Source organism: Zea mays, chromosome 4 (genome assembly GCF_902167145.1).
Source record: "Zea mays cultivar B73 chromosome 4, Zm-B73-REFERENCE-NAM-5.0, whole genome shotgun sequence".
Taxonomy (NCBI): Eukaryota; Viridiplantae; Streptophyta; class Magnoliopsida; order Poales; family Poaceae; genus Zea; species Zea mays.
In genome coordinates, this window is record NC_050099.1 from 239,674,074 (window position 1) to 239,746,162 (window position 72,089).

At 42.6% G+C, this 72,089-nt stretch overlaps 3 protein-coding genes across 4 annotated transcripts; 2 read left to right on the forward strand and 1 right to left on the reverse strand.

The window, feature by feature from the left end:
• Positions 1-5,613: 5,613 nt before the first annotated feature.
• Positions 5,614-15,758, forward strand: LOC103654814 (coatomer subunit beta'-2-like). 2 transcript variants are annotated; one of them, XR_566349.2, is made up of 26 exons: positions 5,614-5,914; positions 6,167-6,187; positions 6,311-6,372; positions 6,469-6,523; positions 7,125-7,161; positions 7,237-7,562; positions 7,672-7,803; positions 7,880-8,028; positions 8,824-8,892; positions 9,173-9,323; positions 9,413-9,478; positions 10,033-10,221; positions 10,292-10,432; positions 10,554-10,628; positions 10,782-10,958; positions 11,068-11,159; positions 11,239-11,355; positions 11,429-11,543; positions 11,625-11,696; positions 12,318-12,514; positions 12,593-12,686; positions 13,098-13,204; positions 13,396-13,528; positions 14,560-14,770; positions 15,255-15,318; positions 15,408-15,758. XR_566349.2 is itself a non-coding variant. In NM_001347108.1 (26 exons), the coding sequence occupies exons 1-25, from the start codon at positions 5,912-5,914 to the stop codon at positions 15,269-15,271; spliced, it is 2,760 nt and encodes a 919-aa protein (NP_001334037.1). In that variant the 5' UTR covers positions 5,790-5,911; the 3' UTR covers positions 15,272-15,318; positions 15,408-15,745. The 2 variants fall into 2 exon arrangements, 1 of the variants encoding a protein (NP_001334037.1); NM_001347108.1 differs by having other exon boundaries at positions 5,790-5,914; positions 14,560-14,722; positions 15,408-15,745.
• Positions 15,759-31,785: 16,027 nt separating this feature from the next.
• On the reverse strand, positions 31,786-38,253 carry LOC100280000 (uncharacterized). Its single transcript, NM_001152948.2, is given in 14 exon segments — positions 31,786-32,272; positions 33,315-33,387; positions 33,469-33,589; positions 33,704-33,844; positions 33,931-34,035; positions 34,549-34,719; positions 34,806-35,264; positions 35,386-35,907; positions 36,018-36,111; positions 36,194-36,255; positions 36,343-36,430; positions 36,592-36,653; positions 37,833-37,958; positions 38,079-38,253. Coding segments are annotated over 13 exon segments (2,079 nt in total). The 5' UTR covers positions 37,932-37,958; positions 38,079-38,253; the 3' UTR covers positions 31,786-32,190.
• A 28,505-nt stretch (positions 38,254-66,758) lies between these two features.
• On the forward strand, positions 66,759-68,213 carry LOC103655987 (uncharacterized). Its single transcript, XM_008682644.3, has one exon. The coding sequence runs from the start codon at positions 66,759-66,761 to the stop codon at positions 67,665-67,667; it is 909 nt and encodes a 302-aa protein (XP_008680866.1). The 3' UTR covers positions 67,668-68,213.
• The last annotated feature ends 3,876 nt before the right edge of the window (positions 68,214-72,089 follow it).

Here is a 72,089-nt window from a genome sequence, read left to right on the forward strand (position 1 = left end):
AGATTCTTCATTCCAACATGGGCTAGTCGGCGATGCCAGAGCCAACCCATATTAGTCTTAGCAATTAAGCAAGTATCGAGTTCAGCTTTGTTAAAATCAACTAAGTATAGCTGACCCTCTAATACTCCCTTAAATGCTACTGAATCATCACTTCTTCTAAAGACAGTAACACATATATCCGTAAAAAGACAGTTGTAGCCCATTTTACATAATTGAGAAACAAAAATCAAATTGTAATCTAATGAATCTACAAGAAAACATTGGAAATGGAATGGTCAGGTGATATAGCAATTTTACCAAGTCCTTTGACCAAACCTTGATTTCCATCCCCGAATGTGATAGCTCTTTAGGGATCTTCGTTTTTCTCATAGGAGGAGAACATCCTTTTCTCCCCTGTCATGTGGTTTGTGCATATGTTATCAATGATCCAATTTAAGCCCCCGGATGCATAATCCTGCAAAACAATTTAGGCCTTGTTCTTAGGTACCCAAACGGTCTTGGGTCCTTTCACATCAGAAACAAGCACCTTGGGTACCCAAACACAAGTCTTGGAGCCCTTGTGTTTGTCCCCAACATATTTGGCAACTACTTTGCCTGATTTGTTAGTTAAAACATATGATGCATCAAAAGTTTTAAATGAAATATTAGGCTCATTTGATGTAGTAGGAGTTTTCTTTTTAGGCATTTTAACATGGGTAGAATGCCTAGAGCTAGATGCCTCATTCTTATACATAAGAGTATGATGGGAAACAGAATGAGACTTCCTAGCATGAATTCTCCTAATCTTGTGCTCAGGATAACCAGCAGGATATAAAATGTAACCCTCGTTATCCTGAGCCATGGGAGCCTTGCCCTTAACAAAATGAGACAATCTTTTGGGGCATTAAGCTTGACATTGCTTCCCTGTTGGAAACCAATGCCATCCTTAATGCCAGGACGTCTCCCACTATAGAGCATGCTTCTAGCAAATTTAAATTTTTCATTTTCTATCTCATGCTCATTAATTTTGGCAGTTAGTTAAGCTATGTGATCATTTTGTTGTTTAATTAAAGCTAGGTGATCATGAATAGCATTAACATTAATGTCTTTACATCTAGTACAAATAGTAACATGATCAACACTAGATGTAGAAGGTTTGCAAACATTTAATTCATCAATCTTAGACTTTAGCATGGCATTTTTATCTCTAAGATAGGAAATAGATTCATTGCAAACATTTAAATCTTTAGCCTTAGAAATTAACTTATCATTCTCAGTTTTAAGACTAGCAATTGATTCATTCAATTTATCAATCTTAGCAATTAAACTAGCATTATCATTTTTAAGATTGGTAATTGAATCATCATAAGCATTTAACTTCTCAACCTTAGTAAATAAATTATCGTCCTCAGTTCTAAGGTTGGAAATAGTGTCATGGCAAGTGCTAAGCTCCTTAGTCAAATTTTCATTTTTCTCTACTTCCTGAGCATGAGCATTGTTCACCTTAACATGCTTTTTATTTTCCTTAATAAGGAATTCCTCTTGGATATCCAAGAGTTCATCCTTCTCATGAATGGCTCCTATCAATTCATTTAATTTTTCCTTTTGTTCCATGTTAAGGTTGGCAAAAAGGGTAAGCAAATTATCCTCATCTTCACTAGAGCTACCCTCATCACTAGATGTTGTATATTTAGTGGAGGCTCTAGATTTTACCTTCTTCCTTTTGTCGTCCTTTGCCATGAGACACTTGTGGCCGACGTTGGGGAAGAGAAGACCCTTGTTGACGGCGACGTTGGCAACATCCTCGTCGGAGGAGTCGGTGGAGCTCTCATCGGAGTCCCATTCCCGACAAACGTGGGCTTCGCCGCCCTTCTTCTTATAGTACCTCTTCTTCTCCTTCATCTTTCCCTTCTTGTCGTTGTCCCTGTCACTATCACTAGACATAGAGCATTTAGCGATAAAATGACTGGGCTTACCACATTTGTAGCACACTTTCTTGGAGCGGGGTTTATAATCCTTCCCCCTCCTTTGCTTGAGGATTTGGCAAAAGCTCTTGATGATGAGCGTCATTTCCTCATTGTCGAGCTTGGAGGCGTCGATGGGAAGCCTACTTGATGTAGACTCTTCTTTCTTCTCCTCCGTCGCTTTGAATGCGACGGGTTGCACCTCGGGTGTGGAGGTGCTGCCTTACTCGATGATTTGTTTGGAGCCTTATTTGATCATCAACTCAAAGCTCACAAACTTTCCAATCACTTCCTCGGGAGACATTAGCTTATATCTAGGATCACCACGTATTAATTGAACTTGAGTAGGATTACGAAATACGAGTGATCTAAGAATAACCTTGACCATTTCATGGTCATCCCATTTTGTGCTCCCGAGGTTGCGCACTTGATTCACCAAGGTCTTGAGCCGGTTGTACATAGCTTGTGGCTCCTCTCCTTGGTTGAGGACGAATCGACCGAGCTCCCCCTCGATCGTCTCCCATTTGGTGATCTTGGTCACCTCATCTCCCTCGTGTGTAGTCTTGAGCACGTCCCAAATCTCCTTGGCACTCTTTAACCCTTGCACCTTATTATACTCCTCTCGACATAGAGAGGCGAGGAGTATAGTAGTGGCTTGGGAGTTGAAGTGCTGGATTTGGGCGACCTCGTCCGAATCATATCCTTCATCCCCCACGGATGGTACCTGCGCTTCAAATTCAACAATATCCCATATGCTTGCGTGGAGTGAGGTTAGGTGATGCCTCATTTTATCACTCCACATACAATAATCTTCACCATAAAAAACAGGTGGTTTGCCTAATGGGACGGAAAGTAAAGGAGTGCGTTTGGAAATGCGGGGATAGCGTAGAGGGATCTTACTAAACTTCTTGCGCTCATGGCGCTTAGAAGTGACGGACGGAGCGTCGGAGCCGGAGGTGGAGGGCGATGAAGAATCGGTCTTGTAGTAGACCACTTTCTTCATTTTCTTCTTCTTGTCGCCACTCCGGTGCGACTTGACGCGGTGAGGTGATTCCTCCCTTCCTTTGGCGCCAGACTCCCTTGATGGAGCCTTCTCGTGGCTTGTGCCCGTTTCCATCTCCCTCTTGGCGGATCCTCCCGACATTACTTTGAGTGGTTAGACTTTAATGAAGTATCGGGCTTCGATACCAATTGAAAGTCGCCTAGAAGGAGGGATGGATAGGCGGAAACTGAAATTTACATGCTTTAAGCACACTTCAAGCCAGGGTTAGCGTTAGAATAAAAGTTAAGTCCAGGAGAGGGGAAAACAAATCAACCAAGAAAAATAAAGCGGATGACACGGTGATTTGTTTTACCGAGGTTCGGTTCCAAAGAACCTAGTCCCCGTTGAGGAGGTCACAAAGACCGGGTCTCTTTCAACCCTTTCCCTCTCTCAAACGGTCACTTAGACCGAGTGAGCTTTCTTCCTTGATTTCCCGGGTCACTTAGACCCCGCAAGGACCACCAAACAATTGGTGTCTCTTGCTTCGCTTTCAAGGCTTCAAGAGTAAGAATGAGAGAAAGAAGAAAGCCAACCAAGCAAACAAGAGCAACAAGGAAAACACAAATGATCCTCTCACAAGTCTAAATGCGCTAGAGTTGAATTGTAGACTTTGAGCGGATCGATCACTTGAATTGTGTCTTTGGAGTGGTGTCTATTGCTCTTGTATTGAATGTGTAGTAGCGAATGCTTGGATGGTTGGAGTGGAGGTGGTTGTGGGGTATTTATAGCCCCCAACTACCAATTCAACCGTTGGGGTAGGCTGCTGTCGATGGGCGTACCGGACAATCCGGTGCGCCACCGGACAGTCTCCAGTGTGCTAGCCACATCACCCAATCGTTAGGGTTCTGATAGTTCCGATCGTTGGATCTTTGTCTTCATGTGGCACCGAACAAGTACTGTTCACTGTCCGGTGCGCCTACTGGCGGTTGCTCTGACTTCTGCGCGCACTGTTCTTCACTGTTCACGTTTGCAGGCGACCATTGGAGTCGACCGTTGCGCTGGCTAGCCATTGCTCCGCTGGCACACCGGACAGTCCGGTGGCACACCGGACAGTCCGGTGAATTATAGCGGAACGCGACGTCAAAAACCCGAAGGTGGAGAGTTGGAGTCATTCGACCCTGGTGCACCGGACAGTCCGGTACGCCAGACCATAGTTCTCTTCGATTTTCTTTTGCTCCTTTCTTTTTGAACCCTAACTTGATCTTTTTTATTGGTTTGTGTTGAACCTTTAGCACTTGTAGAATATATAATCTAGAGCAAACTAGTTAGTCCAATTATTTGTGTTGGGCATTCAACCACCAAAATCATTTATAGGAAAAGGTTAAACCCTATTTCCCTTTCAGAAATCCTAGGAAATACTTCAACTCCCCCATCATAGACATCTCGAATTTTTGAATCATAATCCTACTAAACTCTTCACAAGTAGATTTGTTAGTAGACCCAAATATGATATCATCAACATAAATTTGGCATACAAACAAATCTTTTGCAATGGTTTTAGTAAAGAGTGTATGATCGACTTTTTGCTTTGTATTCACTCGTGCGTCACGCTTGGACTTGTATTCACTCGTGCGTCACGCTTGGACTTTTGCCTTCTGTCAAGCCGACGGTACAAATGTAATTCAATATTATTCATGTTTATTCATGATGTTATAGAAAAGATATATTAATGGTGTCATATGATTATTCATGTCATTTCTCATGTTTCATATGCTTCTTCTTTTAATATATACTGCGATGATGAAAGTACGTCCTTCATAACCTTCGTCTGAAGATCATTATATTCTAAGGGAAATAATGCTTCGAAGGACGAAAGACTTTAACCATTAACCTTTTATGTTGCCTTGTTCTTAACTCATAGCATTTGAGAACAAGTCCTCACAACTGCCTCCGTAGAAAGACGGTGCAACTGGATCCAGGTGAACTCCCACACGTCATGCCATGGGATGGCGAGGAGCTTCTACACTATGGAAAGTACCTCAAAAGTTGCCTCCATCGTCGCCGTCCTGACCTCCATTGCCGTCCATCTGCCACAGGAGGATCTTGCCGCCGACGGAGTCCACTTGCCACGAGGTTTGAGATGGAAAATTTGGAGCATCAGTCCTTACGGAGAGCATCTCCCCCACCGCCACCTCCTCGAACACCTGCGCCTCCTCTCCAGCCGTCGTCGCCACTTCTTGCCTCCACCACAACACCTATGTGTGTGGCAAAACAAAAGCGCGAGAGTCTGGATGCGCGTCCGGATGGATTGAGGAGGGATCGATCACACGAAAATATGTGGGAGGGAAGGAGACGGATGCAGGACACGGTTTTTTTAGTGGAGAATGAGAGAGCTGTTAGAGCAAGGGAAATCATTTTTCTTTTCTAATATCTATTTGAATGTTGATTTGTAGTTTCTTTTGGAGTTGCTCTTAAGTTTTTGAAAAAATATATCAACATTTTACATCACCAATACATTTCATTGTGGATTCAATCAAGACAACCTTTTGTTTTAAATTTTGGAACCACCCAAATGTTAGTTGCTCTTGAACTTTACAAGACACCCACCCAGCTTGCTTGATCACTACGTCAGCAGGACAAGTCAATTACAGCCCACGATCCAAAACGGCCAACCAGAAAACACACCACACGGTCTCCACTTCAGATCCAATCCACGCTACCTCGTCGACCCGTTAGCCCGTTTGCTACCTCTACACTCCCGTCTCCACCTCGTTTCCCCCGCAGGCCCGCACTCGCAAATCTCCTCCCCGCGCGGCGCGCCTGCACCTCCCGGTCCGGCGAGAGGCCACCGCCCGCGCGGCCGCGCTCCTCACACTACCACCCGCCCCCTCTACGCAAGGCCTAGAAGCGCCGCCTCCACGGCTGCACCTCCGCCAGTTGCGCTCCTCGCCTCGCCGCTGCCTCCGTAGCCGTCGCGGGCGCCACCATGGTACGTGCACGTGCTTCTCTCCCGTCTTTAGCACCGAACCCCTCTTCCAGCTCCTGCCTTGCTGCTTCGCGGCCGCGTACGCGAGATCGCCCGTTAGGTTGTGGCGCGGCGGCTCGCGAGGTAGCGAGATCCGCGGCGGGGCTGGTTGAAATCCGCGTGGATCTGGTGCTTTCCGGTGTTGTATGCTGAAGTGACTCCTTTTTTTTTCTCTGCCTGTGGTGCTGGTGGCGGGCGACGGGCGTACTCCGGCAGCCGCTCCGGTTGGATATCAAGGTAATCTCAACCCATCTCCCTCGGATCCGTTTTGGTTTCTGCTCCTCGTTTTGTCTCGGCGGTAAATATTTTTGGGTCGTGTCGCACTGTCGCTGATGGTTGTTCTCTGTTTGCTTGGATCAGAGGAAGCTCGCGCAGAGGTCGGAGAGGGTGAAGTCCGTGGATCTGCATCCGACAGAGCCATGGTGAGTGACTGGTTTTGTGTACCGAAATGCTATGCGAATTATGAATGCTTCGTCTGAGCCATGACTAATCACATTATGCTATCTGGCATAATGCAGGATTTTGTCGAGTCTTTACTCAGGAAGCGTTTGTGTATGGAACTACCAGACTCAGGTAGATGATTGTTGATGCATCACAGTAGCTTGTGCCTGTGATTTTCTACTAAATTGGGCAGATGGATGAACATTTTACGTCATAATAATTAACCATTACTCATATACCTTGCATTCAATATAGAGATCAAGGCGTGGGTATTTTGGGTGTACGCAATATTGAACTTAGTAATATGCCAGCAATAGGTAGAGTAAGGGGAAGACTAGTGGTTACATAAAACCATTAGGAACAATTCGGATTTAATTGCATTTGCAAAAAAAATCAAATGGTTAGGGCAAAAGCTACAAGCACCTTCCTGATGGATGCTGAGTTGTATGGGTTTTAGTTGCATATGCTGAGTTTATAGGTAGCTTGACAGACTAGTGGACTACAGATAGGGAATGGAATAGAACATACACAGAATTAGACCCCAGTACTGGAAGGAAGAGAAGGAATAGAATAGAGCAAACACAGAATTAAACCCCAGTACTGGAAGGAAGAAAAACGAAGTGTGCACTCCTTGTGAATCCATAATCTCTCATTACTTTTAAACTCCAGAAATGTTACCTGGTAGGTTTGGTCTTAAACTTTAACTGATGACATTTTATCAACTCATCCCCAGACAATGGTGAAATCATTTGAAGTCACGGATTTACCAGGTATGCACAACCAATTTTCTGCTTGCTTCTCTTCCCTTAGGTTTACATCATGCTGATATTCCATAACAATTTCAGTTCGTTCGGCTAAATTTATTGCACGTAAGCAATGGGTTGTTGCTGGTGCCGACGATATGTTCATCCGTGTGTACAACTATAACACAATGGACAAGGTCAAGGTTTTTGAAGCTCACACTGATTACATTAGATGTGTGGCTGTTCATCCAACCCAGCCCTTTGTGATATCATCATCCGATGACATGCTGATTAAGCTGTGGGATTGGGATAAAGGCTGGGTGTGTACTCAAATATTCGAAGGGCATTCTCACTATGTGATGCAAGTTACATTTAACCCAAAAGATACCAACACCTTTGCTAGTGCTTCCCTGGATCGCACAATAAAGGTTTGTGTAATCTCTGCTTTAAAAGTTCTGGTTGGTCACAATGTTGTATTATTTGTCGTCATTAGCTTTTTCATAGTTTGATGGTGATATCCTAATTTCTGTCTATCAGATATGGAGTCTTGGTTCCCCTGATCCAAATTTCACACTAGATGGCCATTCGAAAGGTGTGAACTGTGTTGATTACTTCACTGGTGGTGACCGACCATACTTAATTACTGGCTCTGATGATCAGACTGCAAAGGTTTGTCATATGATGCACTGAATTGTACTCCTGTGGTCATGCATGCACTCTGTGATGACATTATTGGTCAAATCAGGTTTGGGACTACCAAACAAAGAGCTGCGTTCAAACACTTGAAGGACATGCACATAATGTTTCTGCTGTATGTTTCCACCCAGAGCTACCTATAATAATTACTGGTTCAGAGGATGGGACAGTTCGAATGTGGCATTCTACTACCTACAGGTATTGCTACACATCTATTTTAGTACCCCTGGCATGCATGTCGCTTGCTTATATATGTATGCAAGTGTGCTTTCATTTTAAGGCCAAATCTGGTAGCCACTAAAGTTCATCATCAGTTTCTGTGATAGCCTCTCATGCTATTTGATTCGAGGTTTAACTTGGTTGCGACAATTTTAGAGTTTAATGTTCAATTGTTGGTTAGAGTAGCAGGAGATTTTGTTACTTGGATTAAGTACACATGACTTCCAAAAAAAGTTTGGTGACAGGGTTACAGTAACAGGAAGTTTAACTTGCACTGTTTGTTTTGTATTACAACATACATTGAAAATGAGTCGCACACAGAGAAAACACTGCAACTAATTAGGGGCGAATGAGATACATGTTTGGTTCTAACTCTAAACTGATTGGTATCAGAGCTGGTACTAATCATTGAGCATTAAACCATCATGACATATATGAGTAGAATAGCTTATGTCCATAAGATGTTGAAATGATTAGCTCCTTAAACAATGAAGTGTTGAGAAAAGGGGTTCTGCTATTTTGCCACTCTCAGTTTTGACTCTATTATTATGCCATCCCGTGTCTATGACTGGTGGGACCATCTGTGCCTATGATTTGTGGGCCTGATGGCACACTGGCGAAGCCCACAAATGATAATGACAAAATTACAAATGTCTCCTTTTCGATGCCAGAACTCAGGAATTATGAAAACCTGCTGTTTTGTACCCATGATTTAGATGAATAGTCTCACAGTCCTTTTCCCATGCAACTAATACTTTTTTTTGCTTATTACAGGCTCGAGAACACTCTTAACTATGGCCTTGAGCGAGTTTGGGCTTTAGGGTATATGAAAGGGTCAAGAAGGTAGTCCCTATCTCCATTTTCATATTGAAGTGTCTGACACCGAATGCCATTTCTTGTAATCTGCTATCAAGGGCTCCACAGACCCACAGCCCAGTCATACTGCATACATTGTGTTTTCCACATTTCCTCAACTACTTGGGAGTTGTGACAGTAAAATTGTTTATTTGCCTAACTATTTGTTAAAGATATGTTATCACTGAAACATGTGTGAGATTTTTAATTGGCTTGTTCTTTCCTGCATAAGTCAAGCTAATGGCATGGAAAAACTTATTTTGTGTAGGGTTGTGATTGGATACGATGAAGGGACAATAATGATAAAAATTGGTCGTGAAGTTCCTGTTGCTAGCATGGATAGCAGTGGAAAAATTATATGGGCAAAGCATAATGAAATCCAAACTGTTAATATCAAGAGTGTTGGTGCAGACAATGAGGTTGCCTTTGTTCACCATGCTGCTGCGATGTAAACTTAGTAAGCTTGTTATAAAGTTTCTCTGTGGTCCTTAACTGTTTCATTTTTTAGATCGCAGATGGTGATCGGTTACCGTTGGCCGTGAAGGAGTTGGGAAGCTGTGACCTTTATCCACAAGTAAGTTTACCTGTGATAAAATGGATGCTTCAATTGTGATCTTCATCATGAGTCAACTAAATGTTGTGTGAGATTTTCATTGACTTAATTCTATTTGAGTAGTTGTGGCTTCTGTTGGGTTCCAAGTTCCAACTCTAACCTACCCAACTTGCTTGGGACTAAAAAGCTTTGTTGTTGTTGTCCAAGGGACATAGACATGGTGTCATGATAATACATCAGTTCATCATGTATTTTTGGAAATGCATCTGGATATTTGTGCTTATTTAGCTGCATTTTTCAGTATAATAACGTTAAACTCAAATACCAAAATGAAATGCTTCATGGTCAGTGATAGCTCATTTGTGCAAATAAAGTTCTGTCTGTAACATGGTGGTGGGACCATAAAAATGCCTATGGCAATTTATGGCTAGGGGGTATTGGTTCATTCTTTTGAACAACATTGAATGTTCGAACTATCATGATTTTTTTTAAAACTTGTTTTGTGTCATGCATACCAGCATATCTTATTTGTGCTAGTTTAGGTTAATGATATACTGGTGTGATATTTGTTTCAGAGTTTAAGGCACAATCCGAATGGGAGATTTGTAGTTGTATGTGGAGATGGAGAATACATAATATACACAGCCTTAGCATGGAGAAACAGATCATTTGGGTCTGCACTTGAATTTGTTTGGTCAACTGATGGAGAATATGCCATCAGAGAAAGCACCTCGAGGATAAAGATATACAGTAAAAATTTCCAGGTTTGCCTCGATATAACATATTTCACTTCTTCCTGGAGCATAATCTGTTAACTGGAGCTGATCTTTTCAGGAGAAGAAAAGTATAAGGCCATCCTTTTCCGCTGAACGGATATTTGGTGGAGTGTTACTTGCTATGTGTACAAATGACTTCATTTGCTTCTATGATTGGGCAGAATGCAGATTGATACGTCGAATCGATGTCAATGTGAAGGTAATGACATTTGACATTTGTTGCCTTATAATTTCAAACCTGGTTTTGCATTTCCAATGTGAAGGTAATGGCATTTGACATTTGAAATGTTGTGCCACTGAAGACATGTTTCTTTGTGTAGAATCTTTACTGGGCTGACAGTGGTGATTTAGTAACAATTGCAAGTGATACGTCATTCTACATTTTGAAATATAATGTGAGTTCTGTCATTACCTTATTAATTGCCTATGTTCAGTCGACCTTTCTGTTACATCCACTGATTTGTGTCTTTTATGTCAAATTAAGAAGCAATCATTTTTTCTGGTCAAATGGACATGTACTAACACAAAAGTTTCCTTTTATCTTGTAGAGGGATGTAGTTTCATCTCATTTGGATAGAGGGGGTTCAGCTGGTGAGGAAGGTGTGGAAGATGCCTTTGAACTGCTTCATGAGATCAACGAACGTGTCCGGACTGGGCTATGGGTTGGCGATTGTTTCATCTACAATAATTCTTCATGGCGTCTTAATTACTGTGTAGGAGGAGAGGTGAGTTTTTTCATCACTTAAAAAGACATCCTATATATCTTTCAAGTTAGATCATTTATGGATAGAGTGCTTTCATGTCATAACCATTTCATATTTTCATGTGTTACAGGTCACAACTTTGTTTCACTTGGATCGGCCAATGTATTTATTAGGATATCTTGCAAACCAAAGCCGTGTCTATCTTATTGATAAGCAATTTAAGTGAGTTCATCTTTGTTACTAAATTCCACTTGTAGTTTTTGTACACAAGTTCTGTGGCTAATGTACCTTATTATTGCAGTGTTGTGGGGTATACTTTACTCCTTAGTTTGATCGAATATAAAACACTTGTAATGCGTGGGGATTTCGATCGCGCGAATGATGTTTTATCATCTATACCAAAGGAACAATATGACAGGTGCTCAATGTCATGGTAATTATTGTAGTATCAAGTCAGGTTTAGCATAGAAACATAACCTTTCTTTTTGCAGTGTGGCGCGTTTCTTGGAATCACGGGGAATGTTGGAGGAAGCCCTCGAGATAGCAACTGACACTAATTACAGATTTGACCTGGCTGTGCAACTTGGTCGACTTGAAATTGCGAAGGCATAATCGATTTCTTTTCTTCTCCACATTTTCGAGAAAGTATTTCTTTTTTGAATTTTTCTAATAGTAGTTGTTCTGCAGGCGATTGCTACCGAGGTGCAAAGTGAGTCCAAGTGGAAGATATTAGGGGAGTTAGCTATGTCAAGTGGAAAGGTACAGCTACCGGGTGCATGTGCAATGCTACAATCTATGTTGTCCTTATACAGTGGTTCAGCCATAATGTTTTCTCAATATTACTTTATCTGGTTGCAAATAAGTGTCGTTTTATATTGCGTGAATTTGACCATCAAATGTCTCTAAGAATACTTTGACTGAACTTTTGAAAACTCGCTGTATTTTGCACAGGTTTAGATTCACTAAGAATAACCTTTGGACATTTTGTGTTGCGTGCATTCAACAGTTCCATTGCTAGATTTGTCTTCAAAAGTAGTTTCAACGTGTCAATTTACTATCATTTTGCATACATTTTGGACTAGTAATTAGTGATCAGAGGCTTAAAAGTAATTTCTTGGTGACCATGTCGCTGTCCAAAACATTAGTTATTTGTGACTGGGACAACCAGTGTATGGATCCATATCTATGAAGCCGGAAATTATCTATAACAATATGAGGGTACTTATAAAGAGAAAGGTCATACTGAGAGTTTGATGGTAAGAGGATGCTTATTGTTATTTCCTTAGGTTTAACAAATAGTGATCCATGTAAAACTATGATGCAATCATGCAAACATTTAAGTTGAAATCGCTTACTCACTTGCCATACAACTTTCTGCAGCTTGAGATGGCAGAGGAGTGTCTTCTACATGCTATGGACCTCAGTGGTTTGTTGCTTTTGTATTCTTCCCTTGGGGATGCTGAAGGCATTAACAAATTGGCATCTGTAGCCAAAGAACAAGGAAAGAACAATGTTGCTTTCCTTTGTTTCTTCATGCTAGGAAAGCTGGAAGAGTGTCTTCAATTGCTAATAGAAAGGTAGAGGCATCTGGGCAAGATTGCCATACTTAACCTTAATTTTCTTCTTTCTAGTTTTTGACTCTATCCCTTGTACAGCAATCGTATTCCGGAAGCAGCATTGATGGCAAGATCTTATCTTCCCAGCAAAGTCCCTGAGATTGTAGCATTGTGGAAAAAGGATCTCCAGAAGGTCTTCTGTCATGAGTCTCCTTAGCTTCCGTTCTACTCACTTTTATGATATTTTTTTCTGCAGAACTTAATTAGGTTAACATGGTCTTAGTGCGTATCTCAGGATAAATTGTCACTGTCATAAGTTACAAAATCATGCATGATATTATTATTTCAGTATAACCCTAGTACAGTCCACTGCTGGAATTGATTCTGAATTCTTGTAAAGGATGCGTTAGTTTAGTCCAGCATAATTTACCCAATAATTTTAGTGCATTAAATTTAGGGTGGTTGTGTATTATTGGTTGAGGATTCCAAAAATGAGCTAAAATCATGTGATATTTTGTCTCAAGTTTAGACTTGGCATCGCTGTCTTCAAATTGCACGTCTAAGTTTACGAAATGTGCACTGATCTGTTCCATTTGCTTTTTAGGTAAACTCAAAAGCAGCAGAGTCGCTGGCTGATCCTAATGAGTACCCAAACTTATTTGAAGACTGGCAGATTGCTCTCAACGTAGAAGCTGCTGTTGCCTCTAAAAGGTTTTTTTGTTCTTTTTGTCTTCATCTATAACTGTATCCTTTTGTATTGTCTCTGATTACCTCTTGCATCAGATGATGGCGCTTTAATTGCGTTCATCTGTTGAAAATCGGAAGTGGTGTCAATATTCATATTTTTCCAAACTATCATCATCTTTTGTTGATACTCACAAAAAGAAAATTCGTTTGAAAAGGAGTATCTATCCATCGGCCGAGGAGTACATGATTCATGCTGAAAGGTCAAATGAGAGTTTAGTGGAAGCTTTTAAAAATATGCATGTACATGAAGAGATGGTACCAGATGATAATGAAGATACTGTTCACGAGGTACTGTGACTGCTGAGATGGATTGGTGGAAACTTCATGTCATTAGTCACCTGGTTGATTTATTTAGTAGTTGATTGAATCCTCGAAAAAAATTGGTGATTATCTGATGTTACATCTTATGTACTATGTGAAATGTCCTAGTTTTGATCTTGACAATATGCTAATCTGTACTCCCTCTTGCAAATTATAAGTCACTTCAGTTTTGTCCTAAGTCAAACTTCCCTTTGACCAGTTTTTTTTAGAAAACTTTGTTAACATCTACAGTTTCAACTAAATGCAGATCCATAATTTGGTCAAAGTTAGAGAAAAATTGTGTGGTTCTTTTTCTAAAATTTGGTCAAAGTTAGAGAAAAATTACTTGGGACAAGGCTAAAGCGATCCATAATTTGGATTGGAGTAACTTCTTTGCTTATGAGCATGATGCTATGCACTGTTTCATTTTGTACCTTAAAACTAAAAACTCGGCCAGTAAGGGAAAGACCGCTCCCACGGTATTATATTGAGAAAAAGCTCAATCGGAGCCCCGACCGAGAAAGGTCATGAAACCTGCCCCCTCCCGCATCATGAGGGTCCGACCCCTATAGGCCAGATCTTTACTCGTGCTTTGAGCCCTCCTAGCTAATTCGATATTGTGTGGTTTTTGTTAGAGAAAAATTACTTGGGACAAGGCTAAAGCGATCCATAATTTGGAATGGAGTAACTTCTTTGCTTATGAGCATGATGCTATGCACTGTTTCATTTTGTACCTTAAAACTAATAGGCATGTTTTGAAGTGACCTATAATTTGGAAGGACTGTCTCCTGTTAGTCTCTAGTCTGTTGACCTATTATCTAAATTGAGTTCAGTAGGGTTAGTTGTGTGCACTTCCAAAGTTCCGTGCTTCTGTTCAAGCTTTATACTGTTATCATTTTTTTTCATTTTCTTACATGATTTTTGTTATTTGTACTACATGTGCTTGCTTATATATAGGTATGTATTGCTTCTCTTTCACTGTTCTTGCAGAACTGAGAATTTGGATCATTGTTCAACAGGTTATTGAGGATGGTGGAGTAGAGAGTCAAGAAGATGCTGTTGAGGTCGATGCAGAGGATGACGGAGTAGAAGAAAGTCAAGATGAAGCTGTTGAGGTTGAGGCTGAGGGTTCAAGTGATGGTGCTGTCCTTGTGAATGGAAACAGTAGCGAGGAACAGTGGGGTACGAAAAATGAAGAACCATCAGCATAAAAGCTGTAGTTGAGCAAGTGTACAGTCCTAAATACCTTATTTTCCTGGTCTTACCTCCAAGTACACGATATTAGGAAACTCCTGCTGGGTGATCTATTCTGGATATATCCTTAAGTTGCCCTAATCCTTAGCAGTATGGCAGTTCAGGGAGTTTTGATCAACCTAGGATTCACTAATGTTATTACGAGCTTGGTCAAATGCTTTTTAAAAGTATCCCGTAGAACGTTTTGCTTGAAACCTTCCTGTTTCTGTTACTGATGCCTGCTTTTTTTTTGCACTGTTCCCTTGTTTTGTTATGTTCAGTTTATATATGTGGATATGGTAATGGTCTAGGCCTTGATAGGCAAGCTACATTGAGACATTCTTTTAAACAGTATTATGGCATAGCGGTGAAAATTATTGTATTAACAATTTTTTTTGGATTCCTACCAGTTTTCTCAGTATTTGTGTTTGATGTGCACATTTTCACTGGAATGCTTCTAACAGTTGTCTTTTCTTTGCAGTGCTGACTGAGCAATAGTGGATTAACGGATCAGCAACTTCGCTTCAGCGGTGTAGTTTGTAAAGGTGAAATGCTATTCCAAGTGAACAATGACTCATACACCACCTTTGCAGTCGTATTAAAGCTATAACACAAGTAACCAACCCTATTGCAGGTTGCTGACTGCTATAGAGTACATGATATCCATTTTTTCCCCAACGGTATTAATCAACACTTCCATCTTTGTGCCCGATAGGAAATTTTGTGCTTCCCTTTCTACATGTAGATCAGGCCTTAGGCGTCGAAGACATTTTATAGCCTACCATGAGGTACTCGTTTCACGGAGATGGTATATGATATAGGTGATCGGAGTGATATTTTACATGGTGCATATAGTAGCTTGTCGAACTGAGAATGTTTTACCTGTGATGTACATCGGACTTGGGAGCTTTGTATCATTGTGTTACACCTTTTCAATGGTGGCGAATAAATTTACAGCAGATGTTTTCAATAGCCTTTTAGTAAATGTGTGAACGATTTGCGTTGTGCTATGTTTTGTTGCTGACTTGCTGTGATGGCTAGTCTACTTCTATACTTGACTCCGTTGAGCAGCTATCTGGGCCAAACAGATAAAGAGTCAAGAATGATGGAGGCAAGAAGATATGATTTCTTAGTCAAGCTTGTTGTGGGTGATTTAGTTTTAAACGTAATTAGTGTATGTCCTCTAAATATGACATGATGAGATTGCTAAGCGATTTTTCTACGAAGACTTAGTTCATGTTTAGTTCCATTAGTCCTAGACTAAAGTTTAGTACATCGACTAAACTTTAGTCGCTATCCTATCTGATTGTAGAGACTAAATAGATTCTAAATATATTAAATGTAATACATAAAGATCGAAATACCATTTTTCTTGTAATATGTGTATGACGTCAGTTTTTTAGACAAGGGCAATTAGTCAGTTTTTTAGACAAGGGCAATTAGAATAAATGTTGTCCCTTAGTCCCTTTTAGCACCGATGTGAAGGACTAGAGACTAAGGCCAATTAGTCCCTATTTTAGTCCTTTCGTTTGGCAAAATAGGGACTAAATGTGACAAATCAGGGACTAAAGATTAGTCCCTCTAACCAAACGTGGGCTTAGATGGCATGGTTATATCTATTAGTAAGAAGCTTTTCATTGGAAGAGACCTTAATGGATATGCAGATACAAGTGTAGGTTTTGAGATGGTTCATATAGGTTTTTGGGTATGGTAGTAGAAATTGTGAGGATTGAGGAGTAGAAGTCTTGAACCTTGTGATAGCTTTTGACATGTTGATAGCCAATGCCTTCTTTAAAAAGAGACTCGTTAAGTAACCTATAATAGTTGCCAACACTATTTAGATTGATATTGTCCTCACGAGAAAAGAAGATAAACGAGCATACTTTGATTGTATGGTGAATCTAGGAAGTGTGTTGTCTCCCGACATAAGATTTTGGTGGGGTCTTTTATTTTTATGTGTGTACCCGTAGAGATAAACAAACAAAAATTATGAGAACAAAATGGTGAAAATTGAAAGGAAAGAAAGTAGAAGCTTTTAAGGAAAGGACCATTAAAGAGGGCACTTAAAAAGATGATACAAACAACATGTGGAAGAAGATAGCAACCTGTATTTGTAAGGTGGCCTCAGATGTGTGTGGAGTAACTAAAGGGAGTGAAGACGAAGCTAAAGATATTTTGTGTTGGAATGAGGAAGTTCAAAGGACTATTAAGGAGAAGAAAGAATGCTACAAACATATGTACCATGACAGGAGTATGGACAACATAGAGAAATACAAGGTAGCAAAAAAAACTATAAAGCAAGTTGTAAGTGTGGCAAATTGTAGAATGTATGAAGGGGAGGACATATAGGATGGTTAGGGTTCGTGAGAGGAAGACAAAGGACTTCAACCAAGTTAAGTGCATTAATGATAAAATAGAGTAACTTTTGTTGAAGGAGGATGAGATCAAGAATAGACTACGCGAGTATTTCAATAAAGTGTTCAATAGAAGAATGTGAATACAACAATTTTCAATTAGATGACTCTTTTGATGACACCAATATGTGCTTTGTGCGTAAGATCCAAGAATCTAAGGATAGGGTTGGACCCTGATGGTATCCCAATTGAGGAATAGAGATGCCTCAGTGATATAACCATAGTATGCTAACCAAGTTGTTCAACCATATCTTCCAGTCGAAAAATGTTTACGAGTGGAAAATATATTGGTGTCGATATATAAGAATATGGTGGATATTCAAAGTTATACTAATTACCAAGGAAATTGATGATCCATATTATGAAGCCGTGGGAGAAAGTTATCAAGCATCGTATGAAAGGAATAACAAGGATCTCTTTGACCAATTTGATTTCATGTGTGAAAGGTCAACCATGGAATCCATTTTCTTAATAAGACAAGTGATGGAGCAATATAGGTAACAACATATGGATCCGCACATGATTTTCATTGACTTCAAGAAGGCTTATGACAAAATATCAAGTTATGTGGTGGACTTTGAACAAACATAAAGTTTCAACAAAGTATGTTGAACTTATTAAGTATATGTACAACAATGTTGTGACTAGTGTTCGAACATGTGATATGGACAAAAATGACTTCCCGTTTAGAATAGAACTACAAGGATCAACTTTGAGCCCTTACATTTTTGTGTTGGTGATGGATAAGGTGAAAGGGAAATGTGCCCTTGGGCCATTTCTAAGTATTTTGGTGATTAAGTGTCAACATAAGTGCTTAAACGTGAATCAATGCCCATGGATGAACAAAGTGCAAATCTAGAGCAAAGGTATGTTTCTAAGTCTTAGTACATTGGTTTTGTGTACTAATATACTTGTCTAAGTGTTAGAAACAGGAAGAAGAAGAAAAGAAGAAAGTTGGCTGTGTACAGCCAAGAGGCTGTTTCGGTCTGGGGCACCGGACTGTCCGGTGGTGCACCGGACAGTGTCCGGTGCGCCAGGCTGCCTCGGCCGAAGAGGCCGCTCTCGGGAATTTGCTGACGGCGTACGGCTAAAATTCACCGGACTGTCCGGTGAGCCAACGGTCGGCTGAGCCCACGGTCGACCGCGTGATCTGCGCGGGACACGTGGCCGAGCCAACGGTCGGAAGGGAGCACCGGACTGTCCGGTGTGCACCGGACATGTCCGGTGCGCCAACGGCTCCCGCATCTGCAACGGTCGGCTTCGCCAATTAAGGAAAGGAATCGGGCACCGGACACTGTCCGGTGTGCACCGGACTGTCCGGTGCGCCCGACGACAGAAGGCAAAGATGGCCTTCCAGATTTGTTCTCAACGGCTCCTAGCTGCCTTGGGGCTATAAAAGGGACCCCTAGACGCATGGAGGGAGACACCAAGCAACCTTTGAGCATTCTTGATCATCCACACTCAGTCTTTGTGCATCCGTTTGTGATTCTAAGTGATTCGAGCTCTGTTCTTGTGAGAAACTGTGAGATAGTCTTTGAGCTCGATTCTTGGCCGTGTGTGTGCGCATTTCGCTGTGGATTTGTGTGTGTTGCTTCCCTCCCTTACTCCGTGCTTCTTTGTGAATCTTAAGTGTAAGGGCGAGAGACTCCAATTTGTGGAGATTCCTCGCAAGTGGGATAAAGATAAGCAAGGCAAAATACTGTGGTATTCAAGTGGGTCTTTGGACCGCTTGAGAGGGGTTGAGTGCAACCCTCGTCCGTTGGGACGCCACAACGTGGAGTAGGCAAGTTTTGTACTTGGCCGAACCACGGGATAAATCACCGTGTCTCCTCTGTGTTGAATTCTCTGTGATTGTCGTATTGTGCAAGATCTTCTCTTTAGCCACTTGGCAATTATTGTGCTAACCCCTAACAAGTTTTTGTGGCTATAAGTTAAGTTTTTACAGGATCACCTATTCACCCCCCCTCTAGGTGCTCTCAATTGGTATCAGAGCCGTTCTCTTCACAAAAGGACTTACCGCCCGAAGAGATGGATCCTAAGGGGAAGGGAATCGTGATCAACGACAAAGAGAAGGAATCCTTCGTCAACGAGCCGAAGGACGACAAGCCTACCGACTCCGGCTCGGGGCATAGACGGAAGGAAGGGAAGAAGAAGAAGACAAGGCGCATCAAGGAGATCATCTACTACGACGATAGTGATGAGTCTACTTCTTCCCAAAAGGATGATGACAACGACTACAAAAAGACGGTCAATTCGAACTTTTCATTTGATTATTCTCGTATTCAACATAGTTCGAATTCGCATTTGCTTTCCATTCCTCTTGGCAAACCTCCACACTTCGATGGGGAGGACTACGGATTTTGGAGTCACAAAATGCGTAGTCACTTATTCTCTCTCCATCCAAGCATATGGGAGATTGTGGAGAATGGAATGAAATTTGATAGCTCGGATAGCCCTATGCTTATAAATGAACAAATTCATAGAAATGCACAAGCTACTACTGTTCTCTTAGCGTCTTTGTGCAGGGAAGAGTACAATAAGGTGAGCGGCTTGGACAATGCCAAGCAGATATGGGATACCCTCAAGATCTCTCACGAGGGGAACGACATCACCATGCTCACCAAGATGGAGTTGGTGGAGGGCGAGCTTGGACGATTCGCCATGATAAGGGGAGAGGAGCCAACTCAAACTTACAACCGGCTCAAGACCCTTATCAACAAAATAAGGAGCTACGGAAGCACGCGTTGGACGGATCACGACGTCGTCCGCCTAATGCTCAGGTCCTTTACCGTTCTTGATCCTCATCTCGTGAACAATATTCGTGAGAATCCCAGGTACACGATGATGACGCCCGAGGAAGTACTTGGAAAATTCGTGAGCGGGCGGATGATGATCAAGGAGGCAAGATACGTCGACGACGCGTTGAACGGTCCACTCCACGAGCCTCAACCCATTGCTCTAAAGGCAACAAGGAGCAAGGAGTCGCTACCTAGCAAGGTGGCACAAGTTGAGGCGGCCGGACTCAACGATGAAGAGATGGCTCTTATCATTAAACGCTTCAAGACGGTACTAAAAGGTCACAAGGGGCAGCCAAGCAAGACCAAGACAAAGGGGAAGCGCTCATGCTTCAAGTGCGGTAAGATTGGTCATTTTATCGCTAACTGCCCCGATAATGATAGTGACCAGGAACAGGGAAACAAGAGGGAAAAGAAGAAGAATTACAAGAAGGCAAAGGGCGAGGCGCATCTAGGCAAGGAGTGGGACTCGGACTGCTCCTCGTCCGACTCCGACAACGAAGGACTCGCCGCTACCGCCTTCAACAAGTCATCCCTCTTCCCAAACGAGCATCACACTTGCCTTATGGCAAGGAAAAAGAAGGTAATCACTCGTAACGCTAGTACTAATGATTCTTCTAGTGATGAGTCGAGTGATGATGATGACATAGACTATTCTAGTTTGTTCAAGGGATTGGATAGAAATAAAATTGATAAAATCAATGAATTGATTGATGTATTGAATGAGAAGGATAAACTCTTAGAGAAACAAGAGGATTTATTGTATGAAGAGCATGATAAATTTGTAGAAGCTCAACGATCTCATGCTCTAGAAGTTAAAAGAAATGAAATGCTTTCTTGTGAACTATCTTCTTGCCATGAGACAATTTCTAAATTAAAGAGCATTAATGATGACTTAAATGCTAAACTAGTAGAAGCAAATAGATCCAACTCTTGTGTTGAACATGTTGAAATTTGCACTAGGTGTAAGGATGTTGATATTAATGCGTGCAGTGAACACTTAGTCTCCATTTCAAAATTGAATGATGAATTAGCTAGTCTTAATACCCAACTTAAGACTAGCAAGAGTGAATTTGAAAAACTAAAATTTGCAAGGGATGCCTACACTATTGGTAGACACCCCTCAATTAAGGATGGGCTTGGCTTCAAGAGGGAAGCCAAGAACTTAACAAGCCATAAGACTCCCATCTCCACCAAGGAGAAAGGGAAGGCTCCTATGGCTAATAGTGTTAAGAAGAATCATGCTTTCATGTACTATGATAGGAGATATTCTAGAAATGCTTTTAGAGGTCATGATGTTTTTGATTCACATGCTTATGACTCTTATGCTATGACTGCTTCTAGTTCTCATGTTATGCATGGTAGAAATGTGCTTAGAAGAAATGTTGTTCATCAAATGCCTAGGAGAAATGTTGTTAGGAAAGTAGTGAATGAACCTTCTACAATTTATTGTGCTTTGAATGCTTCCTTTGCAATTTGTAGAAAGGATAAGAAAATTGTTGCTAGGAAGCTAGGGGCAAAATGCAAGGGAGACAAAACTTGCATTTGGGTCCCTAAGGATATTTGCACTAACCTTGTAGGACCCAACATGAGTTGGGTACCTAAGACCCAAGCCTAAATTTGCCTTGCAGGTTTATGCATCCGGGGGTTCAAGCTGGATTATTGATAGCGGATGCACAAACCATATGACGGGGGAGAAGAAGATGTTCACCTCCTACGTCAAGAATAAGGATTCCCAAGATTCAATCATATTCGGTGATGGGAATCAAGGCAAGGTAAAAGGGTTAGGTAAAATTGCAATTTCTAATGAGCACTCTATCTCTAATGTGTTTTTAGTAGAGTCACTAGGATATAATTTACTATCTGTTAGTCAATTGTGCAATATGGGATATAACTGTCTGTTTACAAATGTAGATGTGTCTGTCTTTAGAAGAAGTGATGGTTCACTAGCTTTTAAGGGTGTATTAGATGGCAAACTGTATTTAGTTGATTTTGCAAAAGAAGAAGCCGGTCTAGATGCATGCTTAATAGCTAAGACTAGCATGGGCTGGCTGTGGCATCGCCGCTTAGCACATGTGGGGATGAAGAACCTTCACAAGCTTCTAAAGGGAGAACACGTGATAGGTTTGACTAACGTGCATTTCGAAAAAGATAGACCTTGTGCAGCTTGTCAAGCAGGTAAACAAGTGGGAGGAGCGCATCACGGCAAGAATGTGATGACCACTTCAAGACCCCTGGAGCTGCTACATATGGACCTCTTCGGACCTGTCGCCTATCTGAGCATAGGAGGGAGTAAGTATGGTTTAGTTATTGTTGATGACTTTTCCCGCTTCACTTGGGTGTTCTTTTTGCAGGATAAGTCTGAAACCCAAGGGACCCTCAAGCGCTTCCTCAGGAGAGCTCAAAATGAGTTTGAGCTCAAGGTGAAGAAGATAAGGAGCGACAACGGGTCCGAGTTCAAGAACCTTCAAGTGGAGGAGTTCCTTGAGGAGGAAGGGATCAAGCACGAGTTCTCCGCTCCCTACACACCACAGCAAAATGGTGTGGTAGAGAGGAAGAACAGAACGCTAATTGATATGGCGAGGACAATGCTTGAAGAATTCAAGACCCCCGAGTGTTTCTGGTCGGAAGCCGTGAACACGGCTTGCCACGCCATCAACAGGGTCTACCTTCATCGCCTCCTCAAGAAGACTTCGTATGAGCTACTAACCGGTAACAAACCCAATGTATCTTACTTTCGTGTATTTGGGAGCAAGTGCTACATTCTAGTGAAGAAAGGTAGAAATTCTAAGTTTGCTCCCAAAGCTGTAGAAGGGTTTTTGTTAGGTTATGACTCAAATACAAAGGCGTATAGAGTCTTCAACAAATCATCGGGTTTGGTTGAAGTCTCTAGCGACGTTGTATTTGATGAGACTAATGGCTCTCCAAGAGAGCAAGTTGTTGATTGTGATGATGTAGATGAAGAAGATGTTCCGACGGCCGCTATACGAACCATGGCGATTGGAGAAGTGCGGCCACAGGAACAAGATGAACGAGATCAACCTTCTTCCTCAACAACAATGCATCCCCCAACTCAAGACGATGAACAAGTTCATCAAAAGGAGACGTGTGATCAAGGGGGAGCACAAGATGATCAAGTGATGGAGGAAGAAGCGCAACCGGCACCTCCAACCCAAGTTCGAGCGATGATTCAAAGGGATCATCCTGTCGATCAAATTATGGGTGACATTAGCAAGGGAGTAACTACTCGATCTCGATTAGTTAATTTTTGTGAGCATTACTCCTTTGTCTCTTCTATTGAGCCTTTCAGGGTAGAGGAGGCCTTGCTAGATCCGGACTGGGTGTTGGCCATGCAGGAGGAGCTCAACAACTTCAAGCGCAATGAAGTTTGGACACTGGTGCCTCGTCCGAAGCAAAATGTTGTGGGAACCAAGTGGGTGTTCCGCAACAAACAGGACGAGCACGGGGTGGTGACGAGGAACAAGGCTCGACTTGTGGCAAAAGGTTATGCCCAAGTCGCAGGTTTGGACTTTGAGGAGACTTTTGCTCCTGTGGCTAGGCTAGAGTCAATTCGTATCTTGCTAGCATATGCCGCTCACCATTCTTTCAGGTTGTACCAAATGGATGTGAAGAGCGCTTTCCTCAACGGGCCAATCAAGGAGGAGGTGTACGTAGAGCAACCCCCTGGCTTCGAGGATGAACGATACCCCGACCATGTGTGTAAGCTCTCTAAGGCGCTCTATGGACTTAAGCAAGCCCCAAGAGCATGGTATGAATGCCTTAGAGACTTTCTAATTGTTAATTCTTTCAAGGTTGGGAAAGCCGATCCAACTCTTTTTACAAAGACATGTGATGGTGACTTGTTTGTATGCCAAATTTATGTCGATGACATAATATTTGGTTCTACTAACCAAAAGTCTTGTGAAGAGTTTAGCAGGGTGATGACGCAAAAATTCGAGATGTCGATGATGGGCGAGTTGAACTACTTCCTTGGGTTCCAAGTGAAGCAACTCAAGGACGGCACCTTCATCTCCCAAACGAAGTACACGCAAGATCTGCTAAAGCGGTTTGGGATGAAGGACGCCAAGCCCGCAAAGACGCCGATGGGAACCGACGGACACACAGACCTCAACAAAGGAGGTAAGTCCGTTGATCAAAAAGCATACCGGTCCATGATAGGTTCTTTGCTTTATCTATGTGCTAGTAGACCGGATATTATGCTTAGCGTATGCATGTGTGCTAGATTTCAATCCGATCCTAAGGAGTGTCACTTAGTGGCAGTGAAGCGAATTCTTAGATATTTGGTTGCTACGCCTTGCTTCGGGCTCTGGTATCCAAAGGGGTCTACCTTTGACTTAGTTGGATACTCAGACTCCGACTATGCTGGATGTAAGGTCGATAGGAAGAGTACATCGGGGACGTGCCAATTCTTAGGAAGGTCCCTGGTGTCATGGAACTCTAAGAAACAAACATCCGTCGCCCTATCCACCGCTGAGGCCGAGTATGTTGCTGCAGGACAGTGTTGCGCGCAACTACTTTGGATGAGGCAAACCCTCAGGGACTTTGGCTACAATCTGAGCAAAGTCCCACTCCTATGTGATAATGAGAGTGCGATCCGCATGGCGGAGAATCCTGTTGAGCACAGCCGCACAAAGCACATAGACATCCGGCATCACTTTTTGAGAGACCACCAGCAAAAGGGAGATATCGAAGTGTTTCATGTTAGCACCGAGAACCAGCTAGCCGATATCTTCACTAAGCCTCTAGATGAGAAGACCTTTTGCAGGTTGCGTAGTGAGCTAAATGTCTTAGATTCGCGGAACCTGGATTGAATTGTAGCATACATGTATTTATGCTTTTGATCATGTTCCTTTTTGCATTTTGTTGCTTTACTATGGTGCTCAAGTTGTACAAACACTCCCTGGACCTCACAAGTCCGTTGCAAAGTGTTGCACATGTTTAGGGGGAGATGTGTTACAACTTGACCCTCTGAGACTAACCATGTGCTTGAGTTTGATGATTTAGTCTCGAAGGAGGATTGAAAGGGAAAAGGTGGACTTGGACCATGAAAGACTTCCACTGCACTCCGATGAGAGGGTAACTTATTCCAAGTTCATCTTTAAGACTCTTATTGCCTTTGTATTCTTATTGAAGATTTTGGTGAGGCAATGGGGTTATAGGGCCAAGATTGATCCCGTTTTGGTGCTTGATGCCAAAGGGGGAGAAAATAAAGGCCAAAGCGATAAATGGATCAGCTACCACTTGAGAGATTTTGAAAATAGTAGAATAGAGTTTTTGTTTTGTCAAACGCTTTTATTGTCTATTATTGTCTCTCTTGTCAAAAGTTGGCTTCTTGTGGGGAGAAGTATTGATTATGGGAAATAGGGGGAGTTTTTGAAATCTTTGATCAATCTCTTTTGGGATGACTCTCTTTATGCTTCAACATGTGTGTTTGACTTAGAGATAGAGATTTGAGTTTGATTTGCAAAAACAAACCAAGTGGTGGCAAAGGATGATCCATATATGCCAAAATTGAATCAAAATCAATTTGAGTTTTATTTGAAGTGATTTTGCACTTGTTCTAGTTGCTTTATGTTGTGTTGGCATAAATCACCAAAAAGGGGGAGATTGAAAGGGAAATGTGCCCTTGGGCCATTTCTAAGTATTTTGGTGATTAAGTGTCAACATAAGTGCTTAAACGTGAATCAATGCCCATGGATGAACAAAGTGCAAATCTAGAGCAAAGGTATGTTTCTAAGTCTTAGTACATTGGTTTTGTGTACTAATATACTTGTCTAAGTGTTAGAAACAGGAAGAAGAAGAAAAGAAGAAAGTTGGCTGTGTACAGCCAAGAGGCTGTTTCGGTCTGGGGCACCGGACTGTCCGGTGGTGCACCGGACAGTGTCCGGTGCGCCAGGCTGCCTCGGCCGAAGAGGCCGCTCTCGGGAATTTGCTGACGGCGTACGGCTAAAATTCACCGGACTGTCCGGTGTGCACCGGATTGTCCGGTGAGCCAACGGTCGGCTGAGCCCACGGTCGACCGCGTGATCTGCGCGGGACACGTGGCCGAGCCAACGGTCGGAAGGGAGCACCGGACTGTCCGGTGTGCACCGGACATGTCCGGTGCGCCAACGGCTCCCGCATCTGCAACGGTCGGCTTCGCCAATTAAGGAAAGGAATCGGGCACCGGACACTGTCCGGTGTGCACCGGACTGTCCGGTGCGCCCGACGACAGAAGGCAAAGATGGCCTTCCAGATTTGTTCTCAACGGCTCCTAGCTGCCTTGGGGCTATAAAAGGGACCCCTAGACGCATGGAGGGAGACACCAAGCAACCTTTGAGCATTCTTGATCATCCACACTCAGTCTTTGTGCATCCGTTTGTGATTCTAAGTGATTCGAGCTCTGTTCTTGTGAGAAACTGTGAGATAGTCTTTGAGCTCGATTCTTGGCCGTGTGTGTGCGCATTTCGCTGTGGATTTGTGTGTGTTGCTTCCCTCCCTTACTCCGTGCTTCTTTGTTAATCTTAAGTGTAAGGGCGAGAGACTCCAATTTGTGGAGATTCCTCGCAAGTGGGATAAAGATAAGCAAGGCAAAATACTATGGTATTCAAGTGGGTCTTTGGACCGCTTGAGAGGGGTTGAGTGCAACCCTCGTCCGTTGGGACGCCACAACGTGGAGTAGGCAAGTTTTGTACTTGGCCGAACCACGGGATAAATCATCGTGTCTCCTCTGTGTTGAATTCTCTGTGATTGTCGTATTGTGCAAGATCTTCTCTTTAGCCACTTGGCAATTATTGTGCTAACCCCTAACAAGTTTTTGTGGCTATAAGTTAAGTTTTTACAGGATCACCTATTCACCCCCCCTCTAGGTGCTCTCATAAGGTCATAAGAAAATTAGGATATCCTTCGGTGTATATTTTTTTGCGGATGATGTAGTACTAGTTGATGAAAGTTAGGCATGAGTATATGAACCTAGAATTGTGGCAAGAACTCTAGAATCCAAATGCTTTAGACTCAGTAGAACTAAAATATAATATATGAGATGTGATTTCGGCACTAGACATGTGGAAGATGTTAGTTTGAAAGGTCAAGTAGTGCATAGGAAGGACACATTTAGGTATTTAGGATCAATGATATAGAGAGACCGGGATACCGATGAAGATTTTAGCCATAGAATCAAAGCAAGTGGATGAGTGTCATCAAGCATTTGATGTTTTATATGACAAGAGGATACCACATAAGCTAAAAGAAAAATTTTATAGAACATCAATTAGACTATGTTGTATAGTGTAGCTAAATGTCTTAAATGTGCATGTATCCACTATTTCTTCTGAGCCTGCTTTCAGTTTATGTGGTAGGTTGACCGAGTGACGACGACAATGTCTAACACCGAAACATGTGGAGATGTTGTCACTGGCCAAGATTGGGAGCAAGCTACTGATTGGCACACTGTGGAGAACAAAGATCTTGAAGAGCTAATGGCAAACATATATCTTGATGCACAAGAGGACGATTATGTTTGTGGTAGTGGTGGGGATGGACAAGAAGTAATGCACCATTAGATTAAGATCACTAAAAAAGCTAGGTTGTATTTTTTTTCCTTTAGGGCTTGTTTGGGTATTCTAGTATTTAGCTCAATCCATATGTATTGAGGTGAATACTAGAGTACCCAAACAAGCCTTTAGGCTTTTGTCCCCATATAGTTGAAATGAGGTTTTACCTAAAGGTTTTTAACGAGGCAGCCAATGTAAATAGCTCTTTTTAAAGTGTGGTGATCTAATTTTTAATGTCTGGTTGTCTACTTGTGTGGCTAATAGCTGTATGGTTGTATTCATTGATTGTGTCACACCCGGGTTTCGGGGCACCAAGACCCGGGCGCGAACATAATCACCAGGTGTGCTGGGACCAAGTCTCACACATATGATGAATCATGACACATGATCGAATGTCACAACTTTACTATATAATAGGAGTTCTATACAAAATAAATAAATAATTACATTATAAGGAGACAACGGTCCAGCAACCCAAAGTTGACTGGGAGACGACAGCCTAGATCTCTCTCACGAACTCATCGCAGCATCCTCCATGCGCCTCATCCTGCGGTACCTGTTCTTGACCTGTGGGGGGGTGTGAGACAGCAAGAGTGAGCTCACATGCGTTCATCGCTCAACAAGTTGTGGGGAATAATGTGCATGAACTCGCCAAAGGTGGGAGCTCACGTGAAGTGTAAGGCTTACCAAAGAGGATGGTTAGAGCTGAGCATTGCTTTTAAAGTTGGTCAAAATTTTATTAGCAATTACTAAGTATAAGTAAATACCAACCCAATTAAATAGTAGAACAAAAGTAACAACCTCACCTGCGATGCAATGCATATGACAAATTGAGTTTAAGTTCCATAATTTAATCATGTGAGGGTCTGAGCTGCTCATGACCGTGAGCACGGCTAGTATACCAGTTTTACACTCTGCAGAGGTTGCACATCTTTACCCACAAGTCATGTTACCCATCTTCCAAGGGATCGCGACTTCCCATACACCTCTACCGAGGAGGCGAGGCAGGGTAACACTACGAGGCCTTTACAAAGTTCCACTAGCTTCAGAAAACCCGCTACAGTTTATAGGAAGCTCCAATGCAGGGTTCTTGGCTGACCGCCATCGCAGCAAAATCAACCAAGGACCTCCCTACACTGACCACTCCCCTACTGCCCTTGCCCCTTTCGGGTAAGGTAGTCCTCCACTAGCTTTCCTAATTAATCAGCCAAGGGCGTCCATAAACCCTTGTGGTAGCACTGTTTTCCCGGGTGGTCGCTCCATGTTCCAATTAACATAATGATCTTATCATGAACAGTAAATAACAACAGATAACAAAAGTATAATCATGAATAATGTATCTTCATACCCAAAACCACATAAAGCACTAGCAAGTACTACCCAAAAAGTTCAGTGGTAAACAAGGTATAAAGATAGACAAACTAGGGTAACCTATTGGGTCCCATCAAAATTAACCTATGCAGATCATTATGATTAATCAGAACATGGCTGGGTAAAAAGAAGTGATCAAGGGCACAACTTGCCTGGGACTTGAGATTCCAGATACTAGGATGATCTTCAGATGACTCGTGTCCTCACTGCTAAACGTAGCAATACAGACAAAAATGGTATATACAAAATTAACATCACACCAAACATAAGAATAAACTACGTAATAATAATCTACGCGTTGCTACGAGATCGTGGGAACAAGAATCGCTAAATTCGGAGTTACGATTAAGAAGTTATGGTTTTCTGAAATTATTTAGTGCTTAGAATAGATTAATTCAAATGAACAATTTTAATTCAAATTTCATAGCTAAACCGTGCTACCAGTTGATAGACAATATTAAAACAAGATTATTGCAACTGGAATGACTCAATTTGGAGTTAAAATGAATTAAATATAAATTATACAAGTTTCTAGCATTTATTTTCACATTAGAATCATTTTTCTAAATTTATTTTTCTGATTTTTCTATCTCTCTGGACCGCGCATCAAAATCTGTAAAGTAAAGGGCCCCCTGCGCGAATAAACCTAAGACTCAGAGCACAGTAGCTAGGGATGGCGGATTTATTATGTCTTTCGCTGGGGTCTCTTTTACAAAAACGTGCTGGCCGAAGGGGTACGATGGATTCTGAGCCGCCCAGATCTGATCCAAGCGTCAGGATTAAATCTCCATTCCACGAACCGGTATGTGCTCCCATCCGCGAGGAGAGATCGCCCTAGCCCTCGGATCGACCAGCGACGGCCCGATTGTAATAACACGAAACAGTGAATGTAATCTAATCTTGGCCCTTCATCAAAGGACCAATGACCAGGAGCCATCTTCTACCTCCGTCAACCAATAAGTGACAGCGCGTGCACCAGGGGATGTGAACCCGACGAGCGCCAGATTCACAGCCCGAGATCTTTGTTTGGAGCACGGACGTGACTTGCGCAACACAGAGTTGATGACAAGTACCAGGTCGTGACCATACCGGCATTTAGAAGCGTGGGCAGGGTTGCCCCACCGGAGGAGCAGTGTGACGGTGCCACCATGGTTGCCAAAGGTGATGCGCCGGCCCTTCGACACCGGCGCCGTACGAGGAAGCGCCATGGTTTCGGAGGACGAGGAGGTGGCGGCGCTCGGGATTATCAGTCCGAGTGGTCGCAGAGCGGGCTGGCGGGGTTGGCGAACTGGAGCGCGCTGGATCGCTTGAAGACGCACGACGCCAACTCTCTCTGTCTCTTTTCTCTGTTTGCCGCCCCGGCGCAAGTGTTCTTCTGGTTGCTCAACGGGGAGAGGCCCGGGCTATATAGCCACCAGGCAGAGTCAAATCCCAACAGCCCCGCGAAAATAGCCCTAATCCCCAGCCGATTTCCCCCAGGTCGTTTCCGGGTTCTGCTCGATTTTCTACCGATTCTGCGGACTCCGTTTTGGCTGCAGCCCTGGCTTCGTTTGGTTACCGTGGAGGGGAAAGAGCTGACGCTCTGGTCCCACCCATCAGTGGCTAGCGAGCATGCGTTTGTTTGAGCAAAGGTGCAGGCGGCATGGGCCCATGTGGCGGTGACCAAGTGAGTGTAAGGGAGTGTTTGGCCGAGCGGGCTGATGCGCGGACCCCGCGAATGGCTGACCTGCGGGCCATACTTGTCGGCACGCTGGCCGGTTGGGTGCTCACATAAGTGGGCCAACATGCTAGGGTTTCGTGGGCTGCGCGGGAGGGATGTGAGGCGAAGTGGGCCAAATTGGTGACTGTCGGCCCAATGGTGCACAGTTTCGTTTTATTTTTATTTTTCTCCACTATTTCCTTCCCTTTTGATTTTTAAACTTTGAATTTCAATTCAAATGTTGTTCTGGATTTGTTTTTACCAATTAAACATGTTCTATGAACATCCAGTATTAATTTCATTTATAAAATTTATTTTGTATTTTTATAGTACCTCTTTTCTTTATTATTTTCCCTTTCTCACTTATAAATTAAGTCTTAATTCTATTTTTCAAATTTAAACTTGTCTCACAAATTTGAATACAAATGTAGAAATACAATAACCACAACATGATATGCATATTTCTGTATTTATTTATTTGTTAATTGACCAATATTATTTCATTATTTGAATATGCACAAATAGAATCAATTCAAATAATCTCCAAAGGTTCCATAGATTCTAAAACACTTTTATATCAATATATGCATTTATTTATTTATTTTATTATACCAATTTTAGGGCTTTACAGATTGCTAATGGCTATTTCAATCTGCTGTAGTGCTATATGGGCTGGCTGTACTGTGTACTATATGGCTGATGGCTGATAGCTCATAAAACTTGTGGTTGTTCGCTTCAATTCAATGCTTGTTGTATGGTTGTATCCTGTAACCTATAGGTAGTAAGCCTGACTTGATTTAATTCAATGCTTGTTGTATGGTTACAACCATGTAACCTATAGTCAGTAAGCCTAACTATCCTGTATGGTTGTTTATAAAACTTGTTGTAATGCTATGTGGGTTGTATTTGTATCCTACATAGCTGCCTGCAGTAATGCTGTTTATGAGGCGAGCATCAGGCCATCACGGCAAGAAAGTCCGGCCCAACCCTACGGCCTAGTTAAAGCCAGCAGTGCCATGCTTGGGCTGGTGTTCGGGCCCAAGTGCTGGCCCGTGACAGGTTTGGGCTGTGCTGGCCCGGCCTGGCCCATTGGCCAGGTATACCTGTGATGAGTTACACATGAAAAAGAATTCTTAAAGAAGACCACACAAAAAATAAGTGATATTAAAATAGCAAGTAAAAGAAACCACAAAATTGGTTGATCACGATCATACATCTGGTCTATTATAAAGTACTTACCATCCACGTTAAAATGAATAGTCAACTGCACTAGAAGCTGACTCGTACTAAAACTGGAGCTGATACTGTCCAAGACAACAAAGGAACACAAAATATACATACTATGCAATTCAAGCAGACACAATATACAAGGAGTGAGGCTGAAAGCAGCTTAGGCCCTCTAAAACAGAGTTACATTCGATGATGACGCCCTTGGAAACAAGTTGTACAACATATCACAGCCGACAGAATACACCACCTGGTTGTATGGAACACATTCTCTCGAGGGCTTCGATGCATGTCTGTCCCGCTGAGTGCTGCAGACCCTTAGTCTAGAGATGAAAGAGCAGGTGTTCCCACACTTCTTTTACCCGAATGGATTACTACCCCCAACGGAGCCGTATGAAGGTGGGGGGGTGTTTGGCTGGAGGTATCCCAAACCTTGTTGCCTGCGATGTCACACGTCAGACACAGTGTTGCAGGAAATATAGTACTCCCTCCGTTCTTTTTTATTTGTCGCCGTTTAGTTAACAATGAACTAGCGGGTGACAAATATTCGAGAATGGAGTTAGTACAAATATTCGAGAACGGAGTTAGTACAGGTTAGGGCTTGTTCTTTCAATCCACGTGGATTGAATGGAATTGAGTAGATTTAAATCCCAAACAAGTCAAAATCTTTCATTTTTTTCCAATCCCGTCCAATCCACGTGGGATAAGAATAACCAAACAAGTCCTTAACAGGTGCCTTGGGAGTTGGGACAGGGTGATGTTTTATACCATCCTAAGCAACCAAATTGTTTGAGAGCATAAAGGCCCTTAGAATCCCAAATTCACCATAACCAGTGAACAAAAATGTCTTGTAGGTACTTTCATGAATCAAGATGTACAGATGAAATGTGACCCCAAAACAACTACTGTCGTCTTCACTGAATGTCCAGGGTTGAGTTGTTTTTTTTAATACTTAAATGGTGAAATGTGACCACTTTGTGTAGTCGACCTCAGCTACTTAAATATGTGATCCCCCGGCAGGTTGAGTTGTTTTTTTAATACTTAAATCTGTGATCCAACAGGCTGTCAGTTCTTACAATTTAAGGTCCTTCTTTATAGATACCATACAAGGCATGTGATATATATCTCTAGCTCTACTAATATAAAGCAGGAGTTTCGAGCGGCTGGCCCCAGTGCACAGTGCACGAGCAGCCGGCGAGCAAGAAAAAATGCTGCATCCAGGATTCGAACACAGGCTTTTGGAGCTTACCACTACAACTCACATCTGCTTGTGTTATATAAAGGATTGTGTTATATAAAAGAGAGATATTGTAAATAACCGTAGCAATGTGTTATATAAAAGAGAGATATTGTAAATAACCGTAGCAATGTACGGGTACCTAACTAGTTAGAAATAAATAGACACCCTCACACCCCCATTGAAATAGTCTACCACTACATGTTTCAACTTTGGAAGATATAGTAAATAGAACATTTACTCACGTTACAAGCATGCTATTAGGTTGTTGCTCGGGCATGGGCATGCTGTTCGGAACTTGCTGCATCATGAAATGGCCTGATTGAAACAAAAATTAGCACAGCACGCAAAACAGAAGGTACTAAAGAGCAAGATTATGACGGGAAAATATGCAATTACTTGGATGTGCGGCTGATTGATAGAGCTGGTGAGGCTGCTGTGGAGGAACACCAAAACTAGAGTTGCTAATTAAGGTTTGGGGAGCTGGGCCTGCTAATACTCCTGGTGGTCCAGATGGGGGCTGCTCACAGAGAAAACAAACTGATGTTAATGGAGAAGTAATGGACATGTTAACAGACTAGGAATGCAGAATATGAATGACTACCCAAGTCTACAGTAGACATTTTAGTTATACCATGTGAGCTTGAGTTGGAGCTGGCCCATTCCCAAGATCAAAAGGGTTTGAAGCTTTCACAGGTTGGGGGTGGGAATATGCATGTTGCGAATATACAGGTTGCTGATATGTAGGCTGAGGATATGCTTGCATTCCCTGGAACTGGAAGAGTATTCCTTGTGTAAGATAAAAAGGCAGTACCAACTCAGGTGCACAATATGTTACACATATGAGAATGACATGGATACCACTCCAGGTGGATATTGCATGGCGTATCCCATTCCAAAATGGGGGGCTCTCTGCCAACCAGGCATCATTGGAGTTGATGGTGGATATAGTGCAGTAAAGATATCCTGCAATAAGTTTTGTCCGTGTCAAATATGCTCATGCAAATGACTTCGTTGGAAGGCATAGTCTCAGATCCATCAGCATGTCATTCTTTCCAAAACATTCTTCAGAGAATTGAAGATAAGAAACTTGTACAGTTGTCTTCAATTGATAATAGGTAATGATCTTGCAAATGAAAGCCCATGAGAACAACTGACAGGTGACAAGTATGGAAACCTTAACGACATTTATGGCATTCAAATCATAAATTTACAGAAACCAAAGGTTCATTCCATATAATTAGTCAGCCACACAAGATAATGTGTTCAAACACATCAAAACAAAACCATGAATCTGTATGGTGGCTACCCATTTTCAACTGGAATCCAACGTAGACCATGATTTCACTGAACTACCTCATAACATATATAGTGCTTGTCAAATAAAAGTCCACTAAGTGACATTATATTCAATTGATAAAATGCTCATTAATGTTAGAAGACGCAAAACACAGCTAATCATATACGAGTATGACATACCGCTGGAAGTTCTTTCCTGCCACTGAATTTACTGTCAGTAGAAGAAGCTGCTCCTTGAATACCACTGGTTCCTTGTTGATTTGCAGTAGCTTGAGATGGAAGTCCAGCCGTAGGGGCAGCTATAGAAGATTGTTGAACCGATGTTTCTTGGCCAGACATTACTGTTGAGGCCTGGAGAAGGAATCCAGTCAAAACTATTTTTTTAGGAAAAAAGAGCTCAGGTGCATAAAGCTTAAAATTTATGCAAACGCAACTACCTGGTTGCCTGAGATTCCAAAGGGTGCATCAAACAAGGAATGTGACTGATCTAGCACAGATGAATATCCTCCATCATTTGCTTTCAAAGTGGGATCCAGAGAAACAGGATAAGCTGACACATTTGGTGCAGAGGGTGCTTCAGAGAATGACAGCTGTGCAAGTGCAGACTCAAGGGGATTTACACTGCTGCTTGTTTGAGGTGTTTGTTGTTGGCCAAAAGCATCAAAAGATGCCCAATCACCACCACTGACAGAAGGAGCACTTTTCCTTTGTTCAAGAACAGGCTGTGGTGCTACTGCATTAACTGGAGGCTGTTGTGTCATAGGGGCCGGCTGTGGTGGTGCTGTGGACTCAGGTTCAGGATCTGCACTGAAATCAATCAAACTCACTGCACTTGCCACCTTTGTCTGTTCCGATGTCCCTTCTGCAGAACCAATGCTGCTGGCACTAGATATTGTCTACATCATGAACATGCAAGAGGAATAGTAAGCAAGCAGATGCACAAGAATATGATGATATTTCGAGAGTACAAAAGCAATGTCTAAAAGAAGGGAAATCTCAGGAGTAACAAAGAATAACCTTTGTCAGTGGTGGAGGATCAATTGCCCTGGTTCCATTTGGCTTCGGAGGATCAATTGGTCTGACTACACTTGGCTTTGGAGGATCAATTGGTCTGACTACAGTTGGCTTTGCAGGCTCAGTAGCTGGCTTTGAAGGTTCACCGACCCGAAGTTGAGGAGCGTTGTCACCCAATATATCCCTCACTGGCCGTACAACAGGACTAGAACCATCAGCTTCTTTCTGGAAGTCTGGAGACCCACTATCTCGCTTTCTGGGCTCTGAAAACCTCCTGTCTTCAAACCCTTGAATTGGAGTTATTTTTCCAGATCTATTATCACCAACCTCAAAGTAGCGAGGACTTCTCTTATAGTCATTTTGGTCATAGCCAGGACTACGGTCCCCATAGGAATATCTGGAATTTCTGTCATCACTCCGTCCGCTATAATTCTGACGATCAGAGTAACTTCCATTTGGCGGACTTCTCGAACCACCCCAATTTCCATCAGATCTTCTATTTTCACTATACTCATCCTTGTCATCCTGCAAGATGATGATCAATCAGCACATAGTGAATTTCAAACAGAGTTATATATTCCCAAAAATAGGTTTCCTGAGCAGAAAGTTTTAAAGCAGTAAGGAGACAACATCACCTTTGCCCTTGGTGGCCTATCAGTACTCCTTTCTCCTGTGTATCTACGTTCCACATACACATGCTTAATGAAATTTCTCAATTTGTCAGCGTTACTGAGGCCAAAAGAAACATGTCATACTTCCATACAGATTTAAGCATTGCAATTTACAAAAATAAATTAATAAAAAAGGTCACCTGCTGTCAGGGTATCCATTTCGTTGAGGATCCCATTCCTTGAAAAATACTTCTCTAGCACGCTACAGGTTAAGTAAAATCAATGTCATGTTGAATAGATGACATGGAATTGATGGGGAAAGTTGAAAAACAGATACAAGACAAGTTACCTCATTCCCCCCTTCTTGAAGGGCAGCAACTTCTTGTGCGGTAAATTTGGCCATGGAAACAGATTTTACTCGATGTGTAAACTCCCGACTAGAAAAATAAAGTGATCTATATTAGGAAAAAACCAACGTATTTCCCTTGGGGACAGTTCATTCCATCAAGGCATATATTGATATATTGTTAAACAAAAAGAAAGTGAAGCTCGATAAATAGGTTGACTAAAGTAAAAGAGGGCTCCCTAAAATACTTACTGTGATCCACTGCAATTGGTACAAACAAAGGTCCAGAAATTTGTGCAGACATATTGTGGTCCCTGTTCAAATCAGCATATCAGTGTTATTTTTTCCTTCAGGTGGAACAGTAGAGGAGGCACTAACAAAATATTACTCTTGTAACATATTAGCAAGATATGTACAGAAGATCCCAGAACCAAGATACTTCCAAGTTGACAAGGTAAGCAAATAAGTACAAAAGAGAAAAGAAAATAAACAAGTTATTCACTTTACAAAGCAAACGGAACATATGAAAGATACTAATGCCTAACCCCCAAAAGTTTGATGAGATACAAAGTAGCAGTTCAGTCAAAGGCACACACAATATCCGCTTGAGCACTGAGGGAGTAGGGTTACCTCAAGCTTCATAAAGTGCAGTGCCTGACGTGAGGCGTGGACCTCACCACACAAGATGACTTAGCCCCAGACAGGAAAGGAAAAAGAAGGAAAAGAGCAGTAGGGTAGTCCTAACTAGGTGTAATTGGTAGGCTCTTAAGAAATCAAATGCAGTTCATGAATAGCAGGTGTTTTGAGATCTTTTGCTCACATATCAGTTTGTTCTTTAGCTTCATCCATGTGCCACATCCTCTACAAATGTGACAAATTATATATAAAAACGAACTGATATGCTATTTGACTTAATCGACGAGACGATGAACTTTCTTAAATACATTTTCTGATATTTCTACGTGGCTATTCATTTATAGGAGTGATGCCCACAACAAGGTGAAACATCCATATTTTGTTACCTAACCATAACAACTTCAATATTTGGCGGCATCACTAGCCAGCGCCTCTGAGAAAACCAGTATACAACTTTCCTAATTAACAGCTTAGGTTCCTGTTAGTTAGGTCCAGAAAAGTGCTGGAAGTGAGACTGAGAATCATAAAAGTTGCCTCTCTTGCAAGCAGTAGCAACAATTAGCAACTATATATAAAATCACAGTAAAACAATAATGGCTGACTACCATAATGACAGAGTGAATTCCAACTGCTTGCATCAAGGCTACATTCCATTCCACTGGACTGCAATTGACCTTAAAGTCTAAACCCACGCAATACAACACCTAGTTCTGCAGCTTCTTCCCAATATGCCATGTGTGTGTCATTCGTGGCAGCAGAGCATTGTGGCGGATGAAGCCAAGCAAGCTAAAAACAGCTCCTACCTGCCCGCTAGCTCCGTGACCAACAAACCTGTCCACATTCAACAACATACTCACCAAATTATTGCAGTTGATGCAGCGCTTGTTGGCGGGCAGCTTCAGCAGGCCGCGGATGATCTTCTCGTGCCTCTCGTCCTCCTTGATCCGGCTCGCCATCACCACCGGATCACCCCGCCCCGAACCCTGGAACTCACAGCAGAGCAAGCAAAATCACACCAAAACCCAGCCGAAATGGTCCGAGATCCGGCAAGCCCAGCCAGATCCGCCTCCGAATCACCTCAACCCAATCGAACCCGGCCTCACCTGCGGGTGGGTGCGCGCTCCTCGGTGCGCGAGCGAGCGCGAGATCCCGCGCGCGTGCTGAGGCCGAGGCGGAGGCGAGACAACGAGGTGGTGGTAGCGGCGAGCGAAAAGGCTCGTCTCTTTTGTTGCTGCTGGCTTGCTTCGATGCGCGTGTTTAACAGAGAAAAAAAGAAACTTTTTCCTCGTGGGGTTTGCGGGGAGGTGACTGCGTGGGGAGAAGAAGTGACCGGGTGCAGCCGGTCGCGGGGAAGGCGGTGTCTAGACAGCTAGCTGGCTAATGATTTCTGACGAGTGCTAAATCGACGACAGGTGGTGATTACCAGCTTGTTCGCTGCGGCTTGCTGCGGCTGCAATCCGGCTGCGGCTGCGGCTTCTACAGTATTTTTCTCTCTATGGATTGCAGCTGCAGCAGTCCAAACAGCTGCAACAGTGTCGGCTTGTAGCCAGCCGAACACGCCCTACGTTACAGGAAACGCGACCAGTATGTTGGGCTTTTTAATTAGTGGCTAGGTTGTGCAGTGCAGCCATGCATATGAGCTGTAACCATATACGTATATGTAGAGTTTATTCGGTTACATTTGAATTGAAAAGGATTAAAAGAGATTAAAACCATCTAGTCAAAATTGTATAGAATAGTCAAAATTGTATAGAATAGGATTTAATTCATTTCTATACCGAACAAGACCGTAGGGGAGATGATGGTGTGATCGGTTACCTATTGGTTTTTAGACTTTTTTACCTATATTATTTGTATCTCTATACTCCTTTAAAGCACCTTTAAAGCATGAGTCTCCGCCTCCTACATCTCGCCTAACCGACAGGAAGCGAATCAAGGAAGGATAATCTCTATACTCCTTTAAAGCATTTAAAGCACGATCTTCTACTATTTTGTGTCACGCACGAAGCGCGTAGTTGAAAGTACCTTTGGAGACCTTGATGTCGCTTAGAGAGGGTTGAATAAGCCAAGATAAAAAAAAATTAACTCTATTGAACTCAACTTACTTGATTTGATCGGTAGCAACGGATTAATGTCTTAATCCGATAAATATATGCACTTCACAAACACTTAAACCAAATATACAATAAGAAGTGCAAGCAATGTGAAAGTTGTCTAGAGGGGGTGAATAGGCGAAACATGAAATTTATAACTTAAAACACAAACTTCAACCCCGGGTTAGCGTTAGAACAAGAATAAGAATGAACGAATTAAGAGAGAGGTGTTCTTCTTGGTTAGAGTTGGAATGCAGAATTACTTGGGAGCAATTCAAATTGATATGGAATCAAGCACAAACAAGAGAACAAAAAAGAGGGGAGAGGAAGAAGCAAATCGTAAATGAAGATCGAACACAAAGAGCACGGGTGATTTGTTTCCCGATGTTCGGCTCCGAAGAACCTACGTCCCCATTGATGAGTCCACTAAGAACAGGTTTCTTTCAACCATTTTCCTCTCTCGAACGGTTACCAAGATGGATCGAGTGTCCTTCTCAATCTTAAAGGACACCAAGTCCCCGCAAAGATCACCACACACTTCGGTGTCTCTTGTTAGCTTTACATGTGAAAGAATAGGGTTGGGGATGAGAATGAAACACAAATCAAGAGCATAAGAACTTGCAACCACTCAAGAACACAAGTTACTTTAAGTATCTATAACTCAAATCGGTCGAATGCGACGCTTATGTAGCTTTGAATGCTCAGGAGGTGTTACAATAAATGTATAGATTTTGGTGTAGCTCTTGTGTCTTTAATGTGCTGGTTGGGGTGTATTTACAGCCCCAACCACCCCACATAGTCGTTAGAGTGAAGTGTAGAAAATTGCGTTGTTCCACGTTGCACCAGACCTTGCATAGTGACGGTCCAGTGTGTACCGGACCCCTATCAGTCTGTTGTAGCAGGGAGCCATTCTGCAGGGCAGATCTTGTTAGGGACACCAAATCGGCCTGATGTGCCACTGGACCGCCGCCACGTCGGCCTAGCCATTGGAGTTGGAGATGACCGTTGAACCTGTTAGAGGGTGAACATGTGCCACCAGACTGGTCCAACACGCCAACCTCCGAACAACCATTTTACATCCTCTATGTGTAACCGGTCAGATAGCCACCGGTCCGGCACGCCAACTGGTAGAGACCAAGTCTCATACTTCTTTGCGAACACGGGCCGATGCGATAGACAACAGTGAGAGCACCTAGAGGGGGGGTGAATAGGTGATCCTGTAAAAACTTAAAACTTAATGCCACAAACTTGATTAGGTGTTAGAGCAATAAAGCCAAGTGGCTAGAGAGGAGTTCTTGCGAAACACAATAACCACAAAAATATCAACACAGAGAGGCACAGTGGTTTATCCCGTGGTTCGGCCAAGTCCAACACTTGCCTACTCCACGTTGTGGCGTCCCAACGGACGAGGGTTGCAATCAACCCCTCTCAAGTGATCCAAAGATCCACTTGAATACCACGGTATTTCTTTTCCTTTCACTTTATCCCGTTTGCGAGGAATCTCCACAACTTGGAGTCTCTCGCCCTTACAAAAGATGATCACAAATGAACACGGAAGTAAGGATGGGATGAGCAACACACACAAGTCCACAACAATACACACACACGGCCAAGACTTGAGCTTAAATGAATATCTCAAAGTTCTCACTACAATGGAGCTCAAATCACTAAGAATGTCAAACGAGTGCGCAAGAACGAAGTGTGAATGATCAAGAATGCTCAAAGTGTGCTTGGTGTCTTCCTCCATGCGCCTAGGGGTCCCTTTTATAGCCCCAAGGTAGCTAGGAGCCGTTGAGAGCATTCCAGGAAGGCAATTCTTGCCTTCTATCGACTGGCGCACCGGACAGTCCGGTGCACCACCGGACACTGTCCGGTGCAGATTTCTTTCCTATTTTGGCGCAGCCGACTGTTGGCGATTTGGAGCTGTTGGTGCACCGGACACTGTCCGGTGCACACCGGACAGTCCGGTGCCCCCTTCAGACCGTTGGCTCGGCCACGCGTCACGCGCGGATTGCGCGACCGACCGTTGGCTCACCGAACAGTCCGGTGCACACCGGACAGTCCAGTGAATTTTAGTTGTACGCCGCCGATGATTTCCCGAGGACGGCCTTTTCACCAGAGCCAGCCTGGCGCACCGGACACTGTCCGGTGCACCACCGGACAGTCCGGTGCACCAAGATTGAGCAGTGTCTTGGCTGCTTGAGCCAAGTCTTTTCCAATTGACTTTTCTCTGATTCTAGCACTTAGACAAATATGTTAGTACACAAAAACCAATGTACTAAGTCTAGAATCATACCTTTGTATTGATTTGCACTTTGTCCACCCTTTGGCATATACTCATTCCCTTAATGGTTGTTGGTCACTTAATCACCAAAATCTTATAGAAATGGCCCAAAGGCACATTTCCCTTTCAATCTCCCCCTTTTTGGTGATTTATGCCAACACAACAAAAAGCAACTAAAAGAAGTGCAACATCAATGCAAATGAGAACACAAATTTGTTTTGATTCAAATTTGGCATATTTGGATCATTCTTTGCCACCACTAGGTTTGTTTTTGCAAATCAAACTCAATTTCCTATCTCTAAGTCAAATTCACTTGTTGAGGCATAGAGAAGGGTATTCCAAGAGAATTTGATCACTGATTCAAAAACTCCCCCTATTTCCCATAATCAAACATTCTCCCCACAAGAGACCAACTTTTGACAAAAAGAGACATTTAGAATTTTGACAAATCAAAAGTCCTAACTCTACTATTTTCAAAATTCTCAAGTGGTAGCTGATCCATTTGTTGCTTTGGCCTTATTTTCTCCCCCTTTGGCATCAAGCACCAAAACGGGATCAATCTTGGCCCTTAAACCCCATTGCCTCACCAAAATTGTCAATTAAGAGCAAAAGGCAATAAGAGACATGGAGATGAACTTGGAGTAAGTTACCCTCTTATCGGAGTGCAGTGGAAGTCTTTCATGGTCCAAGTCCACCTTTCCCTTTCAATCCACCTTTGAGACTAAATTAAGAACACTCAAGCACATGGTTAGTCTCAAAGGATCAAGTTGTAGCACAACTCCCCCTAAATATGTGCATCACTTGCAAATGGACTTGTGAGGTCCGAGGAGTGCTTGTACAACTTGAGCACCATAAATAAACAACAAAATGCATAAGGAACATGATCAAGGCATAAATCACATGTATGCTATAAATCAATCCAAGTTCCGCGAATCTAGGACATTTAGCTCACTACGCAGCCTGCAAAAGGTCTTCTCATCTAGAGGCTTGGTAAAGATATCGGCTAGCTGGTTCTCGGTGCTAACATTAAACACTTCGATATCTCCCTTTTGCTGGTGGTCTCTCAAAAAGTGATGCCGGATGTCTATGTGCTTTGTGCGGCTGTGTTCAACAGGATTATCCGCCATGCGGATAGCACTCTCATTATCACATAGGAGTGGGACTTTGCTCAGATTGTAGCCAAAGTCCCGGAGGGTTTGCCTCATCCAAAGTAGTTGCGCGCAACACTGTCCTACGGCAACATACTTGGCCTCAGCGGTGGATAGGGCAACGGAAGTTTGTTTCTTAGAACTCCAAGACACCAGGGACCTTCCTAAGAATTGGCACGTCCCTGATGTACTCTTCCTATCGACCTTGCATCCAGCATAATCGGAGTCCGAGTATCCAATTAAGTCAAAGGTAGACCCCTTTGGATACCAGATCCCGAAGCAAGGCGTAGCGACTGAATATCTAAGAATTCGCTTCACAGCCACTAAGTGACACTCCCTTGGATCGGATTGAAATCTAGCACACATGCATACACTAAGCATAATATCCGGTCTACTAGCACATAAGTAAAGCAAAGCACCTATCATAGACCGGTATGCTTTTTGATCAACGGACTTACCTCCTTTGTTGAGGTCGACGTGTCCATCCGTTCCCATTGGAGTCTTTGCGGGCTTGGCGTCCTTCATCCCAAATCGCTTGATCAAGTCTTGCGTGTACTTCGTTTGGGAGATGAAAGTGCCATCCTTGAGTTGCTTCACTTGGAACCCAAGGAAGTAGTTCAACTCGCCCATCATCAACATTTCAAACTTTTGAGTCATCACCCTGCTAAACTCTTCACAAGACTTTTGATTAGTGGAACCAAATATTATGTCATCGACATAAATTTGGCACACAAATAAATCGCCATCACATGTCTTAGTGAATAAAGTTGGATCGGCTTTCCCAACCTTGAAAGCATTAGCAATTAAAAAGTCTCTAAGGCATTCATACCATGCTCTTGGGGCTTGTTTAAGTCCATAGAGCACCTTAGAAAGCTTACACACGTGGTCGGGGTACCGATCATCCTCAAAGCCAGGGGGTTGCTCTACGTACACCTCCTCCTTGATTGACCCATTGAGGAAAGCGCTCTTCACATCCATTTGGAACAACCTGAAAGAATGGTGAGCGGCATAGGCTAACAATATTCGAATTGACTCTAGCCTAGCCACAGGAGCAAAAGTCTCCTCAAAGTCCAAACCTGCGACTTGGGCATAACCTTTTGCCACAAGTCGTGCCTTGTTCCTTGTCACCACCCCGTGCTCGTCCTGTTTGTTGCGAAACACCCACTTGGTTCCCACAACGTTTTGCTTGGGACATGGCACCAGTGTCCAAACTTCATTTCTCTTGAAATTGTTGAGCTCCTCCTGCATGGCCAGTACCCAGTCCGGATCTAGCAAGGCCTCCTCTACCCTGAAAGGCTCAATAGAAGAGACAAAAGAGTAATGCTCACAAAAATTAACTAATCTAGAGCGAGTAGTTACTCCCTTGCTAATATCACCCAATATCTGGTCGACGGGATGATTCCTTTGAATCGTCGCTCGAACTTGAGTTGGAGGGGCTTGAGGTGCTTCTTCCTCCATAACGTGATCATCTTGTGCTCCCCCTCGATCACATGCCTCTTCTTGATGAACCTGTTCATCATCTTGAGTTGGGGGTTGCACCATTGTTGAGGAAGAAGGTTGATCTTGCTCTTGGTGTTCCTATGGTCGCACATCTCCAATCGCCATGGTGCGTATTGCGGCCGTTGGAACATCTTCTTCATCTATATCATCAAGATCAACAACTTGCTCTCTTGGAGAGCCATTAGTCTCATCAAATTCAACGTCGCTAGAGACTTCAACCAAACCCGATGATTTGTTGAAGACCCTATACGCCTTTGTATTTGAGTCATAACCTAACAAAAACCCTTCTACAGCTTTGGGAGCAAATTTCGAATTTCTACCTTTCTTCACTAGAATGTAGCATTTACTCCCAAATACACGAAAGTATGAAACATTGGGTTTGTTACCGGTTAGAAGCTCATACGAAGTCTTCTTGAGGAGGCGATGAAGGTAGACCCGGTTTATGGCGTGGCAAGGCGTGTTCACGGCTTCCGACCAAAACCGCTCGGGGGTCTTGAACTCTCCAAGCATCGTCCTCGCCATGTCAATGAGCGTCCTGTTCTTCCTCTCTACTACACCATTTTGCTGTGGTGTGTAGGGAGCGGAGAACTCGTGCTTGATTCCTTCCTCCTCAAGATACTCCTCCACTTGAAGGTTCTTGAACTCGGACCCGTTGTCGCTCCTTATCTTCTTCACCTTGAGCTCAAACTCATTTTGAGCTCTCCTTAGGAAGCGCTTGAGAGTCCCTTGGGTTTCAAATTTATCCTGCAAAAAGAATACCCAAGTGAAGCGGGAAAAATCATCAACTATAACAAGACCATACTTACTTCCTCCTATGCTTAGATAGGCGATGGGTCCGAAGAGGTCCATATGCTCTGATACCAATTGGTCCATATGAAGTAACTCCAAAGGTCTTGACGTGGTCATCACATTTTTGATATGATGAGAGCTTCCCACCTGTTTACCTGCTTGACAAGCTGCATAAGGTCTATCTTTTTCGAAATTTACATTTGTTAGACCTAACACATGTTCTCCCTTTAGAAGTTTGTGAAGGTTCTTCATCCCCACATGTGCTAAACGGCGATGCCACAGCCAGCCCATGCTAGTCTTAGCAATTAAGCATGCATCTAGACCGGCCTCCTCTTTTGCAAAATCAACTAAATAAAGTTTGTCGTCTAGTACACCCTTAAAAGCTAATGAACCATCACTTCTTCTAAAGACAGACACATCTACATTTGTGAATAAGCAATTATAACCCATATTACAAAGTTGACTAATAGATAACAGATTATATCCGAGCGATTCTACTAAAAACACATTAGAAATGGAATGCTCGGATGAAATTGCTATTTTTCCTAGACCTTTAACCTTGCCTTGGTTCCCATCACCGAATATGATTGAATCTTGGGAACTTTTGTTCTTGACGTAGGAGGTGAACATCTTCTTCTCCCCCGTCATGTGGTTTGTGCATCCGCTGTCGATAATCCAGCTTGAGCCCTCGGATGCATAAACCTGCAAGGCAATTTAGGCTTGGGTCTTAGGTACCCAACTCTTGTTGGGTCCTACAAGGTTAGTAACAATGGTCTTAGGGACCCAAATGTAAGTTTTATCTCCCTTGCATTTTGCCCCTAATTTCCTAGCAATCACCTTTTTATCCTTTCTACAAATTGCAAACAAAGCATTGCAGGCATGATAAATTGTAGAAGGTTCATTAACTATTTTCCTAGGAACATGAGCAACATTTCTCCTAGGCATATGATGAATGACATTTTTCTTATGCATATCTCTACCATGCACATAGGAAGAACTTGAAGCAAACATGGCATTTGAATCATAAGCATTATAACTCCTATCATGATGAACATTTCTAGAATATCTCCTATCATGGTACATGAAAGCATGGTTCTTTTGAGCACTACTAGTCATAGGAGCCTTCCCTTTCTCCTTGGCGGGAATGGGAGCCTTATGACTTGTTAAGTTCTTGGCTTCTCTCTTAAAGCCAAGCTCATCCTTAATTGAGGGGTGTCTACCAATCATGTAGGCATCCCTTGCAAATTTTAATTTATCGAATTCACTTTTGCTAGTCTTAAGTTGAGCATTAAGACTAGTCACTTCATCATTTAATTTAGAAATGGCAACTAGGTGTTCACTACAAGCATCAACATTAAAATCCTTACACCTATTGCAAATCACAACATGTTCTTCACAAGAGGTTGATTTATTAGCTATTTCTAACTTAGCATTCAAGTCATCATTGATACTCTTTAAGCTAGAAATGGATTCATGGCATGTAGACAATTCATGTGAAAGCATTTCATTTCTTTTAACTTCTAAAGCAAGAGAATTTTGTGCGCTTACAAATTTATCATGCTCTTCATATAAAAGATCTTCTTGCTTTTCTAAAAGTCTATTTTTCTCATTCAAAGCATCAATCAACTCATTGATCTTATCAATTTTAGTTCTGTCTAATCCTTTGAATAAACATGCATAGTCTATTTCATCATCACTAGACTCATCATCACTTGAAGAAGTATACGTAATAGTACTTCTAGTATTTACCTTCTTCTCCTTTGCCATGAGGCATGTGTGATGCTCGTTGGGGAAGAGAGCTGACTTGTTGAAGGCTGAGGCGGCGAGTCCTTCATTGTCGGAGTCGGACGAGGAGCAATCTGAATCCCACTCCTTTCCAAGATGTGCCTCGCCCTTCGCCTTTTTGTAGGTCTTCTTCTTTTCCCACTTTCCGCTCTTCCCTTGTTCCTGGTCACTATCATTATCGGGACAGTTAGCAATAAAGTGACCAATCTTACCACACTTGAAGCAGGAGCGCTTCCCCTTCGTCTTGCTCTTGTTGGGGTGCTCCTTGCATCCTTTGAGCGCCGTCTTGAAGAGCTTGATGATGAGGGCCATTTCATCTTCATTTAGCCCGACCGCCTCAATTTGCGCCACCTTGCTAGGTAGCGTCTCCCTGCTACTTGTTGCCTTGAGAGCAATGGCTTGAGGCTCATGGATTGGGCCATTTAGCGCGTCATCAACGTATCTTGCCTCCTTGATCATCATTCGTCCGCTCACAAACTTCCCAAGTATTTCTTCGGGCATCATCTTGATGTACCTAGGATTCTCACGAATAGAGTTAACAAGATGAGGATCAAGTACGGTGAAGGACCTTAGCATAAGTCGGACGACGTCGTGGTCCGTCCATCGCGTGCTTCCATAGCTCCTTATTTTGTTGACGAGGGTCTTGAGCCTGTTGTACGTTTGGGTTGGCTCCTCCCCCCTGATCATTGCGAACCTTCCTAGTTCGCCTTCCACCAACTCCATCTTGGTGAGCATGGTGACGTCGTTCCCCTCATGTGAGATCTTGAGGGTGTCCCAGATCTGCTTGGCATTGTCCAAGCCGCTCACCTTATTGTATTCTTCCCTGCACAAGGATGCTAGAAGAACAGTAGTAGCTTGTGCATTCTTATGGATTTGTTCATTGATAAACATAGAATTATCCGAACTATCAAATTGCATTCCATTTTCTACTATCTCTCATATACTTGGATGAAGAGAGAACAAATGACTACGCATTTTGTGACTCCAAAATCCGTAGTCCTCTCCATCAAAGTGAGGAGGTTTACCAAGTGGAATAGAAAGCAAATGAGCATTGGAATTATGCGGAATACGAGAGTAATCAAAAGAAAAGTTTGAGTTAACCGTTTTCTTTTTCTCCTCGTATTCGTCGTCCTTTTGAGAAGAGGAAGATTCGTTGCTGTCGTAGTAGACAACCTTCCTGATGCGCCTCTTCTTCTTTCCATCTTTCTTCTTTTGACTTGAGCTGGAGTCATTGACTTTGTCGTCCCTTGGCTCGTTGAAGATGGACTCCTTCTCATTGTCGTTGACCACCATCCCCTTTCCCTTAGGATCCATCTCTTCGGGCGATTAGTCCCTTTCTTGAAGAGAACGACTTTGATACCAATTGAGAGCACCTAGAGGGGGGTGAATAGGTGATCCTGTAAAAACTTAAAACTTAATGCCACAAACTTGATTAGGTGTTAGAGCAATAAAGCCAAGTGGCTAGAGAGGAGTTCTTGCGAAACACAATAACCACAAAAATATCAACACAGAGAGGCACAGTGGTTTATCCCGTGGTTCGGCCAAGTCCAACACTTGCCTACTCCACGTTGTGGCGTCCCAATGGACGAGGGTTGCAATCAACCCCTCTCAAGTGATTCAAAGATCCACTTGAATACCACGGTATTTCTTTTCCTTTCACTTTATCCCGTTTGTGAGGAATCTCCACAACTTGGAGTCTCTCGCCCTTACAAAAGATGATCACAAATGAACATGGAAGTAAGGATGGGATGAGAAACACATACAAGTCCACAACAATACACACATACACGGCCAAGACTTGAGATCAAATGAATATCTCAAAGTTCTCACTAGAATGGAGCTCAAATCACTAAGAATGTCAAACGAGTGCGCAAGAACGAAGTGTGAATGATCAAGAATGCTCAAAGTGTGCTTGGTGTCTTCCTCCATGCGCCTAGGGGTCCCTTTTATAGCCCCAAGGCAGCTAAGAGCCGTTGAGAGCATTCCAAGAAGGAAATTATTGCCTTCTGTAGACTGGCGCACCGGACAGTCCGGTGCACCACCGGACTCTGTCCAGTGCGGATTTCTTTCCTATTTTGGCGCAGTCGACCGTTGGCAATTTGGAGCCATTGGCGCACCGGACACTGTCCGATGCACACCGGACAGTCCGGTGCCCCCTTCAGACCGTTGGCCCGGCCACGCGTCACGCGCGGATTGCGCGGTCGACCGTTGGCTCACCGGACAGTCCGGTGCACACCGGACAGTCCGATGAATTTTAGTCGTACGCCGCCGACGATTTCCCGAGGATGGTCTTTTCACCAGAGCCAGCCTGGCACACTGGACACTGTCCGGTGCACCACCGGACAGTCCGGTGCACCCAGACTGAGTAGTGTCTTGGCTGCTTGAGCCAAGTCTTTTCCAATTGACTTTTCTCTGATTCTAGCACTTAGACGAATATGTTAGTACACAAAAACCAATGTACTAAGTGTAGAATCATACCTTTGTATTGATTTGCACTTTGTCCACCCTTTGGCATATACTCATTCCCTTAATGGTTGTTGGTCACTTAATCACCAAAATCTTATAGAAATGGCCCAAGGGCACATTTCCCTTTCAAGTAGTCCATATTTTGCAAACTTGTCCAATTCTTCTTCAAATGAATTTGACTAGTTTTGAGGATGTTCCTATGACTTAAACAAATATATCGTGACAATCCAACTAGTCTAAGTCATGGATCTTGGTCATTTTAACTTATCTAACTCATATTTCTTGTTTGTAGCTCAAACAAGTTCCAAAGGAGTGTTTTGTTGAATCTAAGCTTTCCAACACTTCTAAATAGGTCAATGAGGTTCCTAGGGGTATTTAGAACTTATCCAAAGTATAGAACTATTGCTAGTTCATCTATTCCAAGTTTTACCCCATTTAGGTTGGATTTGAGCTATTTTGACTTAGAACCTGAGTTGTTGATCTTATGAAGCTGTGAATCAAAGACTTAGCAAACTAGTTACTCCATATGGTTGTGTCCCTTTCAGTCTAGAAAATGGTTTAAAGCTATTTCCCTTTTAGTCTCCCCCTTTTTGGTCATATATGCTAACACAACCAAAGCAAATAAAAAATATGTAAATTGTAATTAGTTTGTAATTGGTCAAGTGTTTATAAGATACTCAGTGAAAGCGGTTCTAAGTGAATATGAGTTGTTTTTACATGATTAACATTTTGGACCACATTTGCACCATTTTGTATTTGATTTTGCAAACTTTTTGATAAAAAATCTTCAAAGTCATTTGCTTTTGCTCGAAAGTATAAGATTTGAATTTTTCAAAGCATTTCTAAGTTTTGAAGAATTTTCTCTTTCTCAAATGCTTTTGCTTTGGCCAAATAAATGCTCCCCTGAGTAAATACTGCCCTTTAGTATGAAAATAATTTTCTCCTCTTAGTTGTCAAGAGGGTTTTCTCAAATAAAAGAGTACAATTTTGGAAGACAAAAGGTTTTGAAAATAGGGTGGTGGTGTAATCCTTTTGCTTTGGCCTATTAATTTCTCCCATTTGGCATTGAGCACCAAAAATAGAGAAAAACAAATGCGCTGAACAACAAAGTTATGAAATTAAGTACTTGAGTTGGGACAGAGTGTTGATACCAAATGAATATGTAGTGGAAGCATTCCCTTTGCTTGCAACTCCATTTCCCTTTCAATTTAAGACTAAGTACAGAGATAGACTTGGAAGCACATTAGTCTTAAACTTCGGTACAAGAAGAATATGAAATATGAAAATGTATCAAATGAAAGAGATAAATATGATCAAAGGTATATTAAATAAGTAATATATGCAACATTTCAATCCATGTCCTGAGAATCAAGTACATTTAGCTCACTCATAAGCTCACAAAACCTCTTTTCATCCAGGGGCTTGGTGAAGATATTGGCTAACTGTTCATGGGTGCTAACATGATCGATTACGATATCTCCCCTTTACGAGTGATCTATCAGGAAGTGGCACCAGATGTCTACGTGCTTAGTGCGATCGTGGTCAACAGAATTATCCGCCATGCGAATTGCATTCTCATTATCACATAGAAGGGAAACTTTTCTCAATTTATAGCCATAGTCCCTTAGGGTTTGCCTCATTTAGAGTAATTGTGCACAATAATGTCTTGCAACAATATGCTCGGCCTTAGTGGTGGATATGGCAATAGAGTTTTGCTTCTTTGAAGCCCAAGACACTAGAGATCTTCCCAGAAACCGACAAGTCTCTGATGTGCTCTTCCTATCTACCTTATATCCGGCATAATCGGTATTTGAATACCCAAAGATATCAAAGTTTGAACCCTTGGGGTACCAAACCCAAAGTTAGGAGTATGAACTAAATATCTCAAGATTATCTTCACGACCATTAGGTGACATTCCTTAGGGTCGGCTTGGAATCTTGCACACATGCATATAGAAAGCATAATATCTAGTCTAGAAGCACATAAGTAAAGAACCTATCATAGATCGGTATACCTTTTGATCTATAGAGTTACCTCCTGTGTTGAGGTTGAAATGTCCATTGTTCCCATGGGAGTCTTGATGGGTTTGGCATCCTTCATAGCAAACTTCTTCATAATGTCTTGAGTGTACTTTGTTTGACTGATGAAGGTGCCTTCTTGGAGTTTCTTTATTTGGAATCCATGGAAATACTTCAACTCCCTCATCATTGACATCTCAAACTTCTGAATCATGATCCTACTAAATTATTCACAAGATGATTTGTTAGTAGACCGAAATATTTGTAAATCTTTTGGAAAAGTCTTTTCATATTCTTTTGCAAATAGCCAATCGTATAATAATATGATTTCTAAAAGCATTTTCAAGATTTTGAAATTTCTCCCCCTGTTTCAAATGCTTTTCCTTTGGCTAAATAAAAGCTCCCTCTGAAGAAGTTCTCCCCTTAGCTGTCAAGAGGGTTTTTGCAATTTGAATAATTTCTCCCCTTTTTTGAAAAAAGTTTTTATAAGACAGGGTGGTGGTGCGGTCCTTTTGCTTTGGGCCTATTAATTTATCCCCCTTTGGTATTAAGTGCCAAAAACGAAGAAACCTTAGAGGCCTATTATTCTCTCTCCCTTTTGTAAAAGGATATGAATGAAAGTTCATGAGTAGGGCAAAGGATAAATGATACCGACGGAGTCGTAGTGGAAGCCTTGCCTTTGCCGAGTACTCCATTTCCCTTTCAATCTAAGACTAAGGATAGAAATACACTTGGAAGCACATTAGTCTTAGCTTTGGCACAAGAAGAATAAGAAACATGCATTTGTACCAAATGAAAGAGACATGATCAAAGGTATATAAATGAGCAATGTGTACAAGATCTCAATCAAAGTTTCGAGAATCTAAGATGTTTAGCTCATTCCTAAGCTTGCTAAAAGTCTTTTCAACTAGGGGCTTGGTAAAGATATCGGCTAATTGGTTGTGGGTGCTAACATAAGCAATTTCGATATCCCCATTTTGTTGGTGATCTCTCAAAAAGTGATACCAGATGTCTATGTGCTTAGTCCGGCTGTGTTCAACGGGATTATCCGCCATGTGAATTGCACCCTTATTGTCACATAGGGGAAGGATTTTGCTTAACTTGTAGCCAAAGTCCCTAAGGGTTTGCCTCATCCAGTGTAATTGTGCGCAGTAATGTCTTGCAACAATATACTCGACTTCGGCGGTGGATAGAGCTACTGAGTTTTATTTCTTTGAAGCCCAAGACACCAGGGGTCTTCCCAGAAACTGACAAGTCCCTGATGCACTCTTCCTATCAGTTTTACATCCGGCATAATCGGCATCGAAAGACCCAATTAGATCAAAGGTAGATCCCTTGGGGTGACATAGCCCAAACTTAGGAGTGTAAACTAAATATCTCATAATTCTTTTCACGACCCTAAGGTGAACTTCCTTAGGATTTGCCTGGAACCTTGCACACATGCATACGGAAAGCATAATATCCGGTCGTGAGGCACATAAATAGAGTAACAATCCTATCATCGACCGATATACCTTTTGATCTACGGATTACCTCCCGTGTCGAGGTCGAGATGCCCATTTGTTCCCATGGGAGTCTTGATGGGTTTGACATTCTTCATTCCAAACTTTTTGAGTATGTCTTGAATGTATTTAGTTTGGCAGATGAAGGTGCCCTCTTGGAGTTGCTGGATTTGAAATCCAAGGAAATACTTCTACTCCCCCATCATAGACATCTCGAATTTCTGTATCATGATCCTACTGAACTCTTCACAAATATCATCAACATAAATTTGTCATATAAACAAGTATTTAGCAATTGTTTTAGTGAAGAGAGTAGGGTCAGGTTTTCCAATTTTGAAGCCATTAGTGATAAGAAAGTCTGTTAGGCATTCATACCATGCTCTTGGGGCTTGTTTGAGCCCATAAAGCTATTGGATTTATTATGGGCTTGGCCCATTTAAATTTAATTAATAAACTCTATGGTGTGTAATTGTGGACAATACCAATAGTACCATATTGGAATTCCAAAGGGTCGTTGGCTTGACTTATATGGTGGGAATTATTCCACTTAATTTGAGAAGTTAAGAAACGAACAAAGGTGGCCGGGTCGGGCCGGGCTAGGGCACGGGCTTGGGCCGGGCGTGGCGAGGCAGGCAGGCAGACAGGCGGCGAGCGGGCGAGGCGTGGTGTGGTTGCCGCGGGAGTTTCAACTCCGGGTTAAACCTTTTAGTTGCCCGTCTCTTGAGTAGCCGCATGCGAGGCCCTTCCCCTTCAGCTTCCCTTCCGAGATGAAAGGTTAAAGGGGGAGAACTCCTGTCGCTTGAAAACGAGAGCAGAACTCTTTCAGAATCACAGTCTAGCCGCAAGTGTGGGTATTTCCATCTCGTAACTCTGCGCGCACAGAGAAGCGAGAGGGTTGGTGCCTCCGAAGCCCTTGCCATTCGAGACCTTGCACGGGGAATCGACAATTAGGTTTTTGGGGAGCGTCTACGCGACTACCCGAACATCCTTACTAGTAAACATCTTCTTCTTCCTGACGTTTTCATCTCGTACGGCATGACAAGAGAAGTTGGACAAGGATCAGGATCCTCGGAGCGCATGGGAGGGTATGATCAATTCAGCTCCTTACCGTTTTACGTTCTCCAGATTATATATGTTTCATATGTTCATTTCTATTGTTTCGTATGTAGCCATGAATTTATCCAATCTGTTCTGTCATATAATATCATGACTTTTTTGATACCTGTTCATGCTATTAATATTCCATACCTGTTTGTTTTAATTTTACAATCATGTTGTTTATGTTGATATCTATTTATTTTCAGTTGTTCCATCATGATGCATGTACCATGTTTATATGCTTATTATATTTATATGATTCATACGTTTTATGTTCTCATGTTCCATATTGTTATGGATATATTTGACATCATGATTTCTATGATTAATCATCTTTTATATGTCATCACCATAATGTTAATTTATGGAATTAAAATGATATGAAAAATGCCTATATTTCTAACAATCCAAAAACCTATGTTAGGCATTTTTGTGTCAGAGGTTTTGCTGTTGTGCTAAAGCCTGATCCTTTTGATGGTAAAAACTTCTTGATTTGGAAAGCTAAGATGGAATTGTGGCTTACTGCAATGTCTTGTTATCGTGCCACTGAGGGCAAGCCTGTCAACTTAAATCCTGAGGATGAGGCTAAGTTTAAGGCTGATGACAACCTCTTTCGAGGAGCAGTGATTAGCGCACTTGATAAAAATTCTAGAAAAGCTATATCATCCTTCCTACAGGGAAAGAGCTATGGGATGCACTTGTTGGAAAGTTTGGAGTAACTGACGATGGTAGCGACCTGTATCTCATGGAGCAGCTGTATGACTACAAGATGGTTGAGAACCGATCTGTAGTGGAACATGCTCATGAGTTTCATGCACTAGCTAAGGAACTTGAGCTTTTTCCTTATCCTTTGCCTGACAAGTTTGTGGCTGGCGGTATAATCGCCAAGTTGCCACCTTGTTGGAAGGACTTTGCTACCTCTCTCAAACATAAGAAACAAGAGTTCAATGTGGAAGAGCTCATTGGTACTCTTGATGTTGAGGAAAGGACTAGAACAAAGGATAATGGAAAAAGTGTTGATACCTCTACTGCTAATGTGGTGCAAAAGAGAAACTAATGCAAGTTTAACAAAAAGAAAAACCAGAACAAACAAGACAACACAAATAAACCTGTTCAAACAGCACAATTTAAAAAGAAGAAGAACAACAACAACAAGGGAAAGGGAGGATGCTTTGTTTGTGGCAGTGATCAATATTGGGCTAGAGAGTGCCCTGATCGCAAGTTCACACATGACAAGAAATCAGCTAATGTTGTAACTACTGCAACTGGAGATGGAACATCTAGGTATGGTAATTCTTTACCATTTGTTCTTTCAGTTTGTAATTCACCTGAGTGGTGGATGGATAGTGGTGCAAATATTCATGTGTGTGCTGATGTCTCTATGTTCTCTTCCTACCAAGTTGGGAGGTCTAGCGCCTTGTTAATGGGAAATGGGTCGCGTGCTCATGTTCTTGGTGTTGGTACGGTCATTCTGAAGTTTACTTCGGGAAAGATGGTGCCATTGAAGAGCGTGCAACATGTGCCCTCTATCAAGAAGAATCTCGTTAGTGTTTCTATGCTATGTCGAGATGGATACGAAGTTGTTCTTGAGTCAAATAAATGTGTTGTGTCGAAACATGGTACTTTTGTTGGTAAAGGATATGACTGCGGAGGTTTGTTTCGCTTATCACTGCATGATGTGTGTAATAAAATGGTGGATTCTGTTAATATTTCTGATGAGTCAGATTTATGGCATTCACGTTTTTGTCATGCAAGCTTTGGCTGTCTTATGTGGCTAGCAAATGTAAATCTGATTCCTAAATTTAACTTGGTCAAAAAGTCTAAGTGCCATGTGTGTGTTGAATCAAAACAACCCCGCAAGCCTCACAAGGCTACTGAGGCGAGGAATTTGGCACTTCTAAAACTTGTTCATTCTGATCTATGCGAGATGAATGGAATTTTGAAAAATGTGGTAAAAGATACTTTCTCACTTTTATATATGACTCCACTAGATTTTGCTATGTGTATCTCTTAAAAACAAAAGATGAAGTGTTTAATTATTTTAAGACCTATAAAGCTGAAGTTGAGAACCAACTTGAGAGGAAAATAAAACGGTTAAGGTCTGATCGAGGTGGAGAATATTTCTCTAATGTTTTCGATGAGTTCTGCGTGGAACATGGTATTATTCATGAGAGGACACCGCCATTCTCACCACAATCCAATGGGATTGCTGAAAGGAAAAAACCGCACTCTAACAGATTTGGTGAATGCCATGTTGAGTACAGCGGGATTATCCAAGGCATGGTGGGGTGAGGCAATTTTGATGGCGTGTCATGTACTGAACAGAGTTCCAACAAAGAACAAAGAGATCACACCATTTGAGGAATGGGAAAAGAGAAGATTAAATCTCTCATATTTGCGCACTTGGGGTTGATTGGCTAAAGTGAATGTGCCAATCAACAAAAAGCGTAAACTTAGGCCTAAAATTGTTGATTGTATATTCCTTGGGTACTCTTTTCACAGCACTGGATATAGGTTCTTAATTATAAAATATGATGTGCCTGATATGTATGTTGATACTATTATGGAATCAAGAGACGCAACATTTTTTGAGAATGAGTTTCCCATGAAGAATACACCTAGTGATACAAGTCATGAGACTATAATTTCCCATGAGCACGAACTGTCTATTCCTATAGATCATGCTGAGGATCCTCACGTGCACATCCCTAAGGAGGATGACACTATAGTCACTCGAAAGAGCAAGAGATAGAGGGTTGCAAAATCCTTTGGTAATGAGTTTATAGTGTACCTTGTGGAAGACACACCAACTACCATTGGTGAGGCATATTCCTCTCCTGATGCTGACTTATGGAAGGAAGCAGTAAGGAGTGAGATGGAATCTATTATGTCTAATGGAACTTGGGAGGTCGTTGACCGTCCTTATGGTTGTCAACCTATAGGCTGCAAATGGATCTTCAAGAAAATGCTTAGGCCTGATGGTACAATCGAAAGGTACAAGGCAAGGCTTGTGGCCAAAGGATACACCTAAAAAGAGGGTGAAGATTTCTTTGATACCTACTCACCAGTTGCTCGATTGACTACAATTCGCACATTAATAGTTGTGGCAGCCTCTTATGGTCTTATCATACATCAGATGGATGTTAAGACAGGTTTCCTAAATAGAGAGTTGGATGAGGAGATCTACATGGATCAACCAGAAGGGTTCATTACGGATGGTCAAGAGAACAAGGTGTGCATGTTGATAAAATCATTGTATGGCCTAAAACAAGCACCTAAGCAATGACATGAAAAGTTTGATAATACTCTTACAGCTGTTGGTTTTGCTGTAAATGAAGCTGACACGTGTGTATATTATCGGTATGGTGGGGGTGAGTCTGTTATGATGTGCCTTTATGTTGATGACATCTTGATCTTTGTATCAAATCTCAATGTGATTGAGGAATTAAAAAATCTTCTATCGAGCAATTTTGAAATGAAAGATTTGGGAGAAGCTGATGTCATTCTAAAACATCAAGCTTGTTAGAGAAGGTGATGGTGGGGTAACTTTGTTACAATCTCATTATGTGGAAAATGTATTGAGTCGCTTTGGTTTTAGTGACTGTGATCCTGCTCCAACACCTTATGACCTTAGCATGCTATTGATAAAAAATCGGAGAATAGCAAGGGATCAATTGACGTACTCCCAGATCATTGGCTCGCTCATATACCTTGCAAGTGCAACAAGACCGGACATCTCATATGCTGTGAGTAAGCTGAGTCGGTTTGTGTCAAAACCAGGAGATGATCACTGCGTGCTCTTGAGAGAGTGTTGCGGTATTTGAAAGGTACTATGACATACGTTATTCATTATACTGGAAACCCAAAAGTGCTGGAAGGCTATTGTGATGCCAACTGGATTTCTGATGCTGATGAGCTTTATGCCATAAGCGGATATGTGTTTCTGTTTGGAGGTGGCGCTGTTTCCTAGAAGTCTTGCAAGCGGACTATCTTAACAAAGTCTACCATGGAAGCATAACTCACAACATTAGACACTGCTGGGGCTGGGGCTGAGGCCGAGTGGCTTCGTGATTTCCTATTGGATTTACCGGTAGTTGAAAAACCGATACCATCTATTTCCATGAACTGTGACAACCAAACTGTGATTACAAAGGTTAACAGTTCTAAGAATAACATGAAGTCTACAAGGCATGTTAAGAGAAGATTAAAATTTGCCAGAAAGCTGAAAAACTCTGGAGTTATAACGGTGGATTATGTCCACACATCGAATAATCTAGCAGATCAATTCACTAAGGGTCTGTCACACAATGTGATAGAAAGTGCATCAAGAGAAATGGGTATGAGACCAATGTGAAATCTACTATAGTGGTAACCTGCTCTTGTGACCGGAGATCCCGTGAAGTAGAGTGGAGAAACAAGCTAGGAGTAGGTTGTGAGGAAAGATCCCTTCCTTAACTCATTTCTGATGCACATCTTTCCTATCTGTAAGGCATGATGGTATTTACCTTAATGTATTCCAAGAGTCTAATAAAGGTGAGATGTTGTCCTACAGAACATCTTCTGAGGAGTACACCTATTGAGTCAGACTGCTGGTCATAGTCTATGGGACTTGTGTAATCCCTAAATACTCATGAAAGGCACTAAAGTGTGACTTATATGCTTCTAAACACCGGGGATGCCCTTTTGCAGCCTAGTATCAGCAAAGGACTTGAGCGAATCTCATTTCGCACAAAACTGTCAATTCAAGGCTTAGTCCATTGTTCAGTTGTGAATGAGTGAAACTCTTATTCTAGATGGATGTTCAACTTAACAGTCTCCATTGAAACACTGGTATATCAAAGGATTGTGATTCTGATACTTCATCATTACAAACCCTAGAGTTTGGTGGCGATTGTTGGATTTATTATGGGCTTGGCCCATTTAAATTTAATCAATAAACTCTATGTGGTGTGTAATTATGGACAATACCAATAGTACCATATTGGAATTCCAAAGGGTCGTTGGCTTGACTTATATGGTGGGAATTATTCCACTTAATTTGAGAAGTTAAGAAACGAACAAAGGTGTGCCACCGCCGCCGGCCGGCCGGGCCGGGCCGGGCACGGGCTCGGGTCGGGCGTGGCGTGGCGAGGCAGGCAAGCAGGCTTCCCCTTCAACTTCCCTTCCAAGATGAAAGGTTAAAGGGGGAGAACTCCAGTCACTTGAAAACGAGAGCAGAACTCTTTCAGAATCACAGTCCAGCCGCAAGTGTGGGTATTTCCATCTCGTAAATCTGCGCGCACAGAGAAGCGAGAGGGCAGGTGCCTTCGAAGCCCTTGTCGTTCGAGACCTTGCACGGGGAATCGGCAATTAGATTTTTGGGGAGCGTCTACGCGACTTCCCGAACATCCTTACTAGTAAACATCTTCTTCCTGGCGTCTTCATCTCGTACGTCATGACAAGAGAAGTTGGACAAGGATCAGGATCCTCAGAGCGCATGGGAGGGTATGATCAATTCAGCTCCTTACCGTTTTATGTTCTCAAGATTATATATGTTTCATATGTTTATCTCTACTATTTCATATGTAGCCATGAATTTATCCAATCTGTTCTGTCATATCATATCATGACTTTTGTGATGCCTGTTCATGTTATTAATATTCCATACCTGTTTGTTTTAATTTTACAATCATGATGATTATGTTGCTATCTATTTATTTTCAGTTGTTCCATCATGATGCATGTACCATGTTTATATGCTTATTATATTTATATGATTCATACTTTTTATGTTCTCATGTTCCATATTGTTATGGATATATTTAACATCATGATTTCGATGATTAATCATCTTTTATATGTCATCGCCATAATGTTAATTTCTGGAATTAAAATGATATGGAAAATGCCTATATTTCTAACAAAAGCGTGTTTGAGGGCTTATACACATGTGAAGGGTACTCACTATCTTCAAAGCGAGGAGGTTGCTCAACATACTCCTCTTCCTTGATGGGGCCATTGAGGAAGGCACTCTTCACGTCCATTTGATATAACTTAAAGCCATGGTAAGTAGCATAGGCAAGTAATATACGAATTGACTCAAGCCTAGCCACGGGTGAATATCCTTTGGCAATAAGCCGGGCTTTGTTCCTAGTCACCACATAATGCTCATCTTGTTTGTTGTGGAATGCCCACTTGGTACCTACAACGTTTTGGTTAGAACATGGAACTAAATGCCATACCTCATTCCTCGTGAAGTTGTTGAGCTCCTCTTGCACTGCCACCACTCAGTCCGGATCTCTTAGTGCATCCTCTATACTGTATGGCTCAATAGAAGACACAAAAGAGTAATGTTCACAAAAATCAGCAACTCGAGATCGAGTGGTTACCCCCTTGTGAATGTCACCAAGAATGGAGTTAACGAGGTGATCTCTTTGAATTGCTTGGTGGACTCTTGGGTGCGGTGGTCTTTGATCTTGAATCTCTTGATCATCTTCCTTGTTTTGATCATCTTCATCTCCCCCTTGATCAATGTCCTCCTCTTGAGGTGACTCATCGTCTTGGTCATCATTCTCTTCTTCTTGAGTCACTTCCTCATCTTGAGTTGGTGGAGATACTTGTATAGAAGATGATGGTTGATCTTGTGCTTGTGAAGGCTCTTCGAATTCTTTTGGGCACACATCCCCAGTGGGCATGTTCCTTAGCACGACGCATGGAGCCTCTTCATCATCTAATTCATCAAGATCAACTTGCTCCACTTGGGAGCCATTACTCTCATCAAACACAATGTCACAAGAAACTTCAACTAATCCAGTGGACTTGTTGAAGACTCTATATGCCCTTGTGTTTGAGTCATAACCAAGTAAAAAACCTTCTATTGCTTTAGGAGCAAATTTAGAATATCTACCTCTCTTAATAAGAATAGAGAATTTGCTTCCAAAAACTCTAAAATAAGAAACATTGGTATTTTTACCAGTGAGGAGTTCATACAATGTTCTCTTGAGGATTCAGTGAAGGCAGAGTCGGTTGATGGAGTAGCAGGCAGTGTTAATCGCCTCCGCCCAAAACCGATCCGGCGTCTTGTAGTCATCAAGCATGGTTCTTGCCATATCCAAAAGAGTTATATTCTTCCTTTCCACAACACCATTTTTTGTGGTGTGTATGGAGAAGAAAACTCATGCTTGATGCCCTCATCCTCAAGAATCCTTCAATTTGAGAGTTCTTTAACTCCGTTCCATTGTCGCTTCTAATTTTCTTGATTCTCAAACCGAACTCATTTTGAGCCCGTCTCAAGAATCTCTTTAAGGTCTCTTGGGTTTGAGATTTTTCCTGCAAAAAGAACACCCAAGTGAAGCGAGAATAATCATCCACAATAACAAGACAGTACTTACTCCCGCCAATGCTTATGTAAGCGATCAGGCCGAATAGATCCATGTGGAGTAGCTCAAGCGGCCTCTCGGTCGTCATGATGTTCTTGTGTGGATGATGTACTCCAACTTGCTTCTCTACTTGACATGTGCTACAAATCCTGTCTTCCTCAAAATGAACATTTGTTAGTCCTAAAATGTGCTCCCCCTTTAGAAGCTTGTGAAGATTCTTCATCCCAACATGAGCAAGTCGGCGATGCCAGAGCCATCCCATATTAGTCTTAGAAACTAAGCAAGTGTCTAGTTCAGCATTGTTATCATTGAAATCAACTAAATATAGCTAACCATCTCACACTCCCTTAAAAGCTACTGAATCATCACTTCTTCTAAAGACAGTAACACCAATATCAGTAAAAAGACAGTTGTAGCCCATTTTGCATAATTGAGAAATATAAAGCAAGTTGTAATCTAAAGAATCTACAAGAAAAACATTGGAAATAGAATGGTCAGGACATATAGCAATTTTACCCAAACCTTAATTTCCATCCCCGAATGTGATTGCTCTTTGGGGATCACCATTTTTCTCATGAGTAGAACATTCTTTTCTCCCCTGTCAAGTGGTTTGTGCACCCGCTATCGATTATCCAACTTGACCCGCCGGATGCATAAACCTACAAAACAAATTTGGGCCTTGTTCTTAAGTACCCAAACAGTCTTGGGTCCTTTTACATTAGAAACAAGCACCTTGGGTACCCAACACAAGTCTTGGGACTCTTGTGTTTGCCCCCAACATATTTGGCAACTACCTTGCCTGATTTGTTAGTGAACACAAATGATGCATCAAAAGTTTTGAATGAAATGCTATGTTCATTTGATGCATTAGCAAACTTCTTTTTAGGCATTTTGATATGAGTTGAGTGCCTAGAGCTAGAAGCCTCATTACTATATATGTAAGCATGATGAGAAATAGAATGAGATTTTCTAGCATGAATTCTCCTAATTTTGTGCTCAGGATAGTTTTCAGGATACAAAATGTAACCCTCTCTATCCTGAACCATGGGAGCCTTGCCCTTTACAAAGTTAGAAAGCCTGTTCTTGGGGGGCATTAAGTTTGATGTTGCTTTGGCTCCCTTGTTGGAAGCCAATGCCATCCTTAATGCTAGGGCGTCTCCCATTGTTAAGCATATTACGAGCAAATTTAAAATTTTCATTCTCAAGCTCATGCTCGGCAATTTTAGCATTTACTTTAGCTATGTGATCATTTTGTTCTTTAATCATAGCAATGTGATCATTCACAGCATCAATATTAACATCTCTACATCTAGTGCAAATAGTGACATGCTCAATAGTAGATGTAGAGACATTGCAAGCATTCAATTCTTCAATCTTAGCAATTAAACTAGCATTTTCAGTTCTAAGACAGGAAACTGAATCATTGCAAATATCAAGCTCTTTAGACAAAATTTCACAATTTTCTACTTCAAGAGCATAAGCATTTTTTAGCTTAACAAACTACTTATTTTCCTTAACGAGCAAGTTCTCTTGGCATTCCAAGATATCATCCTTCTTGTTAATGGTTTCTATCAATTCATTAATCTTTTTATTTTGATCTATGGTAGGTTTGCAAAAGGAGAAGTTAAATCATCATTATCATCACTAGAGCTACCCTCATCATCGGAAATAGTGTATTTGGGGGTATCTCTAGAGTGCACCTTCTTATTTTTGCCATCCTTGGCCATGAGGCATTTGTGGCCGACGTTATGGAAGAGAAGGCCCATGTTGACGACGATGTTGGTGGCATCCTCGTCGGAGAAGAAGTCGATGGAGCTCTCATCGGAGTCCCATTCCTGCCCCATGTGCGCCTCGCCACCCTTCTTCTTGTTGTAATATCTTTTCTTCTCCATTTTTTATTCCCTTTCTTGTCGTCGTCCCTGTCACTGTCACTGTCACTTGTATATGGACATTTTGCAATAAAGTGTCCGGACTTACCACACCTATAGCACACCCTCTTGGAACGGGGTTTGTAGTCCTTCCCCTTCCTTTGCTTGAGGATTTGCCGAAAACTCTTGATGATAAGAGTCATCTCCTCGTTGTCAAGCTTGGAGGCGTCGATTGGGAGTCTACTTGGTGTAGACTCTTCCTTCTTTTCTTCCATTGCATTGAATGCAATGGGTTGCACCTCGGGTGTGGAGGTGGTGCCTTACTCCAAGTTGACAATGTGTTTGGAGTCTTTGATCATAATTTCAAAGCGCACAAACTTGCTAATGACCTCATCGGGAGACATCTGTTTGTATCTAGGATCTTTATGAATTAATTGAACTTGAGTGGGATTACGAAAAACAAGAGATCTTGGAATAACCTTGACCATTTCATGGTCATCCCACTTGGTGCTCCCGAGGTTGCGGACTTGGTTTACCATCATCTTGAGCCGGTTGTACATTGCTTGTGACTCTTCTCCTTTGTTGAGGATGAATCGACCGAGTTCTCCCTCGATCGTTTCACGCTTTGTGATCTTGGTCACATCGTCCCCTTCATGCACCGTTTTGAGGACGTCCTAAATTTCTTTGGCACTTTTCAACCCTTGCACATTGTTATACTCATCTCGACACAAGGAAGCGAGGAGTATAAAGGTTGGTTGGGAATTAAAGTGTTTTATTTGGGCGGCCTCATCGGAGTTGTAGTCCTCGTCGCCCACCTGTGGTGCCTGCGCTCCAAACTCAACAATATCCCATATGCTTTCGTGGAGTGAGGTTAGATGATGCCTCATTTTATCACTCCACATACAATAATCGTCACCATCAAAATGTGGTGGTTTGCCTAGGGGTACGGAAAGTAGAGGAGCGCGTTTAGGAATGCGAGGATAGCGAAGAGGCATCTTATTATACTTCTTACGCTCTTAGCGCTTTGAAGATGTAGACTCGGCGTCGGAGGTGAAAGGTGATGAAGAGTCGGTCTCGTAGTAGACCACCTTCTTCATTTTCTTTTTCTTCTTGTCACCCTTCCTATGTGACTTGATGGAGCCGACGGGTTCCTCCTTGTGCTCCTTGTGCTTGTCGCCGGCCTCCTTTGATGGAGTCCATTCATTGTTCTTCTTTCCCGAGGCTTCGGGCATTTCGTCGATGACCATCTCCCTCTTGGCGTGTTCTCTCGACATCACTTCGAGTTGTTAGACTCTAATGAAGCACCAGACTCTGATACCAATTGAAAGTCGCCTAGAGAGGGATGAATAGGCGAAACCTGAAAATTATGAACTTTGAACACGCACTTCACCCGGGGTTAGGGTTAGAATAAATAATCTTGAATTCGGAGTGCGGAAGATAGTTCCTCTTGCTATGAGTTGCTCAATAAATGCAGATAACTTTGGGAGCCAACTCAAAACAATATGAGCAAGAGAACTTTACAGAGAGAGGAGAGGGGAGAAACAAATCGAGTGATGAAGAACAACACACGGTGATTTGTTTCTTGAGGTTCGGTTCCAAAGAACCTACTCCCCGTTGAGGATGCCACAAAGGCCGGGTCTATTCCAGCCCTTTCCCTCTCTTAATCGGTCACTTAGACTGGTCGAGTGCTTCTTCTTAATCACACGGGTCACTAACCCCGCAAGGATCACCACACAATTAGGTGTCTCTTGCTAGCTTTACAAAGCACTTAGAAATATTAGAGTGAGAAGAAGAAAGCAATCCAAGCAACAAGAGCAACAAAAGAAACACAAGACACCCTCTCTCAAGTCACTAAGCACTTGATTTGATTTTGGATATTGGAGAGGATTGATTGCTTTGATTGTGTCTTTGGAGTGTATGACTTTGCTCTTGTATTGAATGTGAAGGTTGGAAGGCTTGGATGGATTGAATGGAGGTGGTTGGGGGTATTTATAGCCTCCAACCACTTCCTAGCCGTTGGTTGACTTTGCTGTCGATGGGCACACCAGACAGTCTGGTGGTGCACCGGACACTGCACTGTGCATTGTCCGGTGTGTGCCACGTCAGCCGACCGTTGAGGTTTGGAGCTGTTGACCATTGAAGTCTCCTGTCCTCTTGCGGCACCGGACTGTCCGGTGCGTTCCCACTTTGCAGACTGGCTCTGACTTCTGACGGTCAGACTGTACTGTGGTTGACTGTTGGCAAAGTTGACCATGGCTCCGTTGGCTCACCGGACAGTCCGGTGGCACACCGGGTACTTCGGTGAATTTTAGCAGAGTGGCTTTGAGAAAACCCGAGAGCGCCCAGTTTGTGTGGTGCTTCAGCCTCGGCACCGGACAGTGTCCGGTGCGCCACTAGCTGCACCAAATCCTGTTTTTGCTCCAAACTTTTTAGAATGCCCCAAATCACTTTCTTTGTCTGTTTATGGGAACCTTATGCACCTGATAAAAATAGAAACTAGGCAAACTAGTTAGTCCATGTGGTTTGTGATGGACATCAAACACCAAAATCGATTATAGGAAATGTTGAGGTCATTTCCCTTTCACTTAGCAACTTCTCCCAACATCACTTTGAGTTGTTAGACTCTAATGAAGTGTCAGGTTTCAATACCAATTGAAAGTCACCTAGAGGGGGTGAATAGGCGAAACCTAAAATTTATAACTTAAAACACAAACTTAACCTCGAGTAATCGTTAAAACAAGAATAAGAATGATCAGAGTAAGGGAGATGTGTTCTTCTTGCTTATAGTTTCTGTAATGAACGAGGAATTACTTGGGAGCAACTCAAATTGATATGGAATCAAGCACAATCAAGAGAGCAAGAGAGATGGGAGAGGAAGAAGCAAATCGCAAATGAAGATCAAACACAAAGAGCACGTGTGGTTCGTTTTCCGAGGTTCATGTAACACCCCAGGTGTTACTATACATTTAACGGCGAGTATGGATTTAAGCATGGGATAATAACAGTCTCTGTCTTAATTTGTTTCGTCTGCCGGGAGTTCGACATCATTTTTATATTTATCTATCCGGGCTTTTCCTAAATTTTCGTGATGTTTGAAACATAATTGTTCCGAAAATCGGCGAGACTGGTGATTATTTAAAATTCATCACTCGCGCAAAGACGAATTTGAAAAATTAGTCCAGTCCTCCGATTTCATCCCAAACAGATTAAATAGAACTCGACGACTAAAGTTTTCAGTGCCAAATAATTTAGTCCCCTCTCGTCAAACGAGACATCGTGTCTGCTGGTTTATAATCATGGTTAGTTTCCAACAAATTATCCTCGATAAAGAAATCAAATAGGTTTAAATGGCAGATAAATATTTGTCCGATTTCAGCTGCATCAAATATCATAGAAGTATTGAAGCCGGTATTATTTTAGATCTGTCTGTTTATATGCTGTCCGAGAAAAACAATGCACCAGCTCATTAATTGAATTGTTCCTCTCAGCATGTTATCCTCGGCGTCAGATCAAATGATCGATATCGGGTAAAATTCAACTGAACCCGATTGGAATCAACCGTAGTCCAAAAATATCAAGTTGAAATCAGTTTAATTCGGTATGTTGCTTCTCGCTCAGATCCAAATCTTCGGATATAAATAACTGGTAAAAATTCATTTGATTCCGAGAGTATTCACCAAATCAAATTCTATCTAACTTTTTGTATCCGATATTGTTTTGATCCAACCTATTTATGTCTCTTTTAAACCCTGATCATGGAACCCATATTCATTTATACGTTGTTGTAAAAAAATGGGGAAAAGAAAATCTGAAAATATTTTCTCCTATCCTTATCTACCGCCGCGCCCTTCCCCCTGATCTTTTTCACAGCTGATGGGCCACGGCTTTATCTCCTGGCCACGTCGCCTCTGTCTCCCTCATGGCGCCTTCCTCTGTGCGCCTCTCCCTGGGGCTGAGCTCCCTCACGCTCAGATCTCTCCCTTGCTCCTGCAGCTCGCCCTCTCTTCCTCAAGCTCGTCCCCATGGCCCGGTCCCAGCTTGGCCTCTGCTCCAACTTCCCCAGCCGCACCCAGCCGAGGTCCCTCCCACGTGCACAGCCCCTCACCCATCTCCCATGGCCGCACCGCTCCTCTCTCTCGCGCTCGGCCTCTCACCGGCAGATTCCCTAGTCGTGAGCTCTGGCGCCGGCTGCCCCTTCGTGCTCGTCTCTGGAGCTCGCCCGACCCCAAGCTACGCTCGCCCGTGGCCGTCGAACTTGCTCAAGTCCGGTCATCCTCAACCTTCGGTCTTTGCTCATCCCAGCCGATGCCCATCTCCCTCCAACTCCAAGCCGAGCTCGTCTCCACTACTCCAGCTGCAAGCCGCCGGCCATGGTGCTTTCCCTGGCGGCCATCCGGTTATGCGTCGTTGTGCCTTTGGTCTTGCTCATTGTCGAACGCCATTACCTCGCCGACCGCGACCCTATCTCCGTTCTTCAAGTCGCCCAGCCCTCTGTTGGGTCCGCTAGCGACGACCGTCGTAGAGCGCTGCTCGACCTCCTCCATGCACGAACAGCAGCAACCTCGAGCCTCCTCTGCGTCGTGCCATCGACCCGCTCGATGGAATGCCGCAGCGAGCTCTACCCGATCTGCAATGCCTGCGCACCATCGTCGAAATCCCCGCAACCGTGTTGATTCGCAACAACACGTCGTCGATCTAGAATCCCTAGCCTTGTGGTCGACCATGCCCTCCATCGATGTCGTGCCTTGCGCATCGCTTGCTCAACAGAAGCCTCACTCATGAACGACATGCATGACTCATTCGATCCCTCTTGGGTTCTTATCGTTTAACCGTCGCCTCGCCTCGATGCCGGCTCCTACATAACGTCTACAACTTGTGTTCATGCCAAAAATCCGAGAAGATTAGGCGTAGAAGGAAACAAATCAGTACGCAGCCGGAAAATCCTCGATGTGGATGGAGAAGGTAGTGAAGTCCGCGTGGTGCTCACCACGTGCTCGAAGTAATGGCGAGATCAGAAATCATGGTTGTGTTCATGGCCTTCGAGACAAATTAAATTATTGGTGAACTATCGTCACTCTCGCTCTTCATTTTAATATTTCTCATCAGTTTGGTATGCTTGCGCTATCCATGTGGGTCGGTGACGTACACGTAAATTGCAGTGGTGTGATTAGTGAAAGAAGCTAGCTAGTGAAGATAGTGTGATTTCGTGTGACGCTCAATAGGTGTTCGGCGATTTGGGGGAAACAGTGAACGTCGTCGCTTTTGTTAATACCGAGTCGCACTATGGTCGAGTCGTTAGATGGATTGGCTACCTAGGTTGGTCGCGATGATTATCCCGTTGTAAGCTTATGTGTCGTAGTTATATTTGTCATACGACGAAATGTCTTAGTGTGCACAGTGATATGGTGAGTGTCTGTGGCGATGGTTTAATTGTTCGTTAGCGTAAGCTCCTGGTAGTGGTTTGCGGGTTTAGTTGGAGTAAGCTGGCGAAGAACCAAATTAGTGCGATATTTAGTGTGTGATCGACAAAAAGCCCGAATTAGTATTCGTTAATCAATGTAGTGGATTCAAGCAGAACTTAATAATGGCGCGCATTTTTGCTATTCCTGTTAGCCGAATTGTTAGATAGATTAAATAAATTTGAATGGTGTGAAATAAAATTAAAATAGTTCTTTGTGAGCGATGTAGTAAAATTAATAATGTGGGGGATAAGTTTAGCATTTAATTAATTAGCCGATAAGTTCTGTCTAGACTAATTGGGTTAACTGTGTTAGTCTGTCTATCCATATGTTACTCTTAGGAGTCGATAGCGGTGAATTTAATTGAGTATATTTTTGGTAGTATACTCTAGTTGAAAACTATAGAACTTTTGTCTTATTTAATGTTTCTTAATGTTCGGATTAGGTTCGAGTAAGTTGGAGAACATGATCGTTGTGTTGGGTTGTATAAACCTATTTGTTGCTTGATTTAGTTGATGTGCCATTCCTAATAATCTAGATTAGTAATTCTAAAATTTAGTTAAAGTATTTCTATTCGTCACCTTAAGTTATAGGTATCCATGGTTGTTGCGTTTAAGTATTGTTAGCCTTCGGTGTTATGCTTTAGCAAAGTAAAGCATAGATCTTGTGATAAATTATTGTTTGATGTTGAGCTAGATCCGGATGAGATAGAGAAGCGTGATTATTGCGCTTGGTCCTATGTCGATAACTAGTATTTGCTGATGAAGTGTTATAATGCCTCATCATTAAGTACTTAATTCTATATTGCGTAGCATCATAATATCTTGTGTTACTCTTCCTTGTTCCCATTCATGTGCATTACACATATTATTTAGGTACGTTAAGTGATCACGTGATGTGGAGGACCAGAGCTGAGTAGACCACAAGATGTTGTTAAGCGTGGGCTTCTTTGCATGGTAATGCTGGTGGATCAACCTGAAGATGGATAGACTGAACAAGTGCCAACACAAAAGGCTGGATGTCAAGTGATCGTCATCTAACCAACACTGACCTAGTGTTATTCTAGGCAAGCCCCGGCGCATTTACCTCTTTCCTTGTTATTTTAAAATCTTTATCACCTTGTATGATGCATTAGGTGATAGGAGTTGTGTGCTAAACAATTGATGCATTCCCTTCCTTGGAAAATTGGTTACCATTCCTTGTTACCTGATTTATTCAAACAAGTTTTCTGATGCTTAGCCTTGCTTTAGAAAAACAAAATGTTTTGTTTTAAAACAAAAGGTGATGCTTCACACTGGATGGGGATTTTTACAAAGAAAAGACTTGTGACGGTGAATCCATCAGGGCCTCGGTGTAGTGTATCCGTCTCAGTCGCTTAAGGACCGAACTGTTGTAGGCTTGATGATTGAGAACCTTTTAACTGGCCACATGCCTCGTCATGGGTAAGCTTTGGCTCGGTTGGACCAATACCAGAAAGGCCACCACGCAGTGGGAGTGGAGAGATGGCGAGAGTAGCGTGTACCCTCCGTGGCAAGAGGCTAGACAGTGGTGTATCTGTGCTCTCGGTTGGTGTGAACCCATTCTGGTCTTGAGAAACCCGGTGGCGAGTTGACATATGTAAGGGTTAAGTGCTACATATGTCGTGTGGTGGAGATCCCCAGCTGGGTATTAATCGATTTGGATCACTGTTACTTCTCGGACATGAAGACTTGGTCACTGCCATACACATAGCAATCCAGTGAACTGAAGGGATGATAAAAGACAGCTAGTGTAGGCCAAGTGTTTGATCTAGGATAGAAAGAACTCTAGATGCAGGTAACTTTACTTAACCTGACAAGTAAAATAAATTCTTAAAGATCCACTCATAGTAAGCTTTTTTGCAAAAGAGTCTTTGAATCTTGTTAAACTTTACCTTGATTCCTAAAAGCCAACATATTCTTGAGAGTCTTTTTCCTTATATGGGTAAGACTTGCGAAAGTACACTTCGTACTCAGGGTTTTCGAACCCATGTTGTTGCAGGTACTATATTTGTGCTGCTGTGGATGGTGCTAAGCGCCGGTGGGCATGACCCTCTTATAGGTTAAAGTAGCTCTTTTATACTTCTTGTTGAGGATCGTCATTGAGCTAGCATATATTTCAAACTTATAAATAATTTATAACATTTCAAAGTTTATTGCTTTGAACCACTTTTGTAACCACTCCGATAAATATAATGTAAATTTGTTGTAGCTTGTAACTTTTTGTAATAAAGAAATTCCGCTGCAAAATGTTGGTGTGTGATTTGTGTTTACTTAATCTTGCGATCCTGGTTGTAAGTGGTTTATCCGGGGTCCTTGGGACACTCGGACGGATCATGTTAAGTTATCTGGTGCATAGAGTTCGCAATTGAGTTGCAACCCGGAACTGCCCCTATATCCAAGAGACCCTATAGGATGCCTCCAGCGGAGTTGGCAGAATTGAAAAAGCAGTTACAAGACTTGCTGGACAAGGGGTTCATTCACCCAAGTACTTCACCATGGGGATGTCCAGCCTTGTTCGTAAAGAAGAAGGATGAGAGTCTGAGATTGTGTGTCGATTACCGCCCTCTCAATGCGGTTACCATCAAGAATAAGTATCCATTGCCCGCATTGATGTATTGTTTGATCAGTTGGTGGGAGCAAAAGTATTCTCCAAGATAGACCTTCGCTCTGGCTACCATCAGATCAAGATCAGGGCCAGTGATATTCCGAAGACGGCTTTCTCTACCTGAGAGCACCTAGAGGGGGGGTGAATAGGTGATCCTGTAAAACTTAAAACTCAAGCCACAAAACTTGGCTAAGGTTAGCACAATAATTGCCAAGTGGCTAGAGTAGAGTCTCAACAAAACACAATAGCCACAAAGATATCAATCACAGAGATGGCACAATGGTTATCCCGTGGTTCGGCCAAGACCAACGCTTGCCTATTCCACGTTGTGGCGTCCCAACGGACGAGGGTTGCAATCAACCCCTCTCAAGCGGTCCAAAGACCCACTTGAATACCACGGTGTTTTGCTTTGCTTTTCTTTCTCCCGTTTGCGAGGAATCTCCACAACTTGGAGCCTCTCGCCCTTACACTTGAAGTTCACAAAGAAACACGGAGTAAGGGAGGGATGAGCAACGCACACAAGACTCAAAAGTCAGAGCAACAACACGCACACAAGTCGCAACAAGAGCTCGCAACACAACCCAATGAGTTTCCAACTCAACTAGAGCTCTAGATGCTATCACAAAGAGAGAAATGCGTGGAATCGAAGTCTCGGTGCTTAGAATTGCTTTGAGTATACTTGTTGTACTCCTCCATGCGCCTAGGGGTCCCTTTTATAGCCCCAAGGCAGCTAGGAGCCATTGAGAGCAATCTAGGAAGGCTGATCTTGCCTTCTGTCGACTGGCGCACCGGACAGTCCGGTGCACACCGGACAGTGTCCGGTGCCCGATTTCCTTCCTTAAATGGCGAAGCCGACCGTTGGCGGCCTTGGAGCCGTTGGCGCACCGGACATGTCCGGTGCACACCGGACAGTCCGGTGCCCCCTTCCGACCGTTGGCTCGGCCACGTGTCGCGCGCGGATTCCGCGGCCGACCGTTGGCTCGGCCGACCGTTGGCTCACCGGACAGTCCAATGCACACCGGACAGTCCGGTGAATTTTAGTCGTACGTCGTCGGCGAATTCCCGAGAGCGGCCACTTCGCTCGAGCCAGCCTGGTGCACCGGACACTGTCCGGTGCACC

Coding starts and splice junctions, on each gene's coding strand:
- LOC103654814 (NM_001347108.1), top strand. Junction 7,162..7,236: donor TGAAGTCACGGATTTACCAG/GTATGCACAACC, acceptor TAACAATTTCAG/TTCGTTCGGCTAAATTTATT. Junction 7,804..7,879: donor CTGATGATCAGACTGCAAAG/GTTTGTCATATG, acceptor TGGTCAAATCAG/GTTTGGGACTACCAAACAAA.
- LOC103655987 (XM_008682644.3), top strand. CDS start 66,759: ATGGGCCACGGCTTTATCTCCTGGCCACGTCGCCTCTGTCTCCCTCAT.